Below are 72,089 nucleotides of genomic sequence, written 5' to 3' on the forward strand. Positions count from 1 at the left end.
GAATATTATTGCTGCTAAGGAAATCTGATATATTTCTATAAATGGGAGCATAAACAGTGTGATTGTGATATTATTTATTTCAACTGTGGTATTTATATGTCAGTGAAGACAGAAGCCCCTCCTGGCCAATTTTAGTTGTGCAGTTCTTGCAGGAATGTTTCAGTAATGATTCAAGTAACAATATTGAGTGTAGCTCTTATTAGTGAGAGTTTGGTATGATTTTGCTTTCTGTGATTATTAGTACGTGCATAACTGGTAACTACTGCTACACACAGCTCAGAGTGCCCTGTGTCTGTTTGTATCCTGTGTGCTATTCAAATGGAATCTTAATGAAAGTCACTTCAACAACTAATATTCAATTTTCTTAAACATATATTTTCAAATTAATGTGCCTAATTGGGCTGGTGACACTTCTAACTTTTCATTCGTATATGAATTTCATTACTTTCATTAACCCCAAAGTTAAAGCATGTTTAGTTTTTCTATTAATTGCACTGTATTCAAAATTACAGTCCGATACTTTCATTCATTAGGCAAACATGCAGTCAAAACTTCCCAAATTCTCTCAGAGGGTAACATTAGTTTGTGTCATGGCAGGCTAGTGTTATAGGGTATCTTCAGTCTGGTACATTGGTGGAATGATTACATCAAGGCTCACTCATTGGCATACCAATTTTGGAACGAGTGGGGTAGCGCAATGGTAGCACACTGGACTCGCATTCGGGAGGACGACGGTTCAATCCCGCGTCGAGCCATCCTGATTTAGGTTTTCTGTGATTTCCCTAAATCGCTCCAGGCAAATGCTGGGATGGTTCCTTTGAAAGGGCACGGCCGACTTCCTTCCCCATCCTTCCCCAATCCGATAAGGCTGATGACCTCACTCTTTAGTCTCTTCCCCCCAAACAACCCAAAAACCAATTTTGGACTGCATGGCCTTTGAACAGAAACTTTTTGATCGGGTCTTATACATTCAGAGTTTGTGCAATGGTGAAACTGTTCAGACAAAATGGTTAGTTTATTCAAAAGGTGCAGACTTTTTTTGTTTCTGCTAAAAACTCTTTTCAAACAATAAAATATTACTCAGTCCAGGTGGCTACATTAACTGGTAGCACATTTCTGAGATATTAGCTACCACATTAGGTCCTAAGTGCACTTAGATTCACACCAAAAGGAGTGAAGCTCTCCAGAAGCGTGAAAAGGTGTAATCGAATGCCTTATGGCAATGCTCATCTTTTGGCTATACAATATCTTCCTTTAAGAGGAGCTTTGACAAAGTGTTTAATCACGACAATGAGAATTTCTTAAAGCTGGTCAAATTATTTGGAAAATTTGATTCACTTCCCAGTAAACATACAAGAAGAACAACTCGTGCTGAAAATATGTCTGATAATTATCTGGGAAAAACACACAAAATGAAATAATTCACATTCTCCATCAAAAAATTAAAAATAAAATAATGTCTTCATTGAAAGCTGCTAAACATTATAGTATTGTTGCATGCCAACCTTGTACAAGGCAGCAAACATCTACAATTTGCAAAGTCCCAGTGAAACTGTTGCTTACATTACGGCGGTGTTGACATGAGGGAGACATGAAGAATAACATTTTGCCACTGAGACTAGGTCAGGGAAAAACATGATGTCAGCACTTCTGGTGAGCCAGACAGCGGACCTCACCAGAAATGCAGTAGCCACGGTAAATAGACAGGCTCACATCATCTTCATTACATGACGAAAGAAATGCTTCTGTTAATGCAAGGACATGTGCCAAGAGCTTTTGTGAACCAGTCCTATACTATAACAAACTCATTAAGTAAGCATGGGAGAGTGAGTAGTACTGACACCTCCGTAACAGTGAGATATATACAGTCATGACATGTGGCATCGGGTAAACATTAGCAACTGCTTCACTCCATAAATACCCCAGCATTTTAGCTCATAAGGCAGTTGGTCAGATGGATCAAAGGCATGCATAACATTCACACTCAATTACAGTAAAGTGACATCTGGCACCAGTCTTTTGTAGCTTTCCTGCACACTACTGAGCAACAGCTGCTACAGGGAAAGATGGCTATCTTGCCATAATCACCACTCGCAGAGTTCAACACCACAGCCTGTCGCTGTTACAGATGGGTGAATCTGTGGATCTTCCCTATAATGCCAGGTCAGGGCAGCAGCATTTGTGGCACTTTGGCAGATGGGCCATGGCCTACCTAATCAGCAGGCCAGGATCACCATACTACATGGCTACATGACAACCATCATCGCGATTCAACAGTTGTAGAAGAATGGCGGTGAGTGGGAGGGGACAGTGCATTCTCCCAAATTGGCATGCGTAAGTGCAACAGGCTCACTGCCTTCACTCTCTGACTCAGCGTCATGGTATAGCAAGTGTGAAGCCACCATGGGTGGCAACTGTCACAGCAAGCAGCTAGCAAGGAAATGATGTCAGCTACCTTGAGTGGACTGAAGGTTGCTTACAACATGATTCCTCAATGTGCATTGACAGCCATATCAACAGTGAGTCAAGACACTGCTTGTAACTTGTGGGAATAAATAACTAATTCTGAATCTTCTTTCACTGAGCCTACTGGAGACAACACATAACCACCATCCTTCTGAAGCAAACTGGCAAGGAGCAAACTGGGAGAAACCCTGCAGACACAGAACCATTTCTACTTCCACCCAGCCAACAGTCGCCTCTTGCAGTATACTTTTGGACTGTACTCCAGATATTTCTGGTGTTGAGCAAATGACAATGATAATGCATTTCGTTAATGCCAATTGTACTGACATTGACACTTGTATAAATAGTAGTGAACATTTTACTGGCTGTGCACCTGTAAAAGATATCTCTTGTTTGGGGCTTACAGAGGTAGTCTTACAACAGTTGGAGGAAATGAAGAGAGATTTGGAAGAGATGAAGGGCAAAGGCTATGAAAACGGTTCTAATATGAAAGGCAAGAACATAGGAATGCAAAAGCAGATTTTAGACACAAATGCTAAGGCATTTTATGTTCCCTGCAGTAGTCATTCACAAAATCTAGTTGTGAATGACGCTTCGCAGTTTCACTCAGTTGTTTTGTAAGAAAGATTTATTTCTTCTTTCTTACATCTACACGATGCTGGGCAGCCTTGAATGGTTGTATATCTGTCCTAATATTGAAGCCATTGAGTACAAAGAGATGGGAAAGTAGGACTGATGCAATTGCCACTTTTAAGTATGACATAGAAGAGGTCTATGAAACAGTGGTTGAAATAAGCAAGGATGAAAAGATGAACAGAATGGTTGCACATGAGGCTAGCAGTTTGTAAATGTTATCTTTTTATATTCCTTGTTCAGTTGTCATATATTATGATAAATTACTCCACATTAATGTAGTCAGAAAAAAACTACGAAATGGCCTCACTAGATCCTTCCAATGCCAACTGAACAAACTCTTAAATGTGTAGAAATACCATGGCGAAAATTCTGTTACTGAACGTGAGTTTCTGTTTGGCCCTAAGACTTTAAATCTAACTGATGTTGTTTTTGGCCAGAACTAGATGAAACTGTCTGGCCCACAATTAATGCCAGGCTGCCTCACAACACGCTGATAGATTAGTAGCCCTTTTTTTTCAGCTCTAGATGGACAATGAAGTGGCAGTCAATGTTAATAAAATAATTGTCTCCCGCAGGGAACAGTATTGTACGAGGGCAGTTCAATAAGTAATGCAACACATTTTTATTCTGAAACAGGGGTTGTTTTATTCAGCATTGAAATACACCAGGTTATTCCCCAATCTTTTAGCTACACAACACTATTTTTCAACGTAATCTCCATTCAATGCTACGGCCTTACGCCACCTTGAAATGAGGGCCTGTATGCCTGCACGGTACCATTCCACTGGTCGATGTCGGAGCCAACGTCGTACTGCATCAATAACTTCTTCATCATCCGCGTAGTGCCTCCCACGGATTGCGTCCTTCATTGGGCCAAACATATGGAAATCCGACGGTGCGGGATCGGGGCTGTAGGGTGCATGAGGAAGAACAGTCCACTGAAGTTTTGTGAGCTCCTCTCGGGTGCGAAGACTTGTGTGAGGTCTTGCGTTGTCATGAAGAAGGAGAAGTTCGTTCAGATATTTGTGCCTACGAACACGCTGAAGTCGTTTCTTCAATTTCTGAAGAATAGCACAATACACTTCAGAGTTGATCGTTTGACCGTGGGGAAGGACATCGAACAGAATAACCCCTTCAGCGTCCCAGAAGACTGTAACCATGACTTTACCGGCTGAGGGTATGGCTTTAAACTTTTTCTTGGTAGGGGAGTGGGTGTGGCGCCACTCCATTGATTGCCGTTTTGTTTCAGGTTCGAAGTGATGAACCCATGTTTCATCGTCTGTAACAATCTTTAACAGGAAATTGTCACCCTCAGCCACATGACGAGCAAGCAATTCCGCACAGATGGTTCTCCTTTGCTCTTTATGGTGTTCGGTTAGACAACGAGGGACCCAGCGGGAACAAACCTTTGAATATCCCAACTGGTGAACAATTGTGACAGCACTACCAACAGAGATGTCAAGTTGAGCACTGAGTTGTTTGATGGTGATCCGTCGATCATCTCGAACGAGTGTGTTCGCACGCTCCGCCATTGCAGGAGTCACAGCTGTGCACGGCCGGCCCGCACGCGGGAGATCAGACAGTCTTGCTTAACCTTGCGGCGATGTTGACACACGCTTTGCCCAACGACTCACCGTGCTTTTGTCCACTGCCAGATCACCGTAGACATTCTGCAAGCGCCTATGAATATCTGATATGCCCTGGTTTTCCGCCAAAAGAAACTCGATCACTGCCCGTTGTTTGCAACGCAAATCCGTTACAGACGCCATTTTAACAGCTCCGTACAGCGCTGCTACCTGTCGGAAGTCAATGAAACTATACGAGACGAAGCGGGAAAGTTTGAAAATATTCCACAAGAAATTTCCGGTTTTTTCAACCAAAATTGGCCGAGAAAAAAAATGTGTTGCATTACTTATTGAACTGCCCTCGTAGTTAATATTAACAAAAAATTGTCAGACAATGAGATCCTTTCATTATGTGTCAATAAGTCTAAAGTGGCAGTAGTTATTTACGAAGAGCATCACGTAAGCGAAGTGCAACAGTTCTTTGAAGACAACAATATCACAAAAAGTAGATTTAACTCAACCTGTAAATATCTAGCTAGCATAAAGAAGACATAAATCCTTAAAAGTTTTCCCTGATCAATATAAAAGATGTATTATGGTACCTGTGAATGCCAGTCCTCCTAGATTATATGGTGTTGTGAAAACACATAGGCCTCAGTTTCTGATATGCCCAATCATTAAAGCAAACAGTGGACCAGCTAATCTCATTGAAAAATTTTTAGCTGAGTATTTAGGTACAAATTCCCAACTGCCAGGTCATCTCAGTATCTCTAACAGAGGGGAATGAATTAGCAAACTTTCTGGTCTACATGTCTTCCCAGGTATATCCTTGGTCTCATTAGATGTCAAAAACATGTACTTCAGTATTCTCAAGGATCAGGTTAAAAATGTTGCTAGGGACAATATCAGGCATTAGAGGGGCAGACCACTAGAAGAGAGGGAGGCTGTGTTGCAGCTCCTGGATTTATTTTTAAATTTCAACTATTTCAATTTTGTTGATATCTACATTCAGAGCTGTGGCCCAGCATTGGGTTCCCCTTTGTTGTTTTGTTTGGCAAACATTTTTATGACTCATTTAGAACATAGAATTCCCAGTGAGTTACCTGTGTATACAGTAAACTACTGCTACAGTCACACTATCTCGACGACGTCTTTCTTTTATAAAAGTGTTCCACCCTGAGTCTAACAATTTCCTCCATCATCTAAATGGTTTCAATAAGTATATACAAGTCACAATTGAACATAGTGTAAATAGGACTTTACCCTTTTTGGACATATCGGTAAATATGACAGGGAATTCTTTTGAGTATGACATTTATATGACACCAGGAACCATGGATTTGGTTATCCACAGCTCTTCCTCCCACCCTCTACAGCATCTAAGGGCAGCTTTCTGATCAATGCATTATCAATTACTTAACATCCCATGGCTACGAACACGAATATAGGGTCATCTAGTTCATACACAATCTAATGGGTATCACGCTGATTTTGTCCTGAATAGTAACAACCACCTTTAAAAAAGAAAATGGAAAAGAGTCTTAGCACTGCTCCTACCCAGGGTCAACAGGATATTTCAACTACATTACTCCACGTGCAGAAGATTGGCCCTAGGATTGTTTCTTATCACAGGATTCTACACTATGGAATGGTTTCACACAGTGGGTGTACAATTGGCTACAAAATACACTCCTGGAAATTGAAATAAGAACACCGTGAATTCATTGTCCCAGGAAGGGGAAACTTTATTGACACATTCCTGGGGTCAGATACATCACATGATCACACTGACAGAACCACAGGCACATAGACACAGGCAACAGAGCATGCACAATGTCGGCACTAGTACAGTGTATATCCACCTTTCGCAGCAATGCAGGCTGCTATTCTCCCATGGAGACGATCGTAGAGATGCTGGATGTAGTCCTGTGGAACGGCTTGCCATGCCATTTCCACCTGGCGCCTCAGTTGGACCAGCGTTCGTGCTGGACGTGCAGACCGCGTGAGACGACGCTTCATCCAGTCTTAAACATGGTCAATGGGGGACAGATCCGGAGATCTTGCTGGCCAGGGTAGTTGACTTACACCTCCTAGAGCACGTTGGGTGGCACGGGATACATGCGGACGTGCATTGTCCTGTTGGAACAGCAAGTTCCCTTGCCGGTCTAGGAATGGTAGAACGATGGGTTCGATGACGGTTTGGATGTACCGTGCACTATTCAGTGTCCCCTCGACGATCACCAGTGGTGTACGGCCAGTGTAGGAGATCGCTCCCCACACCATGATGCCGGGTGTTGGCCCTGTGTGCCTCGGTCGTATGCAGTCCTGATTGTGGCGCTCACCTGCACGGCGCCAAACACGCATACGACCATCATTGGAACCAAGGCAGAAGCGACTCTCATTGCTGAAGACGACACATCTCCATTCGTCCCTCCATTCACGCCTGTCGCGACACCACTGGAGGCGGGCTGCACGATGTTGGGGCGTGAGCGGAAGACGGCCTAACGGTGTGCAGGACCGTAGCCCAGCTTCATGGAGACGGTTGCGAATGGTCCTCGCCGATACCCCAGGAGCAACAGTGTCCCTAATTTGCTGGGAAGTGGCGGTGCGGTCCCCTACGGCACTGCGTAGGATCCTACGGTCTTGGCGTGCATCCGTGCGTCGCTGCGGTCCGGTCCCAGGTCGACGGGCACGTGCACCTTCCGCCGACCACTGGCGACAACATCGATGTACTGTGGAGACCTCACGCCCCACGTGTTGAGCAATTCGGCGGTACGTCCACCCGGCCTCCCGCATGCCCACTATACGCCCTCGCTCAAAGTCCGTCAACTGCACATACGGTTCACGTCCACGCTGTCGCGGCATGCTACCAGTGTTAAAGACTGCGATGGAGCTCCGTATGCCACGGCAAACTGGCTGACACTGACGGCGGCGGTGCACAAATGCTGCGCAGCTAGCGCCATTTGACGGCCAAAACCGTGGTTCTTGGTGTGTCCGCTGTGCCGTGCGTGTGATCATTGCTTGTACAGCCCTCTCGCAGTGTCCGGAGCAAGTATGGTGGGTCTGACACACCGGTGTCAATGTGTTCTTTTTTCCATTTCCAGGAGTGTATATTGTCCCAGCATATTTCATTCCAAGGAATAAACAACTGCGGTATAAACACAAGGAGATGATGAAATGGCAGCTCCATAAGTTATCAGGTGTTTACGACATCACCTGTGATGGCTACCAGTCTAAGTGTATAGGCCAAATTGAAATGTCCTTAGAAGTTAGGTTTAGGGAACATACTTCTGATTTGGGTTCCAGTTCTGCCTTGAGTTTATCCAAAATGGGTCAGTCAGTTTCTAGTATTACATCTGGTCTTACAGTTCTGCATATGGAATGCCAGGGTAACATTCTTAATATCTTGGAGAGCTGGATATGTTTTGTGTGTTAAGAAAATCTTCAGACCAAACACACAATCCTCAAACTGAATTAAGTCATAAAGCCATTTTGGTTAACTTGGATTTCTTAAATGAAAAGCCTGGTTCATTCGCCCTCTCTCCCTTACCTCATCTTCTTAGGTGCCTTTATTAGGACCATTCTCCTTTTTGAAAATTTAAAAGAAATTCTATTTTCTAATTTTTTAAAAACTGTAAGAATTTTTAATTTTTTTAATTCTAAATATTTTGTTTATAAATGGCCTACGACAGATTCCAGGCTTTTATCCCTATGTCTATGAGATATTCACATGACATTTGCTATCTTTATTAATATTTTTATTTTTGTATGTCCGGCCTCCCGCTGCTTCCTTACAGTTTATCAGGTGTTATTTATGCTTCGGTGCATGCCTATATTTTGGTACCTTGTCAGTTCAAGTATAACAGTCACAGCATTCCATCGTGGCGTAGCTTCAGCTGAGGTACTGTTTACTCTATACTTGATCTTTTTCCCCCCTTCCCCGGGTGACTTTTATAGTCTTTTCTCTTGTCCGATTTGTTCACAGGTTCCAGTTTCACTGCCGTATTTTAATCCATGGCTATCACTTTTTATTAAATTTCCCAAATTTTGAAGAATGGCTTGGGATTGGACTGTAAAGGTGGCTTGGCCACTGTAATGTAATTATTCAGTCTTGCAGACATTTCTTATCACTGTGATATGGTCTTTGTGCAGTGTTGTTTATGGTCTCTTTCTTTGTTTTATTCAGATTTGCATGTGATAATGTAAGTTAAATTACAAAAAAAAAAGGATGCTCACCCAATAAACTGTTGTGTGTCAGAAAAAGAACTACAAAGTACAGGGTGTTTCAAAAAGAATATACGTATTTTGAATGCGCATATTTATTAAACTTTAAGACATACGAATAAGAAACTTTACACACAATTCAAGAATCAAGTGTGGATCACAGATGTCCAATGTCCTCCACCAGCAACACAAACAATATCACATCAATACTCAAGTTCCTCCTGTACTCAGGCAAGTATGTCCTTCATCACTGATGTTTTGGCAGTACGGATCTGGTTCTTCAACCCTTCCAGGTTTTGTGGGAGTGGTGGTACATAAACGTCTTTAAGGAAACCCCCAGGAAGTAGTCAGAGGGTATCAAATCGGCAACCATGGAGCCCAGCTGAGACATGCTAAGTCGCCAGCTCCTTGATCACCAATCCAATGGTTCGGTAGAGTTTCATTCAGATATTCACGCACTTGGCGACTCCATTGAGGGGGTGCCCCATCTTGTTGAAAAATAAAGTTGTCTTCATGCAGCCTCAGAAACAACCAGTTTTGTAACATAGCAAGATACTGCTGACCATTAATCGTGTTCCCATCAAAGAAGAATGGGCCATAAGCAGATGATTGAGATATTGTACCAAACACATTGACTTTCGGCGAATCTCGTACATGTTCAATGGCTGCATATGGGTTCTGTAGGCCCCAAATTTGAACACTGTGTTTGTTTACCTGACCACTAACATGAAAAGTCGCTTCATCATTAAACACAATGCATTGTGCGAAAGTGTTATCATTGTCAATAGCATCAAGAATCTTGTTACAAAATGCCACACATTTGCATTTGTCATCAGAATGAAGAGCTTGTAACAGCTGTAACTTGTACGGCTTCATAACCAACCGATGTCTCAAAACACACCAAATTGTTGTTGTAGGCAGTTGTAATTCCCAACTGGCACGACGAGTTGATTTTGAAGGACTATGTTGGAAAGCAGTTTGAATTCATGCAACATTTTCTTCAGGAACACGAGGGCAGCCAGGACTCCTTCCATTACATACACATCCTGTATCTAGAAACCGTTGATATCATCTGCGAATGTTCCACCCATTTGGCGGATCAAATTGGTACTTCAACCTGAAACGTCTCTGCACTGTAATCACAGAATTACACTTCACAAACTCGAGAACACAAAATGATTTCTGTTGTGGAGTAGCCATTTTAAACATATGATGGTTACCAAGCAAAACAAAGACAACTGATGTCTAGAGGTATTAATATAAACCACACTATGTATTCGTTACTCCAACAGTCGAGCCAAGTCACAGCGATCAATAGTTTGGACAAAATAATACTTTGTAAAATGTATATTCTTTTTGAAACACCCTGTATTATTACAGATAAATTGAAAGCTATTGGCTTACATAAAAAGACAACAGAGTATTTCAGAAGCTCATGGAGGACCTAAAATTCCATGGTTACCTACCACATGCTATCGAAGTGGCAACTCAACTCGATATACAAAACTTGACTGTAGGAGGTACAACACAGATACAAAAGAAGAAACAGTTCCAGTATGAAGGGGAAGATGAGAGAATTGAACATCCCGAAATGCAGCACAAAATAGATTTTTACTTTAAAGTAGCGGACGTTATACCATGCCCTCTTAGTCAGCGACTTCAATAGCTTAAATGCCCAGGTGAGCCTTTTGATTTATTTTACAACATAAGTAAATCAAAGACATGCCACCTGACATTCTAAGTGACAAGTGTTACAAACTGTGTGACAGTTTTAGTCACTGACAGGCTAAGGAAATTAGTTGTGTCAATTTTAAACATGAACTGAAATTGGTCTCAATGTTGGTAAAGCCTGTAACAAACCAATTGCAACTTTGAAACTCATACAAGAGTATGGCTTTGCGCCTAATGTAAGTGTAGCCTAAAGAATTATTACTAATGCAGATGGTGACTGTGCCAAGTTTTTTGAAGCTTAAAATGCTTGAAACATACGTGAGATCAACAATGGGTCAGGTACAACTGTGTGGGCTGGCAATGCCATCGATTGAACATGAGTTAGCTGAATGTTTGGATTTCAACAAAGTGTCATACAGGAGTTCAAAGATGCCAAATCAAAAAAATATCTGTGATATTAGGTAAATGTGCAAACATATGTTTAAGTTGTAACTGTTACCTGCCTGTGCAAAACCATTTTGGAGGGGCTATTTCACATTTTTTTGTTCGTGTCCCCTCAGACCCAAAGTTCTGCTCAGAACTCGATGATGTATTTCGGGACATTTCATAAATTTTGCATCTTTTGCCAATGTAAGCAATCTACCACTGTTCAGTACTCCAGTGAATAGTCGTTTGTTGCACAGTGAAGAGGGGTGCATTTGTTTCTTTGTCTTTGTGATGTGTTATGAATATGTATTGCATGTGAAGATAAATGTGTATGTAAATATGTGCTTTCATAAAATCTGTCCTACCGATGTGTCATTTCCACCACAACAAGCAATTGGTATGAGATCTATCGCTATTCAGCACTCCAGTGAACAGTCATTCACTGCACAAGGAACAGCTGTATGTGTGTTTCTTTGTCTTTGTATTGTCCTGCAAATATATATTGTACACAAAGATGAACACACTTTCACAAAACCTGTCTTTCCCACGTATTGGTTACGCGACAATGAGCAATTGGTATGAAGTGCAAACTGTGGGCGCTCTGAAAGTACTGCAAAAACTACTCCTTGCTTGTTACTCCCCTCATGATGGTCATGGTGCTCCTCCCTCCACATCACATGCTCCTCTCTGCTCAGGGATTGAAAAAAAGTGAGCAGATTTTACTTATATACTCTGGAAGTGATATAACTTAATTGTGGTTGACATCATTAATTTTGGAATTATAGCTCAAGATGTATTACACTGTAAACTTCTGTTTCAGTGACTGGTGTCCCATAACTGGCTCTGGTCTTAAAACCGTATTCATGTCAAAAAGATGTACAAGTAAGTGTAATATGTGAAAATAAGGTATCATGACATTGACCAAGTTGGCTATGTCTGAAAATGCAAGGAAGGGTGGCAGGTAGAGGGGGAGGGTGGAGATGGGGGAGGGGGGGGGGGGGGGAGGCACATAAAATTTTCGTATTGGGTGGCAAAATCCCTGCGGCCAGGTCTGCTGAAGACAGTGGGTGAAGAAGAATGAAGGTGGGGGCAGGAATTTTAAGAAGGTAGAAAGGAAACAGGCCACACACAGCAAAGAGATGAATATACATAAATAAGATGGAACGTATGAATGGCAGGAACAGGGTTGCCAAAAGTTCCCCCAAGTGAAACTCCCTAATATTACCCTGATTTTCAGACAAGTTTTAGCATTTTTCCCTGACAAATTTTGATGTATCAAGGGTAAGTTGACAATCTGTCTTTGCAGCTATGGTACAAGAAACAACAGTGCAAACAAGGAAATATCTGAAAAAATCTTGCAAGCAGATGGCATTTCCTGCTGTGAGAAAAAACTTGAAGTACTAACATCAACATCTTTTGTAATGAACAGTTTTTAGATGGATAAAGCAAGCCAAATGGTATGTGTGTTTCATTCAGACCACTGATGTTATTTTATTTCAATAAAACAAAACACATTTGTGGACAAAAATACGCATTTCCTTGGAGTCGCAAGACAGGCTGAAAATACCTGAAACAACCTCACAAAAAGTAGGCCTCTTGAAAGAAGTGTATAAGGTGGGGAAGAAATGTGTAAACCAACACGATAGATGGCCACCAATAAAATGTTGGTTCTATTACATTCATTATTGTCAGTTATTACCCACTGTGCTATATTTATTATTTTACAGGTATTTTGTGATTTTTCCTCCTTCGATAAACATGTGAGTACATACCGTACAAACCACCAGAGACTGACACAATTTTCTTCTTCTTACCATTCATACTCTCTAACATATAAACTACTTTTGAAATGCCAAACTGTACTAGAACAAATAACATGTCTATCAAATGCCACATTGTACTACATACAGTCAGCGAGACATGTCACAATTCATGAAATCCATTGCCCTTGGTCTGCCAGCTGAGGAGCAATGCTGTACTGGGTCCACGGATAAACCATGAAAATCTGCTGTATTAAACCACACACAGACAGACTTGGCCTGTGGGCAGATTGGTTAGACTATATCCGATAGGCAGGACCTGCACACTGGTGGAAACCAAATGGCTTCAGATCGGCAGGTCCAATCCATTACAGATACCCACAGAAATGGCCTGTGGTTTTGGCCCATTGCAGAAATACACTTGCGTGGCCAGCTATTCACGAGCCACAGACAACATGTTGATGAAATGAGACCATCCATGCAACAGATAACTTGTTCAAATACTCTGAGAATCAATAATGATGATCGATAGCAACTCACTGTAAAGACGATTGCTAAGCCACAGACAGGCACACAGAAAAGACAATCACTCTCCCACAACTAAATTTTCGGCCACACCTTTTGTCATAAAACAAGAGTGCACACACATTCACATAATCACTCAGACACAATTCATGCACACATGACCGCCGTCTCTGGCCACTGCGTCTACAATCTCTGAGAATCAGATCCAAACAAACCAGTCCTCATGCTTACAGCTTCTCGTCGGCAGCTGCTAGGCTAGTGGCAAAAGTGGCAGCACTAACTGCAAGCTGAGGGGAGTGGTAGAAAGGAGAGAAGCAGTGGTAATGATGGAGTAGGGAAGCAGCACACGTACTCAGCTGCACCCAGCCAGTGACGATGCATGACACTGTGGTAAACAAACTATTTCATCTACTGAGACAAAAACGAGATTTTTCCACTGTTGTTTTTTTTTTTTTTTTTAATTTCCCCGCTATTTACCAGATTTTCCTGATGTGTTTGAAATTCCCTTATTTCCAGGACCTGTGGCAACACTGCAGGAAGGATGAGAAGAAAGAATGATCAGGATATAATGGCCAGTCAGTGATGACAGCATTCAACATGGAGAAAAAACTCATACTGGTTACAGAAATTGATTGCTCCGTTTTGTAAGTGAGCACAGAAAACCAAATCTGTATTGCTGGATGGCAATCTCAACTGCTGTCATCTTGAATATGAGTTCAGTGTCTATTCACTGTGCCATCTCGCTGTGTCTGATTGGAAGAGGATGATGAGGTAGATCTTCCACAGCTTTTTCAAATGATTCATTGTTCTATTTAGGACAAGTGATTAATATCTAAACCTGGATGGTTTGATGGTGATCTGAACCTCACTTTCCCCAAATGTGAGTCTTGCATCTTAACCTCTGCGCCACATTACTCAGTATGAATGACTGGACATAAAAATTCAATGTGTACAATGCGAGTGACGTGGACTGATGGTGAATAAATGTTATGGCCAAGGCTATGGGAGGAGGAGGAGGAGGAGGAGGAGGAGGAGGAGGAGTAGTGTACCCATCGTAACCTGCTTTAGAAAGGAATCCAGCTATAAAATTTTATGAGGACTGTTCAAAAAATAACTGACTTTTATTTATAACATGAATCTTTATTCAGATACAATTAATTGACACTAGTCACATTCAAAGCAGTCCCCTTCACCTTGTACACACCTCTCCTAACACTGCTGCCACTGCTGGAAACACTGCTGGAAACCCTCTTTTAGTATGTTGCGCAGCTGCTCCATCGAATTCTGTGTAATGTCTTCCTTGTTCTTAAATCTGGTCACTTTATTGGAGACTTTTTCAGTTTAGGAAAAGCCAGAAGTCACTAGATGCTAGTTCAGGAGAACATGGAGGCTGACGCTCACAGCCATGTTGTGTTTGGCCAAAACACTTGAATTATTTGAGAATGATGAGTGGGTGCATTATTGTGTTGGAGGTTTAAACTGCCCGCTCCGCACAAGTCTGGCCGTTTGCATCTCACTGCTACACGAAGGCGAAGCAAAACCTCCTTGTACTACTTCTTATTGACATTAGTACTTCTAGGTTGAACTCGTTATGGACCAGGCCACTGGAGTCAAAGAAGCTGGTCAAAGTGACTTTCACATTGCTGCAGACCTGCCTCACTTTTTTAGGTCTTAGGGACAGTGGATGCTTCCATTGCTATGACTGGAACTTAGTTTCTTGGTCATACCTATGAACCTAGAATTCGTCACCAGTGACCACTGTGTTAAGAACGTTGGATATTAATGTTCACAGTATCCAGCATGCCATGTGCAATCTCCAAATAAAGTTGCTTCTGCTCAGTTCTTACTCCTTTACCTATGTGGTACCCATTGCTTTGCCCCCAAACACTTTTTGAATCTTGCAGATTGTATCTATCAGAGAATCGTCAAACTTAAAACAAAATTTGATGCAAATTTCTCCCCCTTTTTCTGCCATTCTGCCCACAATTAAAATCCTACAACTACTACTTACACCAGTTCACTTATCAACAGCTAACCAGTGACCAGTTGTTTCTGTGGTAGTGGAGGGGGGGGGGGGGGGGGGCGGCATCTGCATTACATATGCCTGCACACATAGAGAGAATGTAAGCCCTGATAACAGTCTTCTTTTCAACATTAAAAAAGTAAGATCAGACATTTCTTCAACAGCCCTAGTACTTCACCTGCCTACTAATTTCAAGTTTTTCCACTTTAAAATTAAATAAATAAACAAATAACTTAACAAAAATAATAAAAGCATTCCTATTCAGCGACTCCTCTCTTCAATAACAGAATGTGGAATAGATAAACAAAACAGTTATACATACAAGATGCTTGAATAGTCGACTGGTGTGTAGGTGCACCAGCAAGAGAAAAGGTTACCTCAACACCTGATGTAACTCATATAACAAATTGTCTTACATATGATCAATAAGACATAAAAGCAGTTAAATAAAAATTAACTTAAACTACCCAACAAAGAATAACATGCACTTAAAAACTATGGGGCAAGGGAAGAGCCATTTAAACATAATATATTCAAGATGAATTGGACCAAATATGTTAAAAACTGTTGTCTATGAGCTTAGACTGAAAATCCTTTATATCTCCTCATCAATAGTTCTTTAATTAAGTGCCATTTGTTCTATCTATTTTCTCAAATCTCTGCCCTGATGCCTTAACCAATGAATCTTAACATAAAACCAAAGGAAATAATATATTTACATTAAAAATAACATGTTATAACTGCACAGATTCTTGCCATTTACTGTTTCTGTTTTCTTATATTATATTTATTCCATTTTGTGTGACTTTCTGTAGTGCATTTGACTCGTCAAATGATTTAATACAGTATGATTTTCACAAAAACATTGACACACTCTACAAAAAATCCCATCATTTTGCAAAGTAAACTGAGTCTTAGGAATACAGCCATCTAGAATGCCCGCTACTTTCAACATTTGTTGATTCGAGGACTTCCAAGCAGTTTCTAAGCTTCTTAATCTTTTTATCCGTTTCAGATGACTACATTTTATAATATGTATCTTTACACTGCGTACACGTTCTTCTACACGTTGATTACAAAGAGAGCAGATCACTTCACCGGAATTAATCAAGAAATATTTTCTATTGATTTGAAGTGGTGCAGAAAAATATTTCCACATATCGTTTAATCTGACTGTGTGTTCCATTACTTCTAACTGATAACTTTTGTCCACAATAGCAACACTATCAGCAAGTGAGCAGGGAACAGTAGCACACACAGAAGCAGGTGTTGTACTTACAGAGCTATTATTTGAAACATCAGGCTTTTTAGCACAGCTGTTTTTCTTGGGAGCTTGTTTCCGTTGATGCCTTTTCCCATTCACATGCTCATACACTACCTTGTAATTGGCAAGTTCACGATCACACAACACGCATTTCAATTTCCGATTCTCGTACCTTATCACACCATAAAGTTCATGTCCTGGACTAAACAGTTCCACTGACCTCTGAACAGGTACACAATCTTTTTCATATCTTATAGGAGAATGAGCTCTTTTCTCTACCTCATTACAACTGTTTGCTCTCCTTTCCATCAACATATCAGATTCCTTATCACAAGCAGTGAAAGGAACAGGTGGTTCTTTATTGTTGAAAGGTCTTTCTGCCTGGTAAGAGAAAGAAGTGGCACAGCCAACTTCTCTTTTCAGTCCTCTGTGAGTATCATGATCTTTACTAAGAAGTTTGCCAATGTCTTCATATTTCTCTTGATCTCTAGTCTCACTTTTGGAATTTTGCAATGGAAGACACAGTTCGTTATTTTTTGTCTGAGTAATTGTATCAATGGGTTTAAAATATGTATTAATCCTCACAAGCCTATCTGCCACAGATGCACTTTCCTCATCACCATCAAAACAAACAGTCACACTATTATCTCTAGTATCAAGTGATGCCTGAGATGTAGGATTCTCACTATTACTAATGGGGAAAACAGGTAAATCTTCAACTTCACTGCAATCTTGTACTTCTGTTTTTATACTTTCCATCCTGTGTGTGTCAGTCTTCTGCACCTGGGTATGTCTTGTTTCTTCAGTTTCTTTTGATACAAAATTCTCTGAGGAATACTTAGTGCTACTGGATACTTCTGTTTTTATACTTTTGGTCTCAGGTCTGCCTACCATGGACTCATCAGATGTTTTTCTTTTCCTACCTCTTTCAGACACAACGGCCTCACTTTCTAGTTCATGTGACGACACAGTTACATATTCAACTCTAAGTCCAACAAGTTCTTCATTCAACTTGTTCAGCATTATATTAACATGCACTAATTTTTTATATATTTTGGGTCTTGTATTCTTTTTCTCAAGGTATGGCAGTAAGGCTTGATAGTTCCTCATGCAGCATGTGAAAGTATCATTCATCAAGTTGACTAATTCAGCCACTGATGAATCTATTTCTTCTGTTGTTTTCCCATGATCCATTTTTTCAAACCATATAAGTTAACTTGCCCTGAACTCTGCAGAAGCCAGATCCTGAAACAAGAGAATGATTTTTCAGATACATGATTCACTAAGACAGTGCAAGTTCACTCGCAGAACTGTGATCCATTTAATGAAATATTATATAATGACACCACTGATATGAAATCAAAAGAAATTTGTACACACTAGTTTCTCTAAATATAAAAGTGTAGATGCAGTGGCTCTGCAAACTGATATCGTCTTAACAATATTCAGCATATAAATGTGAAAGTGTGTTAGAAGTTGCATAATATCGCAAAAACGTTATTACGTTTTGTTAAAATCTTCGCTCATTCGCTCACAGATGGGGTACTGCAAGAATGACTGTCTATCATCTGTGCATAGTACAGTTCATATCATTTCATATTCATGACCTGTAAGTTCAAAGGGGGTCTGGAAAAACACTCTTGAACTACTCAAAATAAAACATATTTTGCAAGAAATGTTATGAGGGGTAATTATAATAATTACTGAAGCAACTGGCAATTCACATTACTTAATTTTCTAAACATTCTCAAATGGAATCATTAAAATACTGGCAATATCTCTTGATCTGTTCTGTACAGACCAATAATCACATCAGATTCCACAACCTTCAAAGCAGGCTGCACAAGCATTGAATAAGTAGATATGGTACACCCTATGACAAGCGGAACATGTGAGTGGAGTGAGGATTTCTTGGGAGGGAGGACACAGTATGTTATCTCGGGCATGGAGTGTTTAACAGATGTAGTAGTAACTCTAGGTGTGTACCTGAAAAGTGTATTGGAATCTTTGTTGTTCATGTTGTATATTACCTTGCAGGTAGTATTAATGGCAAACTTGGACTTTTGATAAATGACTCAGTTACCTACAATGAAGAACTGACTGAAAGAAAGCTGCACAAATATGTCTACATCTACATCTGCACTTTGCAGTCCATCATGCAATACATGGCTGAGGATATGCCCCACTATACCAGTTATTGGGGTTTCTTCCCGTTCCATTCACATACAGAGTGTGGGAAGAATGATTGACTGAATGCCTCTGTGCATGTGGTAATTATTCTAATTTTATTCTCATGACCCCTTAGTGACTGATATGTAGGGAATTGTAGCATATTTCTAGAGTAGCCATTCAAAGCCTTGAAACTTTGTTAATGGACTTTCTCGTGACAATTTATGCCTGTCTTCAAGAGTCTTCCAGTTCAGTTCTTGCAGTATCTCTGTGACACTCTCCCATAGAATAAACAAACCTGTGACCATTCATGCTGCTCTTGCCTGTATACATTCAATATACCATTTTAGTCCTGTTTGTACGGGTCCCACACACTTGAGCAATATTCTAGGATGGGTCTCCTTCACAGACTGATGCACTTCCCCAGCATTCTACCAATAAACCGAAGTCTACCACATGTTTTGCCCACGACTGAGCCTATGTGATAATTCCATTTCATATCCCTATAGAGTATTACACTCAGGTATTTCTATGAGTTGGCTGATTCCAACAGTGATATTATAATTATAGGGTACTATGTTTTCCATTTTGTGAAGTGCACAATTTTACGTTTTTAAACATTTAAAACAAGGTGCCAATCTTTGCACCACTTTGAAATCTTGTCAAGATCTGACTGAATAATTACGCAGCTTCTTTCAGATAGTACTTCATTACAGATACCTGCATCATCTGCAAAAAACCTAATGTTACTATTAATATTGTCTAAAAGGTCATTAATAAATAACATGAATAGCAAGGGTCCCAACACACTTCCCTGGGTTATATCCGAAGTTACTTCTACATATGACAATTACTCCATCAAAGATTACATGCTGTGTACTCCCTAGTAAAACGTCCTCAATCCAGTCACAAATGTTTCTTGATATCTCATATGATCAAATTTTTGACAATAACCATAGATGTGGTGCTGAGCCACTTGCTTTTCAGAAATCAACAAATACTGCATCCACCTGTCTGCTTTGATCCAAAGCTTTCAGTATGCCATGTGAAAAAAGTGCAAGTTGGGTTTCACACGGTCGAAGTTTTCAATATCCGTGCTGGTTGGCATTGAGGAGGCCACTGTGTTCAAGATACCTCATTAAGTTTGAGCACAAAACATGTTCTAAGATTCTACAACTAATTGATGTAAAGTGTATTGGATGGTAGTTTTGTGGAACACTTCTACTGGCCTTCTTGTAGACAGGTGTGACCTGTGCTTTTTTCCAAGAACTAGGCACAGTTTTTTGTTCATGGGATCTATGACAGATTATAGTTACAAGAGGGGCAAAACCAACCACAAATTCAGTACAGAATCTGACAGGCATTCCATAGGGGCCTGGAGCTTTGTTCAATTTTAACGATTTGAGTTATTTCTCAACACCACTGACACTAATACTGATTTCACTCATCTTTTCAGTGGTATGAGGACTAGATTGGGGCAATTCTCCTGGGTTTTCCTTTGTGAAGTTCAGCATTTCAGCTTTTGCTGTGCTGCCCTCAATTCAGTTCCTGTCTCATTCACTAGGGACTGATACTAACGTTGGTGCCACTACAGCCTTTACATACATTTCCCTTAATACCTAGCAGAAAGACACTCCCTTATCACACCTTTGTTGGCAAAAAAGAACATTCAGGATACTCTGGACCACTTAATCTGTAGGGTAGAACTGGTTTAGAAAACTAAGGACATTCAGGACAGACAGATGAGGAATTTAGCAGTTGCAACACATTTCATCTGCACCAATGCCCTCACGATCATGTATTGATTCTGTATCAAATACAGTGAATTCTTGAGACAATCCGATCTAGAGGACATAATTGGGGAAAACAACAGAGCAACCAAAAGAATCCCCCTGTTTAAATCCATTCATTAATACAGCTATATAGTTGAGGTGCTTCTCCCACATCGCACTAAATCTAATATTACGCTGGACCTTTGCAATAACTAGGGTGGCAGCCAGTTCCAACCCTGGATTTGGGTCTATCCCCCTGTTTAAATCCATTCATTAATACAGCTATATAGTTGAGGTGCTTCTCCCACATCGCACTAAATCTAATATTACACTGGACCTCTGCAATAACTAGGGTGGCAGCCAGTTCCGACCCTGGATTTGGGTCTATACTTGCACCACGCCAAGAGACTCCAGCAAATGCCTCATACAGATTCCAAACGGCCTTGTTGCTTGTGGGCACTAAGAGAAAAGGTGTTCTATAGCTTGACAAGCAACACTACAGTTGCTAGTGAACTGGCAGCAGTGAGGAACATATGAGCTTGAAATGCCATGATGAGATGTCACCAAAAGGCAAGCGGCAGTTCTCCAGCTTCAGCAGGGAGACTGGGTATGGAGCTGCTCTGGTAAGCACCCATGGTTAGCTGATTTCTCCCCTCCCCTCTCCTGTAGAGGATAATGTCAGGTAGTCTTCAGATGAGATGATCTCGCAGATCCATAGACTGTGCACCATAGTCTAGCAACAGTCTCATGAAAGCCATAAAACTGCAGCAGATGCACCCTGCCCATTCTGCAAGAACTATGGCCAAGGCATTTTAACATAATATTTGCTTTCTGGGTCCTTGCCTTTGGATTTGTTAAGATGTGGAAAGCACTACAGTTTGCAATAAAAAATTAGGCCCAGAAACCTCAATTAATGGTCTTTCAAATGTTAGGTAAATTAAAAATATTATGGAAATGATTAAAATCCAACACACACACACACACACACACACACTTATCTGCAGAAAATAAAAAAAACCATCTTTACAGTCCACTCCTCCAACCTCTTCACTTTAAACTTTGACTGATAAGTCAATACTGCAAAGCTGGAGGAGGAACAGAAAACTGCAAGATCACCCGTAAGTCAGGAGCATCACACAGGACTCCTTACCGTAGATATTATACTATTAATGGTTATAGAAAGAGGGTGATACTTAAAACACTTCCCTGGGAGACTATTCTATTGTATGCCTTGTTGATGTCAAAAAATATCCCTAGACAATGCTGTTCACTTAGAAAAGCTGCCAAAAGCCGGTCAGGTTGTCAACAGTAGATCAACATCTTCTGGGTGGCTAAGGAGGAGTCTGGTCCTTAGCATCCAGACTTGGTGACAGTTGACCACTCCCTCCAATGTCTTCCTTACACAGCTCATTAAGGCAACAACAAGTACTCTGCTGGAACATATACAGTCCTTTCCTGGTTTGAGGAGAGGTGTCAAAATTCCTTCATTCCACAAGCTGGGAAACTTGTCCTGTCTGCCACATCAAATTACAAATTATGAGGTGTGTCTGAAAAATAAGGCCTCCAGTTTTCTTTTTTCTTTTTCAAATAGAAAACTCGTTTATTGACTATGAATGTTACGTTTATGGATAGGCTGGACTTTTAGCAACTACCTGACATAATCACCTGTGCTATCAATACACTTTTGCATGTACTGTGCCATTTATCATACTCATACCTTTGTCATAGATCTCTCTCGACACATTCCACATGTAGTGCTCGACCTCATTTACCAACTTGTCTCTGCTACACGTGACTCAGCACAATGCTACGTAATCTATCTTCAAGATCCATAAAACATGTCATTCTAATCACTGCACTATCATGTTCTGTCTATACAGACACTCTGTGTATTCCATGGAATAGGTAGAACTGCTATGAGTATAGAATTTTTCCTCTCATGTGGCATTTGGTAAGCTACTTTACAACCATAACACAAAATTTACATAGTACATTGTGTGAACAGCTGTGAGAACCCGAATCTATACAAAAAGTATTATATTATACCTAAATATACCTTAGTCCCACTAATCTATGAACTCTTGAAAGCTGGCTATGTAAAAATGATGAGGAAACAATGATCCAACAATAAATCTAGTTGGGATTCAGTCAGGTGCTCACATAGTTCAAAATTTTACTGCTTGGACACAGCTTGATCATCATATTGTGGAACAGGAAGAGAGCTAACTGAACACTATAGGTTTTCAAGGTAGAGCAGAAATGTATATTTGCAGTATTATGTAACACATTTTTAGGAAAAGTCTTACTGAATTGAAATGTTTACTAACAAATACACAACATTCAGTTGAGACTAATAATAGTTCGATTACTGTCTCATGCTCTGTCACTGACAATTTGATTGTATATTATTATATTTGGCTTTTGTACAAAACAGATTTTGGATTTTATGCCATTATCAAGTACAATGATTAAAGTTGTTATGGCGTTATTAAGTCATGTCTGTTAAGGCAATCCAAAGCGGATAGTAGGTACTTGATAATGGCATGACAGCTGAATCTGGATAGTACAAAAGATAAATATAATACTGCACAGTCAAATGGTGGCTTCCTCTTTTAAAATGTATTGCATGGCAGTGGCTCAAGTTTATTAGACACTGTGTACTAGTATGGATTGGGGAAGTCAGCAGTGCCCTTTTCAAATGAACCATTCCAGCATTTTTATTAAAACATGGCATATAAAACAATGAAAAACTCAAAACTAGATGGCTCCTTAGGGAACTGAACCATGGTCTTTTTGAATTAAAGTCCAGTTTGCTAACCATTGTGTCACCTTGCTTGGTGAGACTGGTCTGTTCCAAGAACAACAGTTAAGGTATCCATAAATCCACCACACAATTCTGCCTGAACTCACATGCTCCTAATCTTCTTAGATATAGTAATTCCTGGAGCATTTCTTGATTTGCAGAGTGACAGTTTCTTAATGTCAAATAACAGAGTATTGTAATGAAAATTCTCCCATGAGAAAACAATGTCACACAACACTATCATGCTTTTGAATATTGCTCTTGTACAAGTTGCTGTTCAAGATGTGGGGAATTCTAGTACCATAGTACCTTTCACCATCTATATGTGAAATCAAGCAGTACAGTCTATTCCATGAAATATGTCAATATTTAGATCATCATTTTGTGCTGGGAAATCTGCATAATTTTACAATTAAATGCGCAGCACTGGAACACGTTAAAAAAATTAAGCTTCTGTAACAAATAGGAGTGCTGTAGAGACACACACTCCAGGTGACAGAATGTGTGTGTGCGCGCGCGCGCGCGTGTACCTTATGGGCACTCGACATCAAGGTCATCAATGCCCTTAAACTTATCAAAACAAACGAATGTGGAGATAAACTCAGTTTTGCACATTCTTGCACTCATAGTGAGCACACAGTCATTCCATCTTACATGCACGAAAACAAATTAGAAAGAGGAAAAGTACCTATACATGAAATTAAAACACGGAAGAACAAAAAGAAAAACACAGGGAAGTGTGACTGGCTGACCACTTACAAAATACTTAGGTGAGCCAGTCACGCTATTAACAAATTAAAAACACCTCCATAAATTCTTATCAAAAATATTGGACAATTCACAAAACTTTAACACCTGAATCGCATTCATTTGAACATTACTGAAAATGGACTGCAGATCCATTGGCAAATCCGCTGCGGCCCACTGATTTGAAAATAAATCACAGTCCAATTAAATGTGGCACACCGTGATCTGCACGCCACAAGCATTACACATTGGAGGGTTCTCTTGCTGGAGTAAGAATCCATGCGTCATACGGCTGTGGTCTATGCAAATATGAGTAAGGAGAAACTCATCCCATTGATGTGACTGGAAGGAAGTACGCCATGGCTTGAGTTGTATACTTTATGATACGGAGCTTGTTGTCAGTCACTTGCAGCCACTTGTCCTCCCATCGACACGACTTTGTACCTCAACAGGGAGGTGACAGTACGAAGGGGGATGGCACAATGAAATACCTGAGGATCATGGCATGCCTCCTTGGCTGCTAGATCCGCCCTTTCGATCCTTGCAATACTAATGTGCCCTGGTACCCAGCAGAAAGACACCTTCTTCCCCAGTCGTCGTAGTTGGAGGAGAGCATCCTGGATATTCTGGGCTACTTTATCTGCTGGGTATAAATGTTGGAGAGAGTGAAGGGCACTAAGGGAATTGAAACAGACAACATATTCAGCACTGGAAGAACATTGCATCTGCTTCAGTACCTGTAAGACCACATGTAATTCTGCATAAAAGACCATAAATTCTGGAGTCATTCCGATCTTGAGTGCACGATCCGGGAAAACAACAGAGCAATCAACGGTGTCCCCCTGCTTAGACCCATCTGTAAACACAGCTACATAGTTGTGGTGCTCAAATAAAATGTCAGAAAATAGGGAATTAAAATCGGAAGCAGAAGTGCGATCTTTCCTGGGCTGTACTAAATCTGAAACGACGCTGTGCCTCTGCAGTAACAAGGATGGCAGATGGTTAAAACCTTGGATTTGGGGTTGTACTTGTTCCACACCCAGTGACTCCAACACACGCTGCATACAGATCCCGAATGGCACTGTGGCCCATGGACAGTTGCAAAAAAGGCTTTCCAGAGATGGATGAGCAACAGAATGGTATGTGGGTGAAAGTCGGGGTTGCACGGAACTTATATGTCTCCTGCACCATAAGGAGCTGTCGCTGGATGGTGAGTGGCAGTTCCCCAACCTCAGCGCAGAGATTGGGTAAGGGACTGCTTCTATAAGCACCTGTGCCCATCTGAATCCCCTTATGGTGGACAGCATCTTCGAATAAGAATGCCTCACTGATTCATACACTCCGCACTCATAGTCCAGCCACGAATGCAAGAAAGCCCTATAAAACTGGAGCAGACATGCCCTGTGTGCTCCCCAAGACCTGTGGCTAAGGTGCTTGATTATGTTCAGTGCCTTGAGGGTTCTGGCTTTCAGGTCTCTCAGATGTGGCAACCATGACAATTCTGAGTCAAAAATTAGGCCCCGGAACCTCACTGAGTTTCTAAAGTGTAGGACGGTGTCCCTCATATGCAAGTCAGGCAATTTAAAAAGATGATGAGAATTATTCAAATGAACACACGCACACACTTCTCTGCAGAAAACTGAAACCCTGTCTTTGCAGTCCACTCCTATAACCTGAGTGATGTAAGCTGCAACTGACAGCTCACTGTTGCAACACTGGTGGAGGAACAGAAAACAGCAAAATCGTCCACAAATAATGAGCACTGTACAGGACTCCTTATCATAGGCATGGTACTGTTTATGGCTATGGCAAAGAGGGTAACACTTAAAACACTGCCCTCAGACACACCGTTCTCCTGCTCAAATTGATTTGACAGCATGTTACCAACTTGGGTCCCAAAAACAGCTGGGACAGGAAAGACCGTACAAAGATGGGGAGGTGGCCACAAAGCTCCGTTGATGCAGCTGTGCAAGAATACAGTGTCTCCAAGTAGTCTCATACACCTTACTGATATCAAAGAATATGCCGATGCAGCAATACTGACTAAGGAAAGTCTGTTGAATAGCCACCTCTAGCAGAGTCAGGTTGTCGTCAGTGGACTGAAATCTTCGGAATCCACATTGAGAGCAGCTAAGGAATTGCCTGGTCACTAACAACCAGACCAGACGACAATCAACCATTCACTTTAGGGTATTTCCTACACACCTCGTTAAGGTGAAACTCCGATAATTACTGGGACATGTTCAGTCCTTTCCTGGTCTGAGGAGAGGTATCAGAATTGCCTCTCTTCATGAGTTGGTGAAGTTACCTGTCTGTCATATGAGATTAAAGCATTCGAGGAGGATTTCCTTTGATGCCACTGGCAAATGTTGAAGCACGCAGTACTGGATTTGGTCGTGACCAGGTGCAGTATCACAAGTCTCATACAGAACTGACTCCAGCTCCCACATGGAGAAAGGATAGTTGTACATCTCAGAATTCATGGATCTGATGTCCAATTTTCCCCTCTCTACAGTCCCACAGTAGCGATGAAATGCCAGATCCTGGTTGGCAATAGTTTTAGCAAAATGCTCAGCCAGTGCCTTAGAGATGTGGCTGGATGTTGTTTGGATACACCCATTTCAGTACTGCTGCTATTCGTAAACAGCTGTATTTACTGGAAATCTTCCAGATGGCTTCCCATACTTTAGTAGATATGGAATGGTTGATGGATTCCAGGAACATTTGCCATAACCTTTCCTTACTCTCTCTAATGACGAGTCAAGCCTTGGTGCTCGCAACTCAAAAGACCCTGAGATTGTGTCCACCAAGGCACATGTCGACTCCTTAGATGACCGGAAGACTTGTAGGATGGATAAGTCAGTGGCATGGTGGATCACTCGTGTGATGTGGTCCACCCATCCTTGGACACTATTGTGGTGTTCAAACACAGCCAGCTAGCTGAACAGCATCTGGTTATCCCTGCTGACCATCCATTTTGGCGGCTTGTCTTCAGGTTGTGATCCATCCAGTACGTGAATACATAAAGACTATTCACCGAGAGCTGGGACGAAACATAAACAGTGTCACATGAGCGACTACGCTCATTTCCAGAGAAAGCATTTGGTGTTCACGTGATACGTAGGGGTGTGGAAAATCCTTGGCGCACGCTTTGCAGCTGGCAGCGTTCGGCTGGCTGCCGAGCTGTCACAGCGGACTGTGAGAAACCTGGGAAAAAATATACGAAAATAAATTTAACAATAATGTTAAACTGAGTTCATTCTGTCGGAGCAGATTTATTTTCACTTAGGTTGCTAACAAAACGCTCCATTCAAACACAATTAATTGTTGATTTTAATAACAATACCAGTAATAATAATGATAAAGGATGAAACAAGGTTCACTCTGTCGACCTTGAACTGTTTTCATTGAGGTTTATAACAAACCGCTCCTCTCTCTCCTCTATAATGCAGTCTAATTTCCACATTTGAGTTTCCACTTTTTCTATGACATGGAGGATGCATTTGTTCCAATCCTCTGCAGTCACTGTTCTTACTGCTTCTTCTAGCAGTACTTTAACTTCCGGCATTTTGTATGTTTTGTTTTTCGCTACAACATAGCCTTTGCTTCTGGCCCACACTAACTCCATGGCGTTTAATTCACAGTGGGATGGAGGAATTCTGAGAACAGTTTTCCCTGCATTCTTCGCCATTTCATCTATTGTGTATTCGTTGTGTGCTGTTATGTGATTTTTAACTATATCTAAAAGTTCTTTCTTCAAAATACTGTCTTCGAAATCAATGTTTTTAGATTTTAGCCACTCTGATATTTCACACTTATTGGGATTCGCATTGGGAACTTTTTCTTTTCTCTGAGAATGGTACGGAGCGTTATCAAGAACAATAACTGCATTTTCCTGAAGTCGAGGAAGAACATCTTGAAACCACTTCTCAAAGGTTTCGGCACACATCTCCTCATGATAATCTCCACTTTTCTTGGATTCGAAAGTCCACAAACATCCTTCAACGAACCCTGCTTTGCTGCCAATGCATGCGATAATCAGACATTTCCCTTTACCTGATGGGCCCTTGCTTCCGGTGGATAATCCGGACAGAAACGCTTGTTTTGAGGAATTTATAGTGTTATCTACCCAGACGTAACTTCAGGTATGTCCTGTGTTCACCCATGTCTCGTCCAAATAAAAAATGAGTCTGCCGTCATCTCTCAACCGTTTAATGGTTCAAAGATAACGCCGCCTCCATAAAATGGTGTTATCCCCGTATATTAGAATGCTATCGCGCCCATGCCGGACATATTTAAAATTCATTTCTTTCAATAACTTATAAAATGTAGTTCTCCGAAAATTGCCCAGATCTGCATCTTCGTTCATGACTGTAAGGACTTTGTCAATTGTTGGCAATTCGTTATGAAAAAAAATTCGTGTACTTTCCTTTGTATCGCATTTCTATCGAAGTCATCAACACTTTCAGAAAGTTCCTGTCATAATTTTCCTTTCTTGGGAGACTTCAAAGAGCGTATGGCCTTGTACTCACTTATCACACGATACACTGAAGAACGTCCAACACCTGTAGCTGCAGCTGTTTTCGAAACAGTCACTCATCGACTGCTCTGGATGTAACACTTCCGTTTTATACACATTAAGCACCATGTGCTTCTCAGAAGAACTTAATGATTTCTTCTTTGCTCGCTTCTTTGGTGGACTCAGAACTAACACGTCGGCCTCGCTCGCTGAATCCGTGGATGACATAATGAGGACAGCCGTATGTGATGCTAATGAAATAAGTGAATATAAAAAATAAGAAACCATGCGATGCTATTGGATGTGCACATAAACAGTGATCAGCATGACTACAAACACATATACTTACTCTAATAATCAACAACTAGTCTTTCAAGCATCCTTACAGGTGAACTTAAGATATCCTGAAACCGCCGCTGTACAACATCCACTAACAAGCTCACACCTGCAACTGAGACGGTCACACTGACTGAGCGCCGCACCTGCGAACCGCACAATGCATTGCTCATAAAGGACAAACGGTTGCACCCATCGCATTCAAACAAACTAGAAAATTAAATTCAAACCTTTATGAAACTATTCTTTACACCCCCACAAAAAAATTTAAAGGGGAAAAGTTGTCGCTTACTATATTTCGGACGATGATTTGGTAAAAGTTCTGCATCAGACGTGAGATTTTAATTTATTACTTCACTATTACTGACTCTATTGGGCAGAAAATTTGCAGACGTCATCAACTATAGTACTGAAGGCAATTATAAAATTATTTTGCTGTGCAACACACAGTTTAGGAGATACGGCGTGATAAATACAGAGTAACACGAAAAAACAACTTTTCCTGAAAGCTTAAATATTTCTCTTTTTCAGTGACAATAAATTTTAATATAATGTACAAAAAGATGTCGGAAGGTAGTTCTCGGATCACTTTATCATGTTCAGGTGCCAAATTATAAAAAACACGACTTTCATTTTTTAATTTCTGACGCCCCTGCCTTGTACACCCCTCGACGGCAGCGCAGTGGTCACGCGCCTTGCCATGTTTACAGAACGTCTCTTGTTTCGGTGAATGGAGTATAGTGGGAAGTGGTCACTGGAATGAAAATCATCAACAACTTCCCACTGAATGGAGTCTGCAAGGGCTGGAGAGCAGAGAGAGAGAGAGAGAGAGAGAGAGAGAGAGAGAGAGAGAGAGAGAGGTCACTAGCCGAGAATGAGCCAGTTGCAGCACAGGACTGAGTGGAAGTACCAGTGTTTAGGATGCACAGCTCTTGAGATGTCCTGAAGCCCTCCGTAGCCCGACCCCGAGGGTAAGTGGAGGTCGAGCCCCACAAGACATGGTGAACATTGAAGACTCCCAAGAGGAGAAATAGGCAGGGTGGTTGTTCTAGAAGCTCTGTGAGAGCTTCAGAGTCTACTGCATCAGAAGGAGGTAAATACAGCGAGCAAACTGTGATCCTCTGATGTGTGTGAATTTCAACTGCAACTGCTTGCAGGTCAGTAACTAGGGAGAGAGCACAGGAGTGGTGTGCATGATTTACAAACACAGCAACACCTCCATTGGCTTTCTCCCAAGTCAGTTTATCCTTGTGATAGACTGTATAGCCCTGTAGGACAGGAGCATAAAATGCTTTAAAATGCATTTGCAGCAAACAGATACACATTGGGCATTCCTGTGCTAGGAGCTTCAGATCTTTCACTTGGGTCTTTAACCCATTAATGTTCCACTGAACGATGGAAGCCATTTTGACTGATTTGTGCTGTCACAGATATCAACAACAATTGGTTGCAGGTTCTATTAGTGAACCTCGAACTATCTACATCTACATCCATACTCCGCAAGCCACCCAACGGTGTGTGGCGGAGGGTACCTTGAGTACCTCTACCAGTTCTCCCTTCTATTCCAGTCTCATATTGTTCGTGGAAAGGAGGATTGTCGGTATGCTTCTGTGTGGGCTCTAATCTCTCTGATTTTATCCTCATGTTCTCTCCGCGAGATATACGTGGGAGGGAGCAATATACTGCTTGACTCTTCGGTGAAGGTATGTTCTCGAAACTTTAACAAAAGCCCGTACCGAGCTACTGACCGTCTCTCCTGCAGAGTCTTTCGCTGGAGTTTATCTATCATCTCCGTAACGCTTTCGCGATTACTAAATGATCCTGTAACAAAGCGCGCTGCTCTCTGTTGGATCTTCTCTATCTCTTCTATCAACCCTATCTGGTACAGATCCCACACTGCTGAGCAGTATTCAAGCAGTGGGCGAACAAGCGTAATGTAACCTACTTCCTTTGTTTTTGGATTGAATTTCCTTAGGATTCTTCCAATGAACCTCAGTCTGGCATCTTCTTTACCAATGATCAACTTTATATGATCATTCCATTTTAAATCACTCCTAATGCGTCCTCCCAGATAATTTATGGAATTAACTGCTTCCAGTTGCTGACCTGCTATTTTGTAACTAAATGATAAGGGATCTATCTTTCTATGTATTCGCAGCACATTACACTTGTCTACATTGAGATTCAATTGCCATTCCCTGCACCATGCGTCAATTCGCTGCAGATCCTCCTGCATTTTAGTACAATTTTCCATTGTTACAATCTCTCGATACACCTCAGCATCATCTGCAAAAAGCCTCAGTGAACTTCCGATGTCATCCACAAGATCATTTATGTATACTGTGAATAGCAACGGTCCTATGACACTCCCCTGCGGCACACCTGAAATCACTCTTACTTCGGAAGACTTCTCTCCACTGAGAATGAGATGCTGCATTCTGTTATCTAGGAACTCTTCAATCCAATCACACAATTGGTCTGATAATCCATATGCTCTTACTTTGTTCATTAAACGACTGTGGGGAACTGTATCGAATGCCTTGCGGAAGTCAAGAAACATGGCATCTACCTGTGAACCCGTGTCTATAGCCCTCTGAGTCTCGTGGACAAATAGCGCGAGCTGGGTTTCACACGACCGTCTTCTTTGAAACCCTTGCTGATTCCTACAGAGTAGATTTCTAGTCTCCAGAAAAGTCATTATACTCAAACATAATACTTGTTCCAAAATTCTACAACTGATCGACATTAGAGATATAGGTCTATAGTTCTGCACATCTGTTCGACGTACCTTCTAGAAGACGGGGATGGCCTGTGCCCTTTTCCAATCCTTTGGAACGCTACGCTCTTCTAGAGACCTACGGTACACTGCTGCAAGAAGGGGGCAAGTTCCTTTGCGTACTCTGTGTAAAATCGAACTGGTATCCCATCAGGTCCAGCAGCCTTTCCTCTTTTGAGCAATTTTAATTGTTTCTCTATCCCTCTGTCGTCTATTTCGATATCTACCATTTTGTCATCTGTGCGACAATCTAGAGAAGGAACTACAGTGCAGCCATCCTCTGTGAAACAGCTTTGGAAAAAGACATTTAGTATTTCGGCCTTTATCTGTCATCCTCTGTTTCAGTACCATTTTGGTCACAGAGTGTCTGGACATTTTGTTTTGATCCACCTACCGCTTTGACATAAGACAAAAATTTGTTAGGATTTTCTGCCAAGTCAGTACATAGAACTTTACTTTCGAATTTATTGAACGCCTCTCGCATAGCCCTCCTCACACTAAATTTCGCTTCACGTAATTTTTGTTTGTCTGCAAGGCTTTGGCTATGTTTATGTTTGCTGTGAAGTTCCCTTTGCTTCCGCAGAAGTTTTCTAACTCGGTTGTTGTACCACAGTGGCTCTTTTCCATTTCTTACAATCTTGCTTGGCACATACTCATCTAACGCATATTGTACAATGGTTTTGAACTTTGTCCACTGATCCTCAACACTATCTGTACCTGAGACAAAACTTTTGTGTTGAGCCGTCAGGTACTCTGTAATCTGCTTTTTGTCACTTTTGCTAAACAGAAAAATCTTCCTACCTTTTTTAATATTTCTATTTATGGCTGAAATCATCGATGCAGTAACCGCTTTATGATCACTGATTCCCTGTTCTGCGTTAACTATTTCAAATAGTTCGGGTCTGTTTGTCACCAGAAGGTCTAATATGTTATCGCCACGAGTTGGTTCTCTGTTTGACTGCTCAAGGTAGTTTTCAGATAAAGCGCTTAAAAAAATTTCACTGGATTCTTTGTCCCTGCCACCCGTTATGAACGTTTGAGTCACCCAGTCTATATCCGGCAAATTAAAATCTCCACCCAGAACTATAACATTGTGGGGAAATCTACTCGAAATATTTTCCAAATTATCCTTCAGGTGCCCAGCCACAACAGCTGCTGAGCCAGGGGGCCTATAGAGACATCCAATTACCATGTCTGAGCCTGCTTTAACCGTGACCTTCACCCAAATTATTTCACATTTCGGATCTCCGTCAATTTCCTTCGATACTATTGCACTTCTTATCGCTATAAACACACCTCCCCCTTCACTGTCCAGCCTGTCTGTGCGGTATACATTCCAATCTGAGTTTAGGATTTCATTACTGTTTACGTCTGGTTTCAGCCAACTTTCTGTCCCTAGTACTATATGGGCATTGTGACCGTTTATTAATGAGAGCAGTTCTGGGACCTTTCTATAGACGCTCCTGCAGTTTGCTATAAGCACATTAATATTGTTATTCCCTGTTGCATTTTGCCTACTCCTACCTTGCCGTGTCTCAGGAGGCGTCTTGTTGGGCCTAGGGAGGGAATTCTCTAACCTAAAAAACCCACATGTGCACTCCACACGTACTCCGCTAACCTTGTAGCCGCTTCTGGCATGTAGTGCACGCCTGACCTATTCAGGGGGACCCTACATTTCTCCACCCGATAGTGGAGGTCGGGTAATTATATGAAACATGATGCAGATTAAAACAGTGTAACACACCAGAACAAAACCCATAATTTTCTTTCTTCCATTTGAAGCAATGTCCACACAACTAAGGTTTTTGTCTTATGCAACAGGCACAGATTAGAATTTGAATTCTTGTCCATCAAACAGTTTTAACCTATCAGAAGTGTTATTTTAAGGCACACACAGCAGCAGAATTGAAATTTCATTGTGTACTTACATGGTTTTGTAAAAATATGAAACTCAATAAAGAGTGGAAAAAGACTTACATACAGAACCATAAGTCTTGGTTAATTCCATTTTCCACAGATCATTTGCCAATTTCTGTCAAAAGATATGGAACAAATAAGTTTAAATATACACAATTTGTGTGGGTGGCTGCACAATACTGTCTATCTGTAGAATGACCCCACAATGGCTTCAAATTACCCTGTCACCACTCAGTGAGATGAATATAACAATAAAAATAAATCTGTTTCTCTGCTGTGCAACAGGTTGTCAATTTAAGTGTGTCTATAGAGTTGACAGAATTTGTTCAACACAAGCAATTCATTTTACATTCATAACCCACTTTGCTGTTTGTCAGATATTTTATACTATTGTGTATGTGATAAGGCTTTCGTGGGTAATACTGAACACCTTGCTGAATCAGTAACTGGCTTAACACTTTTGCTGTGGCTGGCGCTTATAAGCATCACAACAAGCCATGAGCCAGTGCGGCTGACGCTTATAAGCGCCCGCGCTCATTATCGGATTACTCAGTCTAGTTGCAGTGTCTAAGCTAGCATCATAGCGTGTAAACTTCTGTTTTGTGTGGTCAGTTATCGAACGTATATTGTTCGTAATGGCGGCTAATGAACATTTGAATGACGCCTGTGTGACCCCTATGGGTGTTAGACAGCAAACAGACTTCAAAACATGACCACAATACAGTCGCAGCTTATTTGAAGTAATGCATCTAAGGTGTCATCATTAATTCGGTATAGAACATGATCCTACAGATCTTACAAGGTCTTGACGTCATCCCGTAGCTCAGGTGTGCTTAGGAGCGTCAGTTACGAGCGGTACCTGCCATTTCGGAGCGTTACCGGCCTGCACTCGCACGTTGCCGGGCCGCACTGGAGAGTTGCGTGTCTGCACCGATGCTGCAGCGAAAGTGTTAATGTTGAGTAATGAAGGTATTTTTTTTCTTCTAGCGTTATAACTGTAAACAATATTTCTTTCTTCAAATTATGATCAATTAATTATGATTCTTTCCCATGAACCTTGCCATTTGTGGGGAGGCTTGCGTGCCTCAGCAATACATATGGCCGTACTGTAGGTACAGCCATGACAGAGGGGTCTCTGTTGAGAGGCCAGGCAAACATGTGGTTCCTGAAGAGGAGCAGCAGCCTTTTCAGTAGTTGCATGGGCAACAGTCTGGATGATTAGTGATCTGGCCTTGTAACATTAACCAAAACGGCCTTGCTGTGCTGGTACTATGAACCGCTGAAAGCAAGGGGAAACTACAGCCATAATTTTTCCCTGGGGCATGCAGCTTTATTGTGTGGTGTGTCCTCTTGGGTAAAATATTCCAGAGGTAAAATAGTCCCCCATTCGGATCTCTGGGAGGGGAATTGGAGCAAATGAGAAACTGTTTGCCCCTAATACGATGCATCTGCTGAAGTGTGTTCAAGATCGCATGGAGCTCCATTGAGGAAACGGTATACTTGTCAGGAAGGCGAATCCTGGTGACATGGTCAGGAAACACGACAGAGCAGCCAAGGGAATTAACTTGTTTGGAGCCATCGTGTGCACTACTGTGAGACCGTGATGCGTATCTAAAATGTTAAAAAAGAGAGACTGAAATGTCCAATTTGACATACGATGTTTCTGAAAATTCGTCAAGTCTAAAATAAGTCTGGGCCTCTGGAGAAGCCAAGATGGAAATCTGCTCCCACCGTGATGTGAAACATGAAGACCAGCCATACCCATCCCTAGAAGGCAATCCTGTGCACTGATCCCATAGGGTCTCATTGCCTATTGCCAGTTACAAAAAAGCCTTTCCAGTGGAGGCTGAGCAATGGTATGGTAGGCGAATGTGTATGGTGTGGACAATGTTGTGTTTGCCTGGTGCACCGTAAGTAGCTGTCGCCTGGCATGAAGGGGTGGCTCACCAGCCTCTGCACAGAGGCTTGGTATGGGGCTTGTTCTGAATGCTACAGTAGCTAACAAAATCCCTTTATGGTGCACAACGTCCAACCTCTTTAAATAAGAAGGTCTCACAGACCCATACACCGTGCACCCATAATCGAGCCAAGATCGCCCAAATACCCAGTAAAACCAGAGCAGACAAGTACTGTCTGCTCCCCATGTACTTTGGCTAAGACATTTTAAAATACTTAAAGCCTTAAGTGACCTTTTTTAAAAAAAAAAAAAAAAAAAAAAAAAAAAGAAAAAAAAAAAAAAAAAAAAAAAAAAAAAAACAAAGTCCTTAAGATGTGGTAACCACAGAAGATTAGTGTCAAATATGAGCCCCAGAAACCTCACTGCATGTTCAACAATAAGGACAGTGTCCCTCATCCACAACTCAGGAAAGTTTAAAATGGAATAAGAATGCTTAAAAAGAACACACACAGATTTCTTGATGGAAAACTTAAAACCACTCTTCTGCGCCCATTCATCCAAACATTGAAGAGTTAGCTGCAACTAACTAGTTGTCATTGCATGGCTTGAAGGAGAGCAAAACACTGAGAAGTCATCCATGAACAAAGAACACTGGACAGGACTGTTCATGATGGATGGAATGCTATTAATAGCTATGGCAAAGACATTCATACTTAAAAGTCTGCCTTGAGGGACACCGTTCTCCTGCTCAAAGCAATCAGATAGGACATTACCGACTTGCTGTCCAAAATATCGTGGTGAGAGAAGGGACTGAATAAAAATGAGAAGACAACCACAAAAACCCCATTGGTGAAGTTTCTCCAGGATAAGGTGCCTCCAAGTAGTATCATAAGCCTTCTCAATGTTAAAAAATATACCTAGACGGTGATGCCAGCAAAGGAAAGCCTGTTGTATAGCTGCCTCCAGGACAGCAAGGTTGTAAAAGGTGGAGCAATACCTCCTGAACACACACTGAAAGCAAATAAGGAGTTGCCTTGATTCAAAGATCCAGACATGTGGTGGTTGACCATCTGCCCAAAGGTCTTCCCCATGCACCTAGTGAGAGCAACACCACGGTCACTATTTGGGCATATACGGTTTCTCCCAGGTTTTAAAGGAAAAAATTAAAATTGCCTCATGCCACGAGTCAGGAAAGTGACCTGACACACAAATGACATTAAAAAGTGCAAGGAGGATATCTTTGTATTGCCTTGTAAGGTGCCACAGCGTACTGTAATGGATCCTGTCATGACCAGAGAATGTGTCACGAGCCACCGACAATGCAGATTCCAGCTCCCACATGGAAAATGGGCAGTTATGATCTTCATCAGAGGGGGATCGAAGTCCAAACTACACCTCTCATCAACTGCTCTATGGCACTGGAAACCTAGATCCTGCTTGGCTGTTGCAGTAACTGCGGCAAAATATGCCACCACAGTCTGGGCAATGTCTCGCGGATTGTTTTGGAGAGTGCCGTTCCCATTACAGCAGCCATGGGGCGCCTGCCTCTTCTCCCAGAAATTCTCCTGATGGTCTCCCACACAATGGAACTTTTGGTGGAATGATTAATGGTTTTCAGGAACTGTTGCTACAATCTCTTCTTGCTCTCTCGAATAATTCAGCAACACTTTGGCCACGCCACCCAAAAGGCTGCAAGATTCTCTGCAGTTGGCCGACACTTGAACCTACGCAAAGACGCATGCCTGGTCCTAACTGCAGAGTAGCATTCGGCACTCAATTAAGGGACAGGTTGCCTCTTCTGTTGTCCTGTGGACTGTAGAATGGATGCTGCAGCTGTGTGGTGGATCACTTTGGTAATGTGGTACACCCAAGCCTCAACATTCACACAATGTTTGAACTGGGCCAACTGGCTACAAAGTGTCCAGTCAGCTCTACCAAGCACCCATCGTGGAGGTTTCCTTTCGGGTTCCACCTCATCTGGCAGGTGAATCCAGATCAGGAAGTGATCACTTCCGTTCAAGCATACACCACATTCCATTGAGCAGTGTGAGCAAGAGCTGGAGAGGAAAGCGAAAGATCAGTGGCAGAGAACAACCCCGTTGTTGTGCAGAAGTTCCACTGTAGCATGTGAGCCATTTCATCGATGTAGTTTTAATTTACCCCTATCTTTGGGCTGGAGGTGAAGCACTTGTACAGTGCGGAGGCGTGGAGGGGCTGCTGGATCCAAGGCATCTAACTCTGTGATTTCCTAATCATCAGTCAGTTGTGAAAGAATGCCATCTGATGGCACTCGTGACAGCTTTTGACCCAAACGTCATGAACCTTTCACTTCACACTGTCCCTTCAAGGATGAGGGAAAGGAGGCATTGAGAGGCACGGCTTGTCATATGCCTTTTTGACAGTCACTACAGAACTGTTGCTGTCTTTTCTGTGGCAGCTGCTTGGATTGCTTTATTCTTACTCATTTTGTCTTGGCATGTACACATGCAAGTACAGGTACTGGTGGTGGATGGTTGTTCACTGGACGTCTGCATTGAGGCATCAGCCTCAGGAACAGTTTCTGCGCCATGGAAATATAAGAAGTGGTAAAGACAGGAGGTTTCATAGCCTTATATTCCTTTTTGGCTTCAGCATAGGGAATCTGCTCGGTAACTTTTAGTTCCTGAATTTTTCGTTCCTCTGCAAAAACAGGACAGTCTCGGCTCCCCACTGGGTGGCTCCCAGAGCGTTAATGCAGACTGATGGAGATGGACAGTCAATCCCAGCTTCATGGGCTGCCTTTCCACATTTCCCAAGGGTCACGTCACCCCCCCCATAACTCAGCACTGTGTGACCGAAACGCTGGCATTTGTAGCACCACATAGGGTTAGGTACATAAGGCCTAACCCTAAATCGGAGGGAACCTTCTGTGACGTGGTCAGGCAACAATGGAGAATAAAAGGTCACCATGAAGGTGGTAGTCTTCCCAATTTCTCCATTATTTCTACACATCCTTTCCTCTATGTCCACTACCCCTGTGGTGCCCATTCCTATATAAGTTTGGCTATGTCAATACCCATAATGTCACGGCATGTGACCACACCCTTGCTAGAGTTAAGGGATTTATGCAGTTCAACAGTTACATCACATTTGCCCAAATTTTTCGGTCTTCATAAGTAGTTGCACCTGCTTTGCCTTGTTAGTCTCGAACAGTAGGGAACCATTCTGCAGCCGCTTAATAGACTTCAGGCTTCCAGCAAGTCCTTCCAAGCCTTTATGGATATAGAAGAGGGACACTTTTTCAAATGACCCCTCCTTCCTCTTAATGACCAAAAACACATTTTGATTTATGACTCCTTGAGCCCTGTTATTATAATTCAACTGATGCAATCTGCCAGGAGGGCTAGCCTCCCTCATTTGTTTGGAAGATTGGGTGTGAATACACCCATGCGGTACACCTTTCCCACTGGAAAGAGAAGAAGATGATTTCTAGGGTTCCATCTCGGTCCCATGAGCAGCTAGGGAAACAAGGGTCCACCCAGACAGAGTCTCACGTGCCTGAGTAAGCCTTGTACAACTGAGGTGCGGCAGGTTCTCCAGAGGTTGCCCGCTAATGACTGTTCCACCTCAACAGCCACGCATCTCATCAGCGCACAAAACATCTTGAAACTGAGAGGTTTTTTTGTAGAGGTTTTTACCATTGTCGTGATCTGGGTGCTCAAGCCAAGATCCCCATTCCACTGCCGTGCCATATGGTGGTTGTTGAAGCATGCCCAGAGCTTATGGTAACAGGAGACTAGCAGTGCTTACCAGTCCCTAGCTCGGGAACCCTGGGGTCGCCATGCCCGTACTCAGCAAACGAATGCTGAGCCCCTGAAGGCAAGGTGCACTGGCACCCTTGATGTTCATGTTGTATATTAATGACCTTGCACTTAATATTAATATTAACCTCAGACTGTTTGCAGATGTTGCAATTGTCAATAATGAACTACTATCTAAAAGATGCTGCCTAATTATTCAATCAGATCTTGATAAGATTTCAAAGTGATGCACAACTGTGCTCTTTACAAAATGAAAAAAAAAAAGTATCCTATGACTATAATATCAATGAGTCACAGTTGGAATCAGCCAACTCATACATATATCTGAGTATAACACTTTGTAGGGATATGAAATGGAATGGTCACATAGGCTCAGTTGTGGCTAAAGCAGATGGTAGACTTCGGTTTATTGATAGAATACTGGGGAAGTGCAATGAGTATACAACATAGATTGTTTACAAATCACTTGTGCGATTCATTCTAGAACACTGCTCAAATATGTGGGACCCATACCTGATAGGACTAACAGAGGATGTTGAATGTATACAAACAAGGGCAGCATGAATGGTCAGAGGTGTGTTTGATCCATAGGACAGTGTTACAGAACTGCTGAAGAAACTGAACTGCTGGACTTTTGAAGACAGATGTAAACTGTTCCAAGAAAGTCTGACAAAGTTTCAAGAACTGGCTTTAAATGATGATGCTACAAGTATACTACAACTTCCTGTGTATCATCCACATAGGGGTCGCGAGGATAAAATTAAAATCATTACAACACACAGATGCGTACAAACAATCATTCTTCCCACACTTCATATGTGAATGGAATGGGAAGGAACTCTAATAACTGGTACCTTCTGCCATTCACTTCATGGTGGTTCGCAGAGTATGAATGTAGACATAGATTTTCTTGTAAAATGAAAAACCTGAATGGTTGGCATTTCATCAGTAGTTGATGTTGAGAATAAGGTGTCTGAGCCTGCAGGAGGGAGTACTCCATGAGAATCTCCATCACAGCAGCCATATGGGGTGGTAGTGGGGCTTGGGTGCCTCACTGCACAGGATAAAACTGTTAATCAGATAGGTATGACCAACATGAAACCAACATAAGACAGTGGACTCTTTCCAGGAGAGCAGCAGGAATATTAGATAACGGTCTACTTGATGACATGGAATTTATTGGAGGTAGCAGTAAACCACCATTCATAGTTACAATTGTGATTAATTACAAGTCTCATTCATGCTGACATATCAGTGTTGTATCTCTATTACCAATGTCAGCCGTTTGGTGATCTCACTGGCTAAACAATCAAATAACTCATTCTCAGGGATTCCCACACAGAACAGGATCCAGAGGAAATTGACTGAGCATGTAATTCCTTAAATATTGCATTAAAGATCAGCTAGTTTGGCTGGTATATTGGTTACCACAATTATTAGCGTCAATCTGATACACCTCATAGCTAACAATTCGTCATACGCGCTTCTCAACCCACATTTTACATGAAGTTTTAATGTGTTATGTAGGAACGTGACTTTAGTATGCTGTTAACTTGGAAACCACATCTAATATTAGATTTTCTAAAACATGTCTGCATTTGAAGGGACATTTTACCATGAAAATGCATTGGAATAATTGTTATTCTGACTTAATTGTTTCTGTTTTCTGGGTGAATGTGTTTGGCAACTACTCAGATTTTGTTTCTTAAGCCTGCTGTACAGGAACATAACCACCACATAACAAAATTACCTTGGGGGTGCATTTAACAGAGACCCAGGGACCCGTCATACAATAAGGAAGCATTAGCAATAGTACGCATGTTCTCCAAAGAGCACCGAAAGGTAATGCTCTCAATTTGTTCACAGAGCTCCAAATTTATAAAAATAAAAAGTGAGTAAGGAACAGTACTCAATGGATAATGCAATTTTGTGCCCAATGCCTACTTTGATAACATCCTACATTAATAACTTATGCCTCTATTATGTATACCTATCCTGGTCATAACCTAGTATACAGCACATTAGATATATGCTTTATTCTTGTTATGCTATTCACATCACCCTGTTGATTGGTTGTCTTTTCCCTGTCTATATGATGTATGTCACTGGCTATATGATCTTAATTTGCTAACTCAATGGTTTTGGGTCCTTTTCTTGACATGACATATCGAAATGTTGGCAGTTGTGCTCCTTTTATCAGTATTCATCTATGCAACACTCTGGTGACCACACCAACAAAGGTGCAGGTTACTTACCCCATATGGTTTCTTCTCACCAGTTGTTTTATTAATTTTATTTGCTCCTTAAGCTTGAACTTGGGAATGTTATTACTGGTTATCTAAAATAGCTGCTATAATATTTCAATTTTACATATTGTCACTTGCCCATACCCTTTGTAATAATTTTAAAATTTCATTTCATTCATGGTTTTAATACACTTCATTTTATTATTGTAAAAGCTTATATACCCTATAAGCCCAGAATAATTTTTTACCTAATTGTACTTTTTCACTTAACTGCATTTTGTATAATTGTATATTGGTCAAATTGTAAACAGTATCAACACTTTATGAAATAGAAACACATTTCTTGTGCTAACTGTACCACACTTTCTCATGGACCGAGGTTCACATGATGACTCTGCTGACATTGTTGCCCATTTCCCACTGTATTTTTAATTATGTTCAAAGATATCTAGCTGATTTTGTTTGTATTTTTTGACGATGCCACTTTCACTTTATCACATTACGATATATTTTACACAGGCATGCTTTGACATATTTTAAGTGCACATATTCTACATGTACTAAAGTAATACTTTTTTTATTATGTCATAATTTATTGTAAGACATAGATTTTACTTGGTTTCCCCCTTTCTCTTCACAGACCTGAAGATGGTCATCACTGACTGCAATCAGTAGTTTGTTGTCATAAAATGTAATAAAAGAAACAAATTTTATACTTGCTAGATCATTGTTTCTATTTTTGACTAGCCTATGTCATAGCTTGTTGAAATGTAGTCCTCCATTTAGATGCTGCTGTTCCTCCTCCTTTGGTGTACCCCAATTGCCTAATCTATCAGAAGAAATCAATTTTGTCAAAACAACTACCAAAGATATTACAACAACCATTAGGTCACTGAAAACCAATAAGCCCTCTATTAAAAATGAAGAAATTCCTCCAGCTGTATTTAAGATGTCGATTTTATTTTGGCAACTAGTTTCAACGTTGTAACAATATCATCTTCAGGCCCATACACTTGATGACGTCAGCTGCGAGCGGCTGACACTAGAAGTCAATGGTGAGATACGAACTTGCTCCATGTGGAAGGTGGTTAGTTACTGGGCTTGGGAGTTTAGCCGCCAACCAAAAGGATTACGGCCATGGTCCACAGCTGCTGAGCCAGCCGCCACTGTATGGTGTGTGCCAGTGATGGGCTGGTGGTGTGCCACCATGACCAGTTGCGTCCCCGTGGAACAGCGAGGGCTGTGGGTCCACCTCCTCTCTCTGCCTGTCCAGCCTCCCACGGCATCCCTGCTGTGGTGGTGGTGGTCCTGCCCTCCTTGTAGTTGTTGCCTCCTCCTATGTCTCCTTTGTGGTCCAGCCCCCCCTGGTGTCTGCTGCTGAGCCTTCTCACGATGCTTCACTGCCACCAGCATTTTTACTGCCAGCTAGGCTGGTGCTTTTGGATCCTTCAACACCAGCACCCTTGACCAAGCGGCCAGCACAGTTTGTCATGGGTCTTGACACTGAGTGCCCTTGTTGCTGGTTCTCTCTTATGGTACTTTGTGGGGGAGCAGCTCCCGGGGGTGTCTGCAACTGTGCCACTTCCACCTCTATTCACTGGTTCCAACCCAGAATTTCCTTCTGCCTCTGCCTGTGGCATCACTGCAGAGGCCATTGATGTATAATACTTAGATAGAAACCGTGGCACCAAGCAGCTGTCTGTACTCCAAATACTCCACCAAAGGCATCTGGACGGACTGGCCACTTGAGGCCGCATGCGGTGGGCCATGTGACATGAACACACAAGACATCCGCCACGCCGTCTACCGGATCTCTCCTCTTTATAAGTGCAGTGCAGCTGGGACATATTCTCATACTGTGTTCATACTTACTGTCAGCAACTGCTTATATGAATAGTTTCTACATTTGTGTCTGTGTTCACAGCTATTGTTCGCTTGTATGTGGAGGAAGAATAAACTTTGGTTCATTGTGGCCATACTGTTGTTTGTCTCTTACAGTATGATACAGTTTAAAATATTTCTTTTCCTAGAATTAATTTTGATGCGTGCCATGCATACGATAAAATTGCCTGAAAAATCAGTGCTGTTAGTTGATCATGAATTATGCTATCAGTCACTACATCTGGGCAATTCCTACTGGGTTTCCAGAAGTACATTGCAGTTTTCAAGCCTTGAAATAATGTTCTGTGCCACACCTGGCAGTAAACAAATGTCATGCAGTTGGGTACCTGCAGTCCTCTGTGATGAACTCACAGCCGCCTGACTCAGAATTATTTCAGTACAATGAGGTTAAAATTTTAATTCTTTACTAACCCAAGTTGTTTGAGAAGTTTACTTGCCTTATTGTCTTACTTAAGTTATTAACTCTCCTGTTCCTGCCAATTTTGACACAGGAAAAATAAAAACGAAAAAGGAAGTGTGCAAAATGCTTTTGGGAAGCGAACCCATGCTCTCTGCTTCTCAGCCAGATATCTTGTTCACTTTATTTCATTGATCTGTGTTTTACAGATATATAAGTGGAAGTTGTAACAGTTTTCTTAAGTGAAGGGTACAAATCGCAAACATATCCTAATTGATATTGAAACCAAGTCAATGCACTAAAATTTGTCCAACCAGTTGGCTTTTTTTACTCTTCATTAAAACTTAAATAAGGTTGCTGAATGTCAAGTCATGTTCAAGATTGCACAGTTTGTTTTGTTGATTTCAAGGAAAACATGCATTTTCTGAACCCATATATAATGATGAAAAATATTCTGTTTCCAATTATCTACCGATCCTGTCAGTTCTGAGTCAGTTGTGCATTGTATACTTTAGGGGCAGTCTTCTCAAAAATGGGGGGTTTGTTAAGCTACAATATCTTTGGGTTTTTCATTTTAGGTTGAACATTAGTGACCTGCTGAATATTAGTCAGATTGGTGCTCATATCTGAGGTCTTCCCTTGTAAGACTACCAGGATTGATGAAGAGACCTCTGCAAGATACCACCATTTTGTAGACTAAATGTTGTTTTTTTTGTTGTTGTATCTTAACTACATTGCTCCAGAAGATTATGCTCCATGACAGTATCAAGTTGTATGCAATCAAAACACAGAGTGATTTCTGAGTCCAAAGCAGTCAGAACAGGATTTTTTGGTATAACTTTTCTACATGATGACTCAACCTCAGTTTATTATCCATCTGGATGCCAAGGAACTACACACGTGGAACCTCATACTTTGTGTGTCGGTTGATCTCTACTTCTAGTGCCTGCAAGTTATTTGTGTGTGTTTGGAATTGCGTAATATAAGTTTTTGTAGTAGGAGGGTGAGTCAAATGAAAACCTTAAATTTGTAATAACAAATCAAAATGTCGCGCCGTTATCCTGTAAGTTGGTAAGCATGCTACAAACAGCGTGCAGAACGGCCTGTAGGTGGCAGCATAGTGCAGATGCACATGTACCGTCGCAGTATCAGTATAAAGATGGCCGCCCCACTTGCGACTTGCAACAGGGAAGAACAGCGTTCTGTTATTCGGTTTTTGCGTAGTGAAGGTGTGAAACCTATTGAAATTCATCGACGAATGAAGGGTCAGTACGGTGATGCATGTTTGTCATAGCAGCAAGTCTATGAATGAAGTAGGAAGTTCACAAACGGTGTGACTTCAGTGGACGATGCTCCTCATCCAGGTCAGGCACAATGAGTTGTGACTCCACAGAACATTGCAGCAGTTGAAGCCATAGTGAAGGAAAATTGCCGAGTGACACTGAATGACATTGCAGCATGTTTACAGATTAGTCATGGGTCAGCACACCACATTGTGCATGATGTGCTCCAGTTTCACAAAGTGTCTGCAAGATGGGTGCCAGACTCCTGAAACGAGAGAACGGCATGTTGATGCTTGTAAAGAACTTCTTCGGCTCTTTGAACGAGAAGGTGATAGCTTCCTTGCGAGAATCGTTACTAAGGACGAAACCTGGGTTCACTTCCACCAACCGGAAACAAAGAGAGCGAGCAAGGAATGGCGCCATTACTCATTACCCAAACCAAAGAAGTTTTGAAGAGAACCATCAGCAGGGAAGGTTATGCTGACTCTCTTTTGGGACGAAAAAGGCATCATTTTGGAGCATTACATGCCTAGAGGAACGACTGTCACCAGTGCATCATACACAGATGTCCTAAAAAATCATCTGCGGCCTGTAATCAAATCAAAGCGACGTGGATTGCTGCAAGCAGGTGTCCTTTTGCAACATGACAATACAAAGCCCCACACTGCCTGTACAACAATCACAGACCTCCATTTTGAGTGTCTTCCTCTTCCACCATACTCACCAGACCTTGCCCCAAGTGATTTCCATATGTTTGGACCACTCAAAGACGCAATGGGAGGAAAGAAGTTCAATTCTGATGAAGAGGTACGCCACGCGGTGCATGAGTGGTACATACAATTTTTGAGAAATAATGTATGTGGAAGAAACAATTTGTCTAATGGTTCAAATGCCCTGACATCTGACTTTAAATTGACTGTTAGAAAGAATAGAAAACTGCACAATTTTCACAGCACAGCATTTTCTTTCTAACAGTTGTTTTTAACAAAAAATCTGTACACTTTTGTTTAAAAAACACATAATCCATGTCCATCTGAATGTTAGCAGAGTATGGTGTAACAATTTAAAGTACAACATTCAAGAACTTCTTGAGATTTTTGCTAACGATGTTTCCCCTTTATGTATTAGATATTTGTATTTATATTTACAGCTTTGTACCACTTCTGCACAGTAAATAATATTTTAAAAAGTTTTTAAGGTTTTCATTTGACTCACCCTTGTATTAAGGGTCAAGATGTGTGTTGCCGATCAGTTGTAAGCCTGTTCCAATAATCTCCTGGCTATACCCTGTTGTGAATGTAATGGGACCTTCTGTCAGAACAGTTGTCATCAGAAAACATGGCTGTTTTTGAAGAGTTCTATAAAAATCATTTCTGTAGATCAAGAACAGTAGTAGGCCAAGCATTGAATCTTGTGATAAACCATATTTATGTTTCCTCTCTCTGTATTTAGTTTCATTCCTGTGATATCATTTGTTAATGTGACACTCTCGTCTATTATTAAGATATGACTTGGAACATGCAAAACAAATGTCTCTGACAACGTAACATCGTAGTTTCCCCAGCAGAACTTTATGGGTCTACGTAGAGCTTCCTGAACTGTGCACTGTAGCACCATGGATGCCACAAAAATATTCCAATACCAGACACTTACAACAGTATGCACTTATTGCATTATTAACTGAGAAGCACTCCCATTAACGTATCTTAAGTTCGCTACGGAATCTAGTCATAGAAAGTGTGGTGAATATAGTAAACTCGGCCCTGTATAAAATAAATCAGTAACAGAGGGCATAATAGTTATGCAAAGGATCGGAAGCCTTGCACGGAGGCCCATCTGCCCAACCATGCCAAACAAGGTGAACAAACTGAAGCAAAACTGGAACAGCAATTATAGCTGATGTGATCCAGGGGACCATAACAGGAAACACTTCCACTGTAAGTTGCACCTCAACACCAAAGTGAAAACAAATGAGTTCATCCTGATCAAAAATAGGATCCAATCCCATTAGAAGCCAGGACAGAACATCAGCATGTCACGCTTTAGGTTGAAAATGTATTTCATAGTTTAGCGAGACAGAAACAAGGCCCAACAATGGAGGTAATTAGGGTTGGTTGGTTAGTTTGAGTTATAAAGGGACCAAACCACAGGGTCATCAGTCCCAGAGATAATTAGGGCTTGTGGTCAGTAATGAGGTGGAACTTAGACCCGTACAAGAACACATTAAATGTTTTGAGGACTTGTACAATAGTAACCACCTTCTTTTCAACCTGGGAGTAGCGCTGCTCAGCGAAGTTGAGCATTTTTGACACATAAGCTATTGGGTGTTGGGTACCACCCTCATACCGATGTGAGAGACGGCCCCGATTCCATACTGAGAAGTGTGTATAGCCAAAACCTATTGGTGGCCTGAATGGAAAGTAGCCAAACATTGCGCTGAATGTAATTTAGATTTCAAAAGCTTGAACACGCACTCACAGGCTAACACCCACTCAAAAATAATGTTCTTGTGGAGCAACTTGTGGAGGGCATGAGCCAATGTGGCTGCACCTGGAATAAATTTATGACAGTAAGCAATTTTACCCAAAATTTGTGTGAGTTCTTTGACATTTGTAATTTCGCCGCACTGTCCTAATGGTCATCATATGTCCCACATTGATTTCTGCAGTTATTTCAAGTAGTGTTGCTTGCCTGACAACACTGACAATTATACATGAAAGCCAGTGCTCTCAGTCATTAAGTGAAGGCCACTGGGCACTGCATTGTCTGTGGTGAGAGTTAACACCCGAAATTTGGTATTCTCAGCACACTTTTGACACTGCGGATCTCACAATAGTGACTTCCCTAACAATTTCTTATATGTAATGACCCATTCGTCTATTTCCAAAATACCATACTGCATTCAGAGTCTGTTAATTCTCTTCATATTGGAAACCTTTTCATACAAATCACCCGAGTATAAATGACAGCTCCACCAATGCAAGGCTTTCTTATATCTTGTGTATGTGATATTACTGGCATCTGTATATGTCCATATCACTATCCCATGACTTTTGTCACTTCAGTGTATATATATTTTTATATTATATGTATTAAAAAATATAGCCTATGTCTGCTCAAAAGTTCATTAGAGTATCATGTAAAAATCTGAAGTAAATCAGTCAAGTACTTCTGAGATTTTTGCTAACTATATTAAAAAATGGCTTGTCTTTATATAATGACTATCAAATGTTCTGTTCATCTCTCTGACCTGGAGCCTTGTTTATTGTTGTTGCAAACAAATCCTCAATTGGGAAATGAATTCATTTAAAATGAATGGGTAAATTGGTTGGGATCATTAATATAAGGGGTGGAGGAGAGACCTCTCTGGCTGCTCGATGTGTTAGGACAGTAGATTCAATGACAGTATTTCTCGCAGTTTTTATTTGTAATCGAGACCAACTGCAAAGTTTTGCATGATTCACATTCCACAGTAATATTCGAATCATAAATACAATATTCCTCTTTCTTCTCAACATTGACTGCAACAAATACAACAAAACAGCACACTGTTGTACATACAATTTTTGAGAAATAATGTATGTGGAAGAAACAATTTGTCTAATGGTTCAAATGCCCTGACATCTGACTTTAAATTGACTGTTAGAAAGAATAGAAAACTGCACAATTTTCACAGCACAGCATTTTCTTTCTAACAGTTGTTTTTAACAAAAAATCTGTACACTTTTGTTTAAAAAACACATAATCCATGTCCATCTGAATGTTAGCAGAGTATGGTGTAACAATTTAAAGTACAACATTCAAGAACTTCTTGAGATTTTTGCTAACGATGTTTCCCCTTTATGTATTAGATATTTGTATTTATATTTATACACAACATGTGTTCAAAAAAATATGCGGCCTATGTCCATCTGAACAATTATTAGGGTATCGTGTAAGAATCTGAAATAAATTGGTCAAGAACTAGTCAAGATTTTTGGTAACAAATTTAAATGATAACTTGTTTTTATATAGTAGTATAGATTCATATGCATTATATACTAAAAATATGTAGTCTACATCTCTCTGAACAGGTTATTAGAGTACTGTGTAAAAATTTGAAGTAAATTGATCGAGAACTTCTGGAGAAGTTGGTGAACAGCGTCTCTCTTCTGTATAGTATATATGTGTTTGTGTACCACACATATTTTTAAAAAATGTTGTGTATGTCAGTCTACATGTTTACTAGAGTACTGTGTAAAAATATGAAGTAATTCCGTCAAGAGCATTCCCATTTATATTGCATATATACACTTACACATCATATGTTGTTGTTGTTGTCTTCAGTCCTGAGACTGGTTTGATGCAGCTCTCCATGCTACTCTATCCTGTGCAAGCTGCTTCATCTCCCAGTACCTGCTGCAACCTACATCCTTTTGAATCTTCTTAGTGTATTCATCTCTTGGTCTCCCTCTACGATTTTTACCTTCCACGCTGCCCTCCAATACTAAATTGGTGATCCCTTGATGCCTCAGAACATGTCCTACCAACCGATCCCGTCTTCTGGTCAAGTTGTGCCACAAACTTCTCTTCTCCCCAATCCTATTCAATACTTCCTCATTAGTTATGTGATCTACCCAACTAATCTTCAGCATTCTTCTGTAGCACCACATTTCGAAAGCTTCTATTCTCTTCTTGTACAAACTATTTATCGTCCATGTTTCACTTCCATACATGGCCACACTCCATACAAATACTTTCAGAAATGACTTCCTGACACTTAAATCTATATTCGATGTTAACAAATTTCTCTTCTTCAGAAACGCTTTCCTTGCCATTGCCAGTCTACATTTTATATCCTCTCTACTTCGACCATCATCAGTTATTTTGCTCCCCAAACAGCAAAACTCCTTTACTACTTTAAGTGTCTCATTTCCTAATCTAATTCCCTCAGCATCACCCGACTTAATTTGACTACATTCCATTATCCTCGTTTTGTTTCTGTTGATGTTCATCTTACATACTCCTTTCAAAACACTATCCATTCCGTTCAACTGCTCTTCCAGGTCCTTTGCTGTCTCTGACAGAATTACAATGTAATCGGCAAACCTCAAAGTTTTTATTACTTCTCCATGGATTTTAATACCTACTCCGAATTTTTCTTTTGTTTCCTTCACTGCTTGCTCAATATAAAGATTGAATAACATCGGGGATAGGCTACAACCCTGTCTCACTCCCTTCCCAACCACTGCTTCCCTTTCATGTCCCTCGACTCTTATAACGGCCATCTGGTTTCTGTACAAATTGTAAGTAGCCTGTCGCTCCCTGTATTTTACCCCTGCCACCTTCAGAATTTGAAAGAGCATTTTCCAGTCAACATTGTCAAACGCTTTCTCTAAGTCTACAAAAGCTAGAAATGTAGGTTTGCCTTTCCTTAATCTAGCTTCTAAGATAAGTCGTAGGGTCAGTATTGCCTCACGTGTTCCAATATTTCTACGGAATCCAAACTGATCATCCCCGAGGTCGGCATCTACCAGTTTTTCCATTCGTCTGTAAAGAATTCGCGTTAGTATTTTGCAGCTGTGGCTTATTAAAGTGATTGTTCGGTAATTTTCACATCTGTCAACACCTGCATTCTTTGGGATTGGAATTATTATATTCTTCTTGAAGTCTGAGGGTATTTCGCCTGTCTCATACATCTTGCTCACCAGATGGTAGAGTTTCGTCAGGACTGGCTCTCCCAAGGCCGTCAGTAGTTCTAATGGAATGTTGTCTACTCCCGGGACCTTGTTTCGACTCAGGCCTTTCAGTGCTCTGTCAAACTCTTCACGCAGTATCGTATCTCCCATTTCATCTTCATCTACATCCTCTTCCATTTCCATAATATTGTCCTCAAGTACATCACCCTTGTACAGACCCTCTATATACTCCTTCCACCTTTCTGCTATCCCTTCTTTGCTTAGAACTGGGTTTCCATCTGAGGTCTTGATATTCATACAAGTGGTTCTCTTATCTCCAAAGGTCTCTTTAATTTTCCTGTAGGCAGTATCTATCTTACCTCTAGTGAGATAAGCCTCTACAACCTTACATTTGTCCTCCAGCCTTCCCTGCTTAGCCATTTTGCACTTCCTGTCAATCTCATTTTTGAAACGTTTGTATTCCCTTTTGCCTGCTTCATTTACTGCATTTTTATATTTTCTCCTTTCATCAATTAAATTCAATATTTCTTCTGTTACCCAAGGAGTTCTACTAGCCCTTGTCTTTTTACCTACTTGATCCTCTGCTGCCTTCACTACTTCATCCCTCAAAGCTACCCATTCTTCTTCTACGTATTTCTTTCCCCCATTCCTGTCAATTGTTCCGTTATGCTCTCCCTGAAACTCTGTATAACCTCTGGTTTAGTCAGTTTATCCAGGTCCTATCTCTTTAAATTCCCACCTTTTTGCAGTTTCTTCAGTTTTAATCTACAGTTCATAACCAATAGATTGTGGTCAGAGTCCACATCTGCCCCTGGAAATGTCTTACAATTTAAAACCTGGTTCCTAAATCTCTGTCTTACCACTAAATAATCTATCTGAAACCTGTCAGTATCTCCAGGGTTCTTCCATGTATACAACCTTCTTTCATGATTCTTGAACCAAGTGTTAGCTATGATTAAGTTGTGCTCTATGCAAAATACTACCAAGCGGCTACCTTTGTCATTTCTTAGCCCCAATCCATATTCACCTACTATGTTTCCTTCTCTCCCTTTTCCTACTACCGAATTCCAGTCACCCATCACTATTAGATTTTCGTCTCCCTTCACTATCTGAATAATTTCTTTGACTTCATCATACATTTCTTCAATTTCTTCGTCATCTGCATAGCTAGTTGGCATATAAACTTGTACTACTGTAGTAGGCATGGACTTCGTGTCTATCTTGGCCACAATAATGCGTTCACTATGCTGTTTGTAGTAGCTTACCCGCACTCCTATTTTCCTATACGTTATTAAAGCTACTCCTGCATTACCCCTATTTGATTTTGTATTTATGATCCTGTATTCGTCTGACCAAAAGTCTTGTTCCTCCTGCCACTTTCATTATGAAGCACAGCTCCTACAGAGTGCAAAACTGAAAGTTGCAGTTTCATCGACCTGTGATACCATCAAGGTGATGGACATCCCTCTTCAAGCACATGCAGTATCGTGACCACGACATCATTTGTTACAAAAGCAAACATAAATAACACATAAAATGTTTACCTCCAGCAACAGAATGAAACTAGCAGGACAGCTGTGAAAAGCTGGTACGGACAAACTAAATGAAAAACAATAAATATAAAGACACCATTCCAAAACAAATATTAACCTAAAAATGAAGCACACAAAATTGTTAACATTCAACACAACCAAAAGAGGCAAAAATTAAAAACCACTGGTATTGTACATTTCACTTGACTCTGGGTTTGAGGGGACGAGGAAGTGGCTCCCCCCACAGAAGAACCACAAAAGTGCCCCACTTGTGACAGGATACTTTCCGGGACTGGACCAGACTCTGAATGTGGCTCTCCAGCAGGGATACGACTTCCTCAAATCCTGCCCTGAAATGAGATCCATCCTTCATGAAATCCTCCCCACTCCGCCAAGAGTGTCTTTCCGCCGTCCACCTAACCTTCGTAACCTGTTAGTTCATCCCTATGAAATCCCCAAACCACCTTCCCTACCCTCTGGCTCCTATCCTTGTAACCGCCCCCGATGCAAAACCTGTCCCATGCACCCTCCCACCACCACCTACTCCAGTCCTGTAACCCGGAAGGTGTACACGATCAGAGGCAGAGCCACGTGTGAAAGCACCCATGTGATTTACCAACTGACCTGCCTACACTGCGATGCATTCTATGTGGGAATGACCAGCAACAAACTGTCCATTCGCATGAATGGACACAGGCAGACAGTGTTTGTTGGTAATGAGGATCACCCTGTGGCTAAACATGCCTTGGCGCACAGCCAGCACATCTTGGCACAGTGTTACACCGTCCGGGTTATCTGGATACTTCCCACCAACACCAACCTATCCGAACTCCGGAGATGGGAACTTGCCCTTCAGTATATCCTCTCTTCTCGTCATCCGCCAGGCCTCAATCTCCGCTAATTTCAAGTTGCCGCCACTCATACCTCACCTGTCTTTCAACAACTTCTTTGCCTCTACACTTCTGCCTCGACTGACATCTCTGCCAAAACTCTTTGTCTTTAAATATGTCTGCTTGTGTCTGTATGTGTGGATGGATATGTGCGTGTGTGCGAGTGTATACCTGTCCTTTTTTCCCCCTAAGGTAAGTCTTTCCGCTCCCGGGATTGGAATGACTCCTTACCCTCTCCCTTAAAACCCACTTCCTTTCGTCTTCCCCTCTCCTTCCCTCTTTCCTGATGAGGCAACAGTTTGTTGCGAAAGCTTGAATTTTGTGTGTATGTTTGTGTTTGTTTGTGTGTCTATCGACCTGCCAGCGCTTTTGTTCGGTAAGTCACCTCATCTTTGTTTTTTATATATAATTTTTCCCACGTGGAATGTTTCCTTCCATTATATATATATATATATATATATATATATATATATATATATATATTTTTTTTTTTTTTTTTTTTTTTTGGGGCAGGTGGGGGGGGGGGGGGGGGGGGTGACAGCCCAGATTTGTGATGGTGAATTTGGTTTGAGTGTTTTTTGTGATTTTATTTGTTTTGTATTGCAGTATGTATCGTATTGCCTATATTCACATTTTTGTTAATATATATATATATATATATATATATATTTTTTTTTTAACAAAAATGTGAATATAGGCAATACGATACATACTGTAATACAAAACAAATAAAATCACAAAAAACACTCAAACCAAATTCACCATCACAAATCTGGGCTGTCACCCCCCCCCCCCCCCCACCTGCCCCAAAAAACACATATGACCTCAATCACTCTAAATAACTGTAGGAACTTGACTGCAGATTACATATCTTCGCCCGCTGCAAAGAGCGATGACATAAATTTCCATGTCATCTCCATGACCAACAAAAAAAGAAAAATAATATTAAATCTCAAACTGTAAGAAACACATAGCACTAAGAATTCCAAACACAAATTCATCAGCTGTCATAGGAAGAATTAAAGTAACTCACTACAAACTGGCACAAACTCAATAACAGCACACTTCACTCACACAATCAAATGACTTACTAATATATCTAACAAGTAACTTTGAAACACACATATCCAACACAAAAGAGTGCCACCAAAATGTCATCTACAAACATGAAAGACTGTATGTATGTATGTACTAAAAAACAAAGCACCCCCATGAAGTGACACAACGTAGTTATATCATGGGTCAAACCAGATTGGTGAAATCGAACCTTTCAGGCAAATTTTTACAAAGCTAATATTGTAATTATTTTGCATAAAGATTTACATAATAAGAAAATATTTGCTCTCAGTTCATCTCGAAATGTTTGATCAGCTAAAATGTATGCTGAAGTCCAACATAAAACCAAACTAAAAACTATGCCCACCAAGTAGGAAAAGCTCTTCCACAAAGAAAACGCCACAGATGTTAGTTCCATTTCAAACAGATGAAGCTCACAAGACCAATATTTCTGAATTTCAGAATATGAGCTTACCAGCAGATGGAAACTCACCACTGAAATTTCAGCTAACTGGTTCAAGAGATAAATAAGGGCTATGTAAACTGAAAGATTCATTATTAAGAAAACTGCAATATTTGGCAGACTTGATACTAATGAACTGGAGTAACCTACAGCAAACATCATCTTGGTTATTCTGATTGCTACCAAATGATCAAAGAAAGTAATGAAACGTCGAGTACATCCAATCAGCATGGAATAATTCACATTTTGGCCCCAATTCCTCAGTGCTGGTCCATATAGAAGCAGGTCACCTTTCAAAAAGTATGGTGAAAGAAGCATCAAAACAGTAAGCATGGAACAAAGTGGGTGACAACGCAAGGTATATATTGAAGAACAAGAATTAGTCAAATCTGTTTAGGCGACACAGTATTTTTCCATTCAAGTAGGCAGAGAAAAAGTTCAGAAACAAAACCACTTGCAAGTGAGAATTTCAAAAGAAATGTTTGTTGTTTATCAAAACAGAAATGGACCTCAAGTCTGATTTCCAAAAGTTTGTGAATTACATGCAAAGTTGTTTGCGACTGTAGGTGCAGCTGGTTCACACTCAGCTTGTGTAAGTAGAATATTTCAGATCGTAATTTACCTGACATAGCGGTACAGCCAATGTGGGTCAAGGCTTAATAGCAAGGCTTAATAGCATTAATTTGTTTATTTCTTACTAATTAAAGACATATTTTTGCACCTTAACTGAAATAAACCAGAACTGAAATATGTGTTCCTGAAAGAGTTACATGATTTTATTCAGTGGCGTTAATTATAAAATCAGAGGTGTTGATATCCCATACATTGTCAATGATGGGCACAGTTTGGTATAGTAATTTTTTTATATCTAAATTCTGATAACATAGTGAAGACATTCATATGAAAGTTCCATTAACTTGCTGATTAGCAAACAGACAGTGCAGTTTTCAGGTTTCCATCATCTTTTAGTCCCAAATATGAGAAAAACTTGTCATGACAAAGTTTTATGGCAAGAGCAATTGTGCTATGGCCATGGTTTACTGAGCTTCATTTCTGTATTATGCACAAGTTGTCATGGTGGTAGGTTGCAGAGACTTCATCACTATTTCAAGAAACAATGGCTTGCAAAACTTTTGGATTTTTTTCATGAACTTCCAATTTCGCAAAGGGTGACCCTTGTGAAAATGTCTTTCATACTTACACAAAGTTACAGATGGACCTGGAACTTGGTAAAAGTTAATGATGGTCCCTTACATATATTTGCACACACTTCATCAAAACTAAAGACGTATGAGTTGGGAGAATCTTGAAGATTGGGTCACATGCCATAGAATAACAATATAGTGGTAAAAGAAGTTGGTATAAACAACAGTTGAGTAGTATACGAAGAGGTGCAGTAATTCTTGTAATTTCTGGTGTGAGCAGATTAGCATTAGTCACAATGTATTGTTTGTATAATTTATTGGCATCTACTGGAGTGGATACTTCTAGCAACTAATTCATTACTTCAGTTGCTCCACATCCCTGAAGGCTCTCCATCAGAGGATTTACAAAACATTACATGTGAAAAGTGAATTAACAAAACAAATAAAAATGTTGTTATCACATAACAGCTGCAGCAGAAATGATGCCATGCTAAATATCCTCCCCACTGGCAAAGCAATTTAAAAAACAAAACCACTAAGAAGGTACATCAATAGAAAACATGTCTAAAATAACGGATAATTCTTCAGCCAAATTTTAACACACACATATACTTTTTGCTAATCACCTTTGGCTCTCTCTCTCTCTCTCTCTCTCTCTCTCTGAAGCATTGGTTGTGGAAACAGGATGATCTGTAGTGCCGCATGAGGTCCAGGTACAGGTTAGGTTGAAAGGCAACAATTTGGTTGTGGGCTGGCGAAGCTAATGCACGTGAAAGCATAAAATCTGATTGTGGTAGGAAAAAGACTGGTAGAAATGCTTATGTTTACGTCCGCGCCTTTACTGAAAAATTCAGTAGGGTCCAAGATAAAAAATTCACTTCTAATTACATATCTCCTTCACTACTCCCAATATTTACAGCAGGGCTTCTTTTTTTTTTTTTTTCAGAAAGCTATCTACAATGTGGTGAGAATTTTTCACACTGTTGCGACCGCTACTCACGTAGACTGCTGTGTATTTACACGTTAGCTCCGTTCGCGCCATCCATAAATACAGATATCGATTATCGAGATATGAAATGTGTCGCGAATTCAGTGACTGCACGACAACAAATGAATGGCGTAAACCGCCAAGTTTGAATCCGCCGCTTGGAGAACTGAATAATGTTGTTGCCTACTCCTGGAAGTTATAACTTTTGTTTTTATGTTTATTCTGTTCCTTGGTTACTGTTTTGTTGCTTACAAGTTACATATAGCAACCGTGCTTCTTTTTCTGTAATACCAAGTAATAAACCGTTCAAGTATATTCTCAGTGCGAGTTTGAATATTTAATAAGTGCGACACGACGAAAATATACCCGTCAGTGGTGACCCCGACGTGATCCGCGCCGAGAAAACCGGTCCCGCGACAAAACTGATTACAGAATGGAATCGCCTGCAGTATCGAGACTGGCTGTTCGCCTCCCACCGTTTTGGTCACATAATCTAGTTCTATGGTTCGTTCAGGTTGAGGCCAGCTTTTGCTATGCCAGAATTACAGCGGATACGACTAAGTTTGCATTAATAGTGAGTCAGCTCGAGCAACGCTACACTTCCGAAGTGAAGATATAACCACGGCACCACCGACGGAGAATACAAACGAAAGATTAAAGGCTGAGCTTATTCGCAGAGTTGCAGCATCGCAGGAAGACCGTATCAGACAAGTGCTGACTCAGGAAGATATAGGCGACAGAAAACCGTCTCAGTACCTGCGTCACCTCCGCAGCAAGGTGGTCAGCGGAACAGTGCCCAACAATCTTCTGCGTACGCTATGGAGCAGCTGTCTGCCGCCGCAGGTAAAGGCGATCGTCGCATCGCAGACAGAGATGTTCCTGGACACTGTTGCGGAACTGGCCGACAGCATCCAAGATGCCATCGCTCCGAACCAACAGGTTAGTACTGTGACAATATCTGGTGGTGTCGCGTCCGTGGCCCTTCCTGTTTCACGTGCAGACTACGACGCCCTGTCCGCCAAAGTTGATGCACTGAACCCACATATTGGCACACTGTTGTCACAAGAAGGTCCTAGTCGCTATAGAGGACGTAGCCGCAAACGATCTAGGAGCCGTTCCTCGACTCAGTCTGTTTCAGATGCTGGTCCGACCACTTGTTGGTACCACAGAAGATTTCGTGAGCAGGCTAAAAAGTGCACTGGCACCTGCGCCGACCCAAATGCAAACGGCGGTCGGACGTAGGCGCCACCAACTACTCAACTGCAATCCGGCGCCTATTCATTACTGACAGAGTATCAGGCCAGAAGTATTTAATAGACACGGGGTCCGACCTTAGTATCCTGCCGAGAGCGTCACTTCACTGTTGCAGGCCACCCACTGCATTTAGCTTGTCTGCCGCAAATAATCCAGCAATCGCGATGTATGGCACGCGGCGTGAAGAATTGAATTTGGGGCTCTGCCGTCAATTTACATGGGACTTTACTGTAGCAGACGAGGCCGAAGCAATAATCGGTGCCGATTTATTAGCTCACTATCAACTCCTGCCAGATGTAGCGAATTCCCGCCTAATAGACAATGTTACCGTACTTAACAACCACTGGGTACCATCGTGATGCCAGAACATACATCAAGGTTATACAGGTTGCAGACGAGGAGTATTGCTCGCTGCTGCATGAGTTCCCGACCTTAACGAGGCCTCCAGGCGCGCCACAGCAAGTTTTGCACGATATGGTCCACCACATAAAAACTGCGGACTGTGTCTTGCCAGCCGAGGCGATTGGCTCCAGGACGCCTCGCCATTGCTAAAACAGAATTCGACACGATGTTACGAGAAGGTACCATCCGACCCTCAAGTAGTCCATGGTCATCTGCACTGCATTTAGTACCCAATAAGGGAGGAGCCTAGCGCCCATGTGGCGATTACAGAGCGCTCAACTCACGGACTGTGCCTGGTCGCTACCCAATGCCACTACTAAAAGACTATAGCCATGTACTGCATGGAGCCACCGTAATCAGTGTTATAGACTGCGCAAAAGCGCATACCCAGATTCTCGTGGCAACAGAGAACATTCCAAAGACCGCTATTATTACGCCACTTGGGTTGTATGAAAGCAAGTTTATGACCTTTGGCTTGCGTAATGCTGCTCAAACCTGGCAGAGGTTCATCGGTTCTGTCTTGCATGGGTTGAATTTTTGTTTTGCCTATCTGGACGATGTGTTAGTGTATTCATCGTCGAAGGAGAAACATCGCCAGCACCTGAGAGAAGTTTTTGAGCGTTTTGAGAAGTATGGCGTGGTGTTAAACACAGCTAAATGTGTGTTTGGCCAACATCAAGTCGATTTCCTGAGTCATCGAATATCTTAATCAGGCTCATTACCACTCACTGAGAAGGTTAAAGCCATATTGCAATTACCCAAGCCATCTACATTAAAAGAGCTACGCAGATACTTAGGAATGCTCAGTTTTTACCGCCATCATTTGCCACGCACTGTCGAACAACAGGCGCCATTGAACGCAGCACTGGCTGGTCCCAAGGTTAAGAGCAGTTCTCCTGTGCAGTGGACCGAGGAGATGAATGCGGCTTTCGAAGTAAACAAAAAGAGCCTAGCACAAGCAGTACTGCTGGCGCACCCCAAGCTCGAAGCTCCACTGGCATTAGTGGTGGATGCCAGTCAGTTAGCCATTGGTACAGCCCTCCAACAATGGGCGGACGATGCCTGGCAGCCAGTGGCTTATTTCTCTCACAGGCTGTCACCTGCACGACAAAGATGGAGCACATACGATTGGGAACTTTTAGTCATATATCAAGCAATCAAGTACTTTCGACCACTGGTTGAGACACGAGGGTTGGTGATATACACCAACCACAAACCTTTAACATATGCCTTCAAGAAAAACAGCAACGCTTGCTCTCCACAGCAGTATGGCCAACTGGAATTTATTAGCCAGTTCAGTACAGACATCCGCCATATATCAGGCATCACTAATGTGAATGCGGACTGCCTCTCTAGAGTGGCCAGTGTCTCTCAGCCTGTGGACATGATGGCGCTTGCCAGGGCGCAAGAAGAAGATTCCTAGCTACACACCATATTGCATGATGACACTTCAGCACTCAAGTTTCAGCAAGTCGACCTTCCTGGCAAGAACATGAAATTGTACTGTGAAGTGTCACATGGCAGATCACGCCCTTTTGTTCCTGTTGCATTTCGCAGGCCAGTGTTCGAGTCCTTACATAATCTTTGCCACCCAGGAGTCTGTTCGACTTTCAAGCTAGTGTCTCAAAGGCTCGTGTGGCCAGGGATAGAAAGAGACTGCTGCGAATGGACGAGAACTTGCCAGTGGTGCCAACTTTGCAAAATCACTCCCCACATTCATACCCCAATAGGAGTGTTTCCAGACACTTCTTCACACTTCGCCCATGTTCATCTTGATGTGGTAGGACAACTTCCTGCATCGGATGGCCAGCAGTACATATTCACAATGACTGACAGATATACACGATGGCTTGCAGCAGTACCTATGGACAACATCTTTGCGGAAACACTAACCATCTCTTTCACATCAACCTGGCTGGCGAGAATCGTCTGTTCACTCCATATCACCATCGACAGACGCTGATAGTTCGAGACAGATTTCTTCACACAGTTGGCGAAGTTCTATGGCTACATCCATCACAAAACGACCAGTTATCTTCTGGCCAGCAATGGCATCCTTGAACGTTGTCACTGAACGTTGAAGGCTGCGCTAATGTGCCATGGGACGTCTTGGACGTCTGCACTACCTATAGTCCTGCTGGATCTACGAGCCACATACAAACCAGATATAGGGCCCTCAGCAGCTGAACTGGCTTCTGGCGAGACTCTGCGCCTACCAGGGAAGTTTGTTGACATAGGTCTGCTTTCAGAAAGGGACGACCAACCAGAGTTCCTTCACAAGTTATTGGAACATGCAAGCCAAATCAAACCCACAAAGGCCTCCAGGCATGGTTGTCCAACAACTTTTGTGCATAACAACCTCCAAAGTTGTTTGCACGTTATGTTACGTACAGACTGCGTCAAGCTACCGCTGCAGCCACCGTATAGTGGACCCCATCGCGTCCTGTGTAGAGACACAAACACACACGATGGTCATCATAATAAATGGCAAACAGGCCACAGTGTCTCTTAGCAGAGTGAAGCCGGCTTACATTTTCAAGGAGGCATCACCCACCTTATGGTCAAGAGCTCAACGCCTGACAGATGCAACACCTCAACTTCCAGCACCACCGCCACAACAGATCGATGGGTGAAATATAGCCGTAAAACTAAGGCCTGTGTCCTTCTGTATCATTATTAAAGACAATGTCATTTTTCAAAATCTGTTTGAGAAATCATAATGTTGAAACTGTACAATGTAGCTAGTTATAAATGCAGCATGGAACTTTGCATTAACTATTGGTGTGCAGTTATGCAGTATGTACTTGTACAATAAAGGTAAAATTGTTTAAAACACTGCTGAAAGCACTTGATGCCCGCAGATCGTAAAAACACGATAGGTATGTAAACAACTTACTTCTACAAAGAATTTCAATCGCTCGCAAAACAGAATACGATCATACAAGCAGTACTGTCAACGCATTGAACATAACATAACAATGTATCAGATTATTAGCACAAAAAAGTCATGCGTGATTATCTTCAACATCGATTACAACTTACTATACATACATCGATAGTCGAGAAGAAAGCACACTGCAGACGATCCGATTTGCTCACGCGGACAATCGGACATACCGTTTGCCGGTTCACAATCCATGGGCCCTATTCTGTATCGTTCATACCGATCGGTGTAGTAGGTTAGCCTCGGTAGCGATGTCATTTTCGGTTCTTTATCGAAATATCCTATTCAGTAAGCTTCTGAGACTTGTTACCAAACGGTTCTCCCACCGATTTTACGACAATTGTACCGAAAGGTTTTGGATTTCGGTCTGCCCCTGTCGTCGGTGAGCTGTGGTTTATGTACACCTATAATTGGTTATTTTAAACATATTTAGCGGTTTTAGCTTTGGATGTAGTGATTGTGTTACTGAAGAATCACCAGAGGATGCATCCAGTTGGAAGGTGAGTTTGTAATAGACTGTTTTCCTTTGTTAGAAATATGGTTAGGTTAGGTTTTTACTGTGAATGATTACATAAAAAAAAACGTTTTCGGTCAATCTTCTCTCAAAATGCATGTTATTTTTATGCAAATAAGAGTTTAAAGATCATTAAATATCAAGACATCGGCTTTGCTTACGCATATTACATGCGTGCGAACTGACGTTACTAGTGCCTTGTGTACTTTTTCCCACAAATAGGTTAGTAATTATCGAAACATGTTTACAACTTTCCAGTAACATTGGAAAGCAATTATGTGAAGCCTGATATTGGAAACCTTCCAAACCATCACCCTTTAATGACTTACGGAGCACTGTTTGGCAACAAAGTCAGCCTACGTTCCTCTACATAATACTACAGCAAATGAGAACTGTGTAACTCTTGTTTGGTGTGGCCAAGTGGTTAGCGCGCGGGAATGCGATACCAAAGAACACGAGGTGGGCGCAAGAAATTTTTTTTTCCTCTTAATATATGCAACACGTTCTGAGACATTGTTATTCGTGTAAGTCAAGATTTTTCTGCATTATTCGTTATTACTTACTTGTAAGAGCGCACTTCCTCCGTAATGATCTCGTGATTTCTGTGTGTTTAAAATACGAAATTGTTGGGGATGAAATTGCTGTAAGTGAAACAACCGACAGTGACCTTTATATTTTTTCTTGTCAGAAATAATTCACCATTTTTTTCCGAATGTGTAGCGACTTCCGATTATGCGGTTAGACAGGAATCTAAGAGCACAACTTACGTTACTGGGAATGTAACTAGCAACAGCCATCTTCATAATCTTGCTTCTCACGAGTATTTATCTGCTATTGAATCCTCAACCACAGTAGACAGACATGAAAGACCTCTGCCTTAAAATTTTTGACTGTAGCACCATATACAAAACATTTTCATTCATGAGATGCATGTTATAAACTTCGACACTCTGCAGGAGCTCTCGAAAATGCATTTTTCCAATTTGTTTTTAAGACCCAAATCGTTGACGTATCATATAGGGAAATGGGCTACGTAATCATTTGGATCTCTAGGAGCGAGTCATAACCACATTCTGTTTATCTTCTTATTCTTTAAAACTCTCGGAATCAATTTTTTGGGTGTTTTTATAGCTGTATTAGTACAATGTGGTATTACACACTCATTTTCCGAAACGTAAAATCCTAAACACGATGTCAGTGTGAATGAGAATAAGATGACATAATGCAGCATTTACGACAATCTGCAGAATACAGTCAAATACGCTGTGTTTTTATGCGTGCATGGAAACATACGGTCAGGGAAACTGTAAAAATTTCTATGCATTTCAGCTGAGAATCATGGAAATGGATATACTGCGACTGATACTGTTAAGGAGGAGGCAAGGGTGATGAAGGCGGGCACGTCAGCTCGATGGAACGCGGCGTCATGCGTTATGGCAACGTAAACGCAATTTTCGGTACTTGCAAGAATAGCGCGCCTGTGTCGTCTGCTAACCGCCTTGTGTCCATGGTGCTGTGCGCGCTGCAGTGCGCATGCACAGATCTGCGGCAGCTTGCTTTTGATTGGCTTGTGCGACTCGAACCGACAACAGCGCTTCGGTTCTCTAGACCCAAACGGCATCGCTTCCGAAATGCATACTGAATAATGCTGGGGCACTAATTCGAGTACTAGATCATTCGGTGCTCTTGAGTACTGAAACGATCGGCACAATAGTGGAGAGAATAGGCACCCAGTACTGAGGCGCCACTCAAAACGCACGGTCAAATAACCAGGGGCGGTTCCAAAACAACGTTCGCGAGTAAATATTCCAGCTGTAGGTGGTGGAGGTATTAGTTATCAGTGAATGCTTTGTGTCGTGGGCAGTGTCTATCACGAGTATGGAAAGTGAGAAATGTGTTAATGTGTTGAAAGGGTTGAATATAATGGCGTAGCCAAGAGACGCCATACTGGAAATTCTGTGATGTGTGTTTCAAAGTATTCCTTATTAAACCGAGTATAGTACAAAACGTTGTTAACATTTAACAATTGGCATCTCGACACACCCCACATCAGCAGGACCACAAACCTACACTGAATCTGGTGCCTGAGCGCTACTACTGTGCCACGAGGGACTACCGAAACAGCAAGACACCAGGTTAGTAATACAGAAACCAGAGAAGTAAGGTAGAGTCGCTTCCTTCTCGCTACAATGCTATAGAGGGCATTGTACATGGTATCCCTGGTGGGGAGGTAGCTTAAGTGTGTCGTGCTAAGCCAGGTAACAGTGTCTGCACAAAGCAGTCATTGTAAGAATGTGCATACTAAAAATCACGGAATGCAAGTAATATGCCTGGAGAATATGAAGGTGAACTGTGTGTTGAACAGTGAATAAAGAACTTGAACATGAACTGTGACAGTGAATGGGAGGAACAGTGAGGTAGGAAAAGAGAATAAAATGAACAGTGACTTTGGATAGCGTAAACAGTGATGAGACAGTGAACATGTACTTGGTGTTATAAGAGAACAGTGCTGCGGAGAAAGCGAGGAGTAAAAATTAGTGTGTGACGTTTATGTGTAACAAGCTTGGCGCAGCATGGAGGCACAAGGAAAAATTTCGGGCAGCTGTGACCCGTGACGCAGCAGAAAGCGAGTGGCCGCACAGTAACAAGTGGTTGTAACCGGTTTCGGAAGTCAGTCAAGGAAATGTACGCGAAGGCAGCCAGCCACCACACACCCCAGAGACCGAGGGACCAGCAGACATCCACATCGACCTTGTGCAAAGGAGGAGGCAGCTCACGGAGATCGGCAGGGAGGTGTAACAATGCCCTTGGTCGTAACCAGATGGCTCGATCTGAGACGGCGCAGACAATGAGACTACTGAAGTAGTTGGGGTGCTTTGCATAAGATTAAGCCCAGCAGTATAGGGGGCGCCTAAGCCACCAGACCCAGTGGCAGGAGGAGGCACAAGCTGTAGCATATCACACCGCTTCAGCAGCTCTTGCAGAGTGCATAATTCAAGGTGAGAGGAGCTAAAATGTAGCAGAGCTGATATTATATTATGTATCCTATGTTAAGTTAGAATTAAAATAGAGTTAAGAATTAATTTTGGACACCATGGCAGATAAGAAAATAGTTCACTTGCTTCACAGAGACGTGATTTATTCTCCAGAGAGAAGTGAAATTAATAACAGTGACACTTCCGAGGAGAATGTGGCAAATCTCACGACTAAGGAATTAGATCAGAATAGGGATATTAATGCAAATGAGCCGAATATGGCTGATGACAGTCAGGAAGTTGTTCAGCATTTACAACCTGAACACACTGGTAATGTAGTGGAGGAGGAGTAATTGTCACATGAACAAATACAAGGAACAGATCATGAAAATGACCTGGTAGAGTCAAGGGTTTTGCATAGTATAGCATCAACAGACACTGTTCCTGTGGGTAGTCAACAGGAACTGAATGAAAGCACAGAGGTAATGGTACGTAGTATGAGTAAGAGAAGTCCTAGTGTAAGTGATTTGCCATCCCTAATGGTTGATAAGTTTCAATCTCTTGAACAGAAAATGGACGATAACAGTAGGTCAAATAACAAGAAGTTTGACTAATTCGCAAAGCAATTTAATAAGAAAATTGAAGATAATAGCAAAAAGATAAATGATATTATAGTATATGTTGACAAATCCCTGGGTAGTTTTAGTAAAATTATCAATAGGAAAATTGAATAAATTAAAACTGAATTCCAAGCTGAAATGACAGATAGACTAGGAGGGATAGTGGGGCAGGTGAGTGAGAATCCTGCCGAGATTAAAAAACATGAGTCAAAGATAGGCCAATTAGTGACAGATGTAATGGAGGTAACTAAGCAAGTAGATGGTTTAAACGATAAATGCGCAATGGCGCACGTATTAGAAACTGATAACATTAAGAAAATTAAGGAGAAAGTCCAAGATGCAGAATAAGCATGTAAAAGCAATGCAGGAGCACTTCATTCATAGCTGCGAAAGGTAAGAGAGCAGGTACAAGAAACTGATTTGAAAAAGGTATCTGAATATGCTAGTCAGGTAGAGACAGAAATAAAAGGGAGATTGGAGATATGGTTAGAACAGGAAACGTCCAAAGATGGACGTAAACAACAAGTAGCCTCAAATGACTAGTATCTGCGTGTGTGCAAATTCCACAGCTTTTCGTCAAAAGGACAGATACATCTTGTAGCTTTTAAGCAGCAATTTCAGGGTGTCTTTCTGGAACATTGGGATGACAAAAAGAAAATAGGTTGTGTTATAAGTAGGTTGGAAGGCGAAGCGTTATCCTGGGGTATGAAAACTGGATCGCAAAGCAAAACATATGAGGGATTTATGCAAGCATTCATGAACCAGTATTGGTCCAGCAGCGCTCAGAATTGCGTTTGTAGAGACCTATTTGAAGGTCGAAATTTTAGTAGTAGTGGTTGCAGTAGTTACAAAGAATTCTTCCAGACTTATGTCGAAAAGAGCTTGTATTAAGATGAAAGAAACGGATTTAATATCAATCATTATGATCAATTTACCTCCAAGGGTACAAGAAAAATTAATTGGAATATCCAAGTCAAATGTAAACGCAATTGTGCAAGCGCTGGATCAATTGGATTCATTAGCAGGGAACAATCAGAATCTAGACGGTTGGAGGAGAAACCCCTGGGGAAGTAACAGTCCTAATGAAAATAGGATACAAGGAGAACCGACAAACAGACAAATACAATATAGACAGGACACACATAGTGAAAATCAATATCTTAATAACATGGCTGGAAGAGGTAGAGGAGGATACTACAGAGGTAGAGGGAGAGGTAACTATCACAAACAAGTAACAAGAGAACATTATGGTAATACACAGAACAATTACAGGCGTGAGGATTCAATACCGGGAAACTCACAGGACGTTTGGATGAGGTCCGATCACGAACTGTAAATACCACAAGACCCATAGTGCGCTTCCTAGGTTATGATAAAAGAGACAGTGTTATAGAGGCATTAATGGAGGAAAGTGAGGAACAAATGGAAGACGTGTTCCAACCATCATCAGAAATCCAGATATACCAGGTAAGTGTAGTAGCAGTGATAGAATCAGGTTCAGAGACGAATGCTATTGCTCTTGAGCTATATGAAAAAATCAAGGTAAACAACAATGTCCCTGAACTACCCTTACAAGGAATAAAAAATAATCATGGTATGTGGGGCAAAGAGTAAACAAATAATGAAACAAACTTTATTAGGTTTTTAAATAAAAAAAAAGGTAAGGTGAATTCAATAGTGGTTCCAAATCTAAATGTAGGAATAATTCTAGGAATGAACTGGTTGATTAACAACCACGTAAAAACAAATTTAGCTTCAGGACATATTGAAATAAATGGAGAGGTAATAGAGACGTTAAAAAGGAACAGAGCAGTAGCAAAGAATAGTGAAATAAAATGATCATATGGCATTGTTGGCCAGGAGGCCCCATTTGGGGAGTTCGGCCGCCGTATTGCAAGTTCTTTTAAGCTGACGCCACTTCGGTGAGTTGTGAGTCAATGATGATGAAAATGATGATTAAGGACACACAACACCCAGTCCCCTGCCAGGAATCGAACCTGTGCCCCCTGTGTGGTAGGTGGTAATGCTACCTCTATCCTACAGAGGCAGATGCAAAGAATAGTGAGGGAATTAAAGTCCACATTATGAAATATCTTTTCTTATGGAACAGTATGAACAGGGAAGAAGAATCTAAGAGAGAAGTGGAACAGGTAGATAAAGTGATGCAGAACAAATACATCAAAAGGTTGAACAAAGAGTGGAAAGCATAGAAAGCATACAACCCACAGAAGCTAAAGAACTAAGGTGAATCGTACATAGGTATTATCAGGTATTCATGCCTGGGCCAGGCCTGGTGAAGCCGTATGTATATCGATTTTAGATAGTTCCACATTAAGCATTCAGAATAAAACCACATCCTATCCCTGTCTCAAAAAGGGAAGCAGTTCATAAAGAGATCAAAAGAATGTTAGAGTGGGGGGTGGTCGAGAGAGCTCAAAGTAGTTATGCGAGTCCACTAGTAATTGTGAGTAAGAAAGATGGTTCTGTACGCATTACACTAGACGCCAGGGCGATTAATAAAATAATATTACCGCAAGTAGATCGACCAGAACTACTGGGAGAACTAATACAAAAGTTTGACAATGCCAAAATCATGTCCAGTATTGACTTGATTGCTAGCATTTGGCAGGTGCCCCTAGACGAGGAATGCAGAAAGTACACTGCGTTCATCTACCAAGGGAGAGGATACCAATTTAAGGTGCTACCCTTCAGTTTAAAGATATATACAGCAGCTTTTAAATGCAAGTTAGACACAGTGCTAGGAGACCAACTGCTAGCAAAGGTAACAGCTTACATAGATGACATTCTAATCGCTATGAATAATGGAGAGAACATAACGCCATATTGGAAGAGATCTTTACTGCATTCAAACAAAAAGGAATTAGAATCAACCTTGAGAAATCAGAATTTGATAAGAAGGAGATTCGATTTCTTGGTCACATAATTTCAGCCTCCAGAATAAGACCCAATCCAGATAAACTCGAAGCTATTAAGAATTTTCCAGAACCGTAAACACAAAGCAGCTAAAAGGATTCTTGGGTATTTGTGTTTTCTACAGATGGTTCGCCATGAATCAGGCATTAAGTGCAAAAGCCTTATTGGAACTTATGAAGAAAAATTCAGTGTGGATTTGGAATAGAAAATGTCAGGAGGAATTTAACAAGATCAAAAGAGAGTTCAATAAAAATATCACACTATCTCACCCAGATTTAGGCCAACCTTTCTGTGTAGAGACGGATGTGTCTGAATATGGGCTCAGCACGGATTTATTTCAAATAGCAAATAAGGAAAGAAAATACATCAGTTTTGTGAGGAGAATACTGACAAAATGGGAAAGAAACTATTCGGTCACCAAAAAAGAGGCACTGGCGATATTGTGGGTATTCAAGAAATTTAGACACTACTTAATAGGGAGAAGACCACGTGTTCACAGATCACAAGGCACTAACATTTCTGTCTGCCTTCAAATTGACCCATGGGAGGCTCACAGGATGGGCATTAGCACTGCAATAATATGACTATGAAATCATCCATATGCCAGGACCAGACAACATTGTGGCTGATACCCTGGCCAGGTTACCGTTAGGTCTGCATGAGATGCAACAGGGTGATATGCAACAACAAGAAATAAAAATAATGTACATGAAAGGATTAAGGTTCCAAGAACATGTAAAGAAAGTAAGTCGAAACCTACAAAGAGAGCAAAATGAAGACGAAACACTGAGAATGGTTAAAAGAAAATGGGGGACAAGAATGAAACTAAAGTACAAAAGTATTAACTAGTACACCAATGGGTTCTATATGGGCGAACAGACCCAGATTCCAGTAACTGGAAGGTCTGCTGGCCAGAACATGAGGTTGATGAATTAGTATTACATGTTCATTTCAGTTATGGACATTTTGGAGTCAGAAAATGCACTGAGATATTGAAGGAAGCCTGAATTTTCAGTAATATGGTAAGAAGAGTTAGATGATTAATTGAGGGATGTATAGTATGTCAGAAAACGAAAGTATCCAACCAGTATCTCAAGGGAAACGTATATCCAATAGTACCTATGGTATCATGGATAAAGTGACAGTGGGCTTGTATGGGTCAACCAGTGGATATATGTATGTAATTGTATTGTTGGAGTTAGGTTCAAAATTTGTGAAGTTTTATCCATTAAAGAAAAGTTCTGCCAAGGCACGGGCTAGCAGACTTAAACATGACTATGTAGTCAAAATAGGAAAGCTGGTACATGTGATAAGTGACAACGGGCCACAATTCCATGCAAAAATCTGGAAGCACACCTTGGAAGAACTGCAAATAAAGCCAATATATATATATCTCAAAGTATCACCCTTCACTGAATCTGTCAGAAGGAGTAATGCAGGAGGTTATGCCGCAAGTATCGTTCTAAAAAGCACTCAAAGTGGGCAGAGCATATCAAAGAGTTTGAAGAGGTTATGAAGGAACTCCCTCATACCACTACTGGAATGTCGCCAATAGCGGTACTGACAGGCAAAATGCCTAGTAATATTATCACAGAATCGATAACATTTCCACCAGGTCAGAATTTAACATGAGATCAAATCCAAACAGTAGCACTGCAGAGGATAAAGGACAAGGCAGAGAAGTGCAAAGCAAAAAATAAGAGTGACATAAAACCAGCAAAATTTGAAATCGGGGACCAGGTACTAATAAGGACGAGAAGGAAATCATCGAAGATAGATGATGAAATTAAAAAGTTTTATGAAACATATCAAGGGCCATACAAAGTAATAAGGATGACACAATAGCACATGCAAATTCTAGGGAAGTGGCTACGATCAAAACAAACAAAAGCAAGGGCATGTACAACATTGTTGACCTTAAACCTTATATCAGTATTCAACCACTAACGACCAACTTCATAGGTCTGATAGAGGATAAAGAACAAGAAAACGAAACATCACCTAAGGAACAGGTAGAACACACCAACCAGGTAAGTGACATTGAACAGACAAGTAGGACGATGAACAGTTTTCAAAAATATACATGTTATGAAGACAAGGAGGAGATGGAGGAGGAAACGCCAGCAAAAATATTAGAGGGAAGAGTGGAATACAACATATACCTGATAAGGAAAAGAACAACTGGTTAAAGGATTGATTGAAAACCTCAGAGTGCACTGTATTCTGTACAACGCTAGGTGTCTCACAAACACCAGGCACTCAAGTTATTGACAATACTTTTTCAGTTTATCTTCATATTGTCGATATTCTTCTTTCAGTCAGAACTATTTACTATCATCTTTAAGTCTCCACTATCCAACTTCAGAGTATAATATGTCTTTGCAATGTAAGGTGCGTGACACACACCAGGTGCTCAGGCATTGGCAATATTACTTCTATTTCCCGTCATAGTGGTAATATTCCCTTCTCTCCCTCAGAATGATACTCTATCATCAATCCCTTCTTCATCTTTAAACATAGGAACATGGGAATAGCGAGTAACAAAGGTAAGTGAGAAAAAGAGACGGTACAAAAAAGGAAAAGCTATCTATAAAAATGTGTTATCCTGCCAGAAAATGTTAAGCAAACTCTGAAATTATGTGATTATGACATGTAACGACCCTAAGAGACAATCAGTACAACAAGGAAGAAGCTATTATAAGACTAAACAAGGTATACAGAGACAAAAATGTTATCCTGTTGGAAAGAAATTTAACAAATTCTAAAAAGACACTGTGGAGACTGCGAACAAACATACACTCCTGGAAATGGAAAAAAGAACACATTGACACCGGTGTGTCAGACCCACCATACTTGCTCCGGACACTGCGAGAGGGCTGTACAAGCAATGATCACACGCACGGCACAGCGGACACACCAGGAACCGCGGTGTTGGCCGTCGAATGGCGCTAGCTGCGCAGCATTTGTGCACCGCCGCCGTCAGTGTCAGCCAGTTTGCCGTGGCATACGGAGCTCCATCGCAGTCTTTAACACTGGTAGCATGCCGCGACAGCGTGGACGTGAACCATATGTGCAGTTGACGGACTTTGAGCGAGGGCGTATAGTGGGCATGCGGGAGGCCGGGTGGACGTACCGCCGAATTGCTCAACACGTGGGGCGTGAGGTCTCCACAGTACATCGATGTTGTCGCCAGTGGTCGGCGGAAGGAGCACGTGCCCGTCGACCTGGGACCGGACCGCAGCGACGCACGGATGCACGCCAAGACCGCAGGATCCTACGCAGTGCCGTAGGGGACCGCACCGCCACTTCCCAGCAAATTAGGGACACTGTTGCTCCTGGGGTATCGGCGAGGACCATTCGCAACCGTCTCCATGAAGTTGGGCTACGGTCCCGCACACCGTTAGGCCGTCTTCCGCTCACGCCCCAACATCGTGCAGCCCGCCTCCAGTGGTGTCGCGACAGGCGTGAATGGAGGGACGAATGGAGACGTGTCGTCTTCAGCGATGAGAGTCGCTTCTGCCTTGGTGCCAATGATGGTCGTATGCGTGTTTGGCGCCGTGCAGGTGAGCG

At 41.4% G+C, this 72,089-nt stretch overlaps 1 protein-coding gene across 1 annotated transcript; it reads right to left on the reverse strand.

Annotated features, from left to right (window-relative positions):
* Positions 1-14,398: 14,398 nt before the first annotated feature.
* LOC124620939 lies at positions 14,399-56,948 on the reverse strand. Its single transcript, XM_047147104.1, has 2 exons — positions 56,889-56,948; positions 14,399-17,805 (listed from the first exon to the last, which is right to left on the reverse strand). The coding sequence occupies exon 2, from the start codon at positions 17,752-17,754 to the stop codon at positions 16,084-16,086; it is 1,671 nt and encodes a 556-aa protein (XP_047003060.1). The 5' UTR covers positions 17,755-17,805; positions 56,889-56,948; the 3' UTR covers positions 14,399-16,083.
* Positions 56,949-72,089: the final 15,141 nt, after the last annotated feature.

This window comes from Schistocerca americana, chromosome 1, assembly GCF_021461395.2.
Source record: "Schistocerca americana isolate TAMUIC-IGC-003095 chromosome 1, iqSchAmer2.1, whole genome shotgun sequence".
NCBI lineage: Eukaryota > Metazoa > Arthropoda > Insecta > Orthoptera > Acrididae > Schistocerca > Schistocerca americana.

Coding starts and splice junctions, on each gene's coding strand:
- LOC124620939 (XM_047147104.1), bottom strand. CDS start 17,754: ATGGATCATGGGAAAACAACAGAAGAAATAGATTCATCAGTGGCTGAA.